We start from the raw sequence: 71,565 nt of genomic DNA, 5'->3' as shown, positions 1-71,565 counted from the left end.
ATCCCTTAGCCCATCACCCCCGCCCCAACACCACCCCCAAGCACTTTTGCTCTCCTGTGAGCACTTTGCTTTTTCACGATACTTGTTGAAGTCATGAGCTTCATACTCTTTTTGTGTTGCTGGCTTAGGGGCGAGCACTTTCATTTTTGTGGCACCTGTTTGTAGGCGACCACTCTTGCTCTCCCCAGGGGTGAGTACATTTGCACTACATGATGCTTGTCTAGTATGTGAACACTTATCTTTCCCTTGTTCTCGTCAGAGATGAACACTTTTTCTCTAACTAGAACTCACATGGTAGGTGAACACTTTGTTTTCCTGATGCTCGCTTGGGGGTGCTAGCTATTTTGTGCTCCACACTATTGGGGATTGCTGACTAAGGCCAATTTCTAGCTTGCTATTATCGAGGAGGGGAAAAAATAGGCCTTCGCCCAAGATTACCGAGGAGGAAAGGAACTAAACCTTTACTCATGATCATTAAGAAAGACCAATTTCTCAAGGCACTTCTCTCGATTATCGAGTTGAAAAAATTAACTTGCTTGGCATTACCAAGCAAGGTCGATCTCTACAAGGTCTCCTTGTGACTATCGAGGTGGATTGAAACTAAGCCTTGCTTGGGAATCGTTGAGTTAGACCAATCTCTACAAGACTTTTTTGCGATTACCTAGGAGGAAAGAAGAAGACCTACATAGAAGCACCAAAAAAGCCTTTATGGAGGCATCAAAAAGACTTCCATGGAGGCAATATAAAGAACGCATTTGAGGAACCAAAAAAAGACTTCATTTGAGATCAATGAGTGAGGCCAATGAATTAGGGTAAAATTCTCTAGTAAACTGGATCCTGAACCATCAAACCCCAAAATTCACAACCAAATGGTCCCCCTAAACCATCAACTCTAAAATCCATACAAGACAAACCAAAGTACACAACACAACAATTTCATAAAAGCAAAAACAAGGAAACACAACATCAAACAACATGAAAGCCTGAAATGAAAATAGATATAAAGAACTCGAGGAAGAAAACCATAAAATGGATGGTGTTGTAGAGCTAAAATTGGGGGCTGAGTTATGAGAGCAGAAGTGAAAAGGAGTGGCCAGCTCTAGAATGGTGAATGCCTACACCTATCAATATGAACCATGCATGGTACCTTTTCCATGGAACCAAGTGTGCCCAAACATGATTTGGTTGAAGTTGATCGAAGAATGGGTAGGCAAAGTAAGGGTACAGAGACAAAAATATGGAAGGTGAGGACTAAATGACCTAGAACCACTAGAGAAGGAATGGGCAAAAGGGAAGAGGAGTGTGCCCAAGCCTATCAATATGAATTGTGCAAGGCATCTTCTCCTTGGAACCAATTGCACATAGACTTGATTTAGTTGGAGGTGATCGAAGAACCGGTGGAAATGCAAGGAACTAGAAACAAAAAGAAGGAAATTGGGGATCAAATGACCTAGAACCATTGGAGAAGGAATGGGCAAAAGAGATGAGAAGTGGGTGCTTAAGAATGATGAATGCATGAGCCTGTCAATATGAACCATGAGTTGATAGATGACTTGATTCCTACTGAAAAAAAGCATCTACAGATTGTTCACTTGAGCACAGTCTTTACTGCTCGAGTGAACCTTCAGACAGAGAGTTCGCTTGTCACTAGTTCGACACTCAGCTTGAGGGGGTAGCCAACCTGTGAGTTCCCTTGACACTTTGCTCGAGCAAGTGCCAACCCCACAGTTCACTCAAAACTCGCTTGACAATCAGCTCAAGCCCAAAGCCAGCCCTAATGTTCACTCAAGCACCCCTTGATACGCCACTTCAGCGAATGTTCAGTTTAGGGCTTCTCGCGTCGTGGAGTATATATACATGCTATTGTTTATATATTTTACTTTTGAAGCAATCGTATTACACACACACACACAGAGAAAGAATCTTTTTTTAAAGAATTTTGAGAGTTCATTGGGTGTATTGGGACTTTGACAGTTCATCGAGACCAACCCCGCTAGTAGACATAGGCTCACATTGAGCCAAACCACTTAAATGTTGGTGTTTTTTGTGTGATTGTTGAATTTTCTTTTTGATTGCTTTAGCTTATTCACTTTAACTTAGCCGCTGATAACCAGTTAATCCCAATAAACTAGTATCAGAGCGCTAGGCTCTGTGCAAGATCTTGAGAGATTGTTATGACAAAGTTTGAAATGGATAAATTCGACGGTCAGAACAGCTTCAATTTATGGTGCATCAAGATAAAGACTTTGCTACAACAACAAGGTTTGTCAAAGGTATTGGATAGGAAGGTGTCTAATGATTCTCCTGCACCGTCAAGAGAAAAAGAAGAGAAAGCACAATGCTATCCCATTGTCACTATTAGATGGAGTTTTTAGGGAGGTTGCTAATGAGGAGACCATTGGTGGTCTTTGGACTAAACTTGAGAGCCTATATATGAAAATATTGCTCACCAGCAGTTTGTATTTGAAGCAACAATTATACATGCTCAAAATGAAGGAAGGTACCCCTATCTATGAACACTTAGAGGAATTTAATAAGATTATTATGGAGATGAGGAATATTGACATTAAGCTTGAAGAAGAAGATCAAGCCTTAATTGTTTTGTGTTTGTTGTCTATGTCATTTGATAATTTTGTGAATTCCATGATGTATGGTAGAGATACTATTTCTTTGACAGATGTAAAATCTGTTTTGAATTCTAAGGAATGAGAACTAAATTGAATGTGAAGGACATGAATAATCAAGCCAGTGGCTTGTTTGTTAAGGGTTCCTCTAGCAGGGGTAGATCCAGTAAGAGGGGTTTAGAGAAGAATAGGGTAAAATCCAAGAGCAGTTCATAGTCAAAGTTTAACAAGAAAAATGTTAAATGTCATTACTGTCATAAGTTCGGTCATTACAAGAATGAGTGTCCTAGACTAAAATATAAGGAGGAAGGAACTAGTTCCTTTATTCCATTAGCGTTGCTGATGAAAAGTCTAACGGTTCTAATATTGTCTTAGCAATTAGCTACTCTAATAGTTGCTTTGGTGAATAATGGGTCATGGACTCAGCTTGTACTTTTCATGTGTCCTAAGAGGGATTGGTTCACTACTTATGAGCTATTCAATGATGGTTCCTTTCTAATAGGGAATGATATGGCTTGCAAAATTGTTAGGATTTGTTCAGTTAGAATTAAGAAGTTTGATGGGATTATCAAGACACTGTCTAACGTCTAACATATCTTAGATTTGAAGAAAAATCTTATTTCATTGGGTACTCTTGATTCTTTGAGTTCTTGGTACACCGGTGAAGGTGGAGCTATTAGAGTCAGTAAGGCTCCATGATTGTAATAAAAGGAGATAAGATAGATGGTCTTTATTTCCTTCAGGGCAATATAGTGACAAGTGCAGTTGCAATGTCTGTTTTAGATGATCCAAACTCAGATATTACCCACTTGTAGCACATGCGGTTAAGTCATATGAGTAAAAAGGGAATGTCTATTTTGAGTAAACAGGGTTTGTTGTGTGATTAGAAGATAGAGAGACTTGAATTTTATGAACATTGTGCATAAGGGTGTAACCAATCCAGTCCTATTTTTGACAAAATTTAGGATTGAATTTGTATGTACCGGTTTTATATTTTCAAAAATCGATTATGTATTGGTTACCCCCATAAACTGGTACGTCTGGTTTTACCAATTCCAGTCCAATTCGGTCTAGTTTTTTAGTTTTAATAAAATGCAAATCTGTAAAAAAATCTCTTTATAAAAATAAAAAATAAAAATATTAAAAAAACTACTTTAAAAAAATCTATTTTATACTTTTATTCCAAAATCTGTTACTATTACAAAAATCTGCAATAAAATGAAAAATCTGTTATGGAACAAAATAAGTCAAAAAGTCTAAATTAGAAGTCCAAAAGTCCAATTATTCAAAAAATTATAGGCCCAAATTCCATAAGTCTAAATTACAAGTCCAAAAGTCCAAAAAATTACAAGTTCAAATTCCAAAAGTCCATCCAACAAATTAAAAGCCCAAAAGTCCAACAAATTATAAGTCTAAATTACAAATCCAAATTAGAAGTCTAAATTACAAGAATATCCAATAAAAAACTTTACAACTAGAGTCTAGAACAAATAACTATGCACCAAGCCACTAACTCCAATAGTCCATTCAACAAACCTTGTAATTGTATCATTGTATGAAAATAAATTAAGTAGTTAGTTCCAATTAAACGTTAGTAATTACATTAAATTAAAAAAAAAAAAAACATAAGGAAAGATGTTATACAAGTTGACCTACCTTACGTTTAATCATCTTCAATCAAAGAAGTAGGTCTTGAAGAACTCCTTAAGTCGTCCATGAGCTCTACACAATAGGGAATAAAAATAATAAGCATAATAATTTAAAACAAGTACTAATATGATATACACTTTAGAGACAGATAAAGAAAATGTGAATGATGTCACATACCAGCATTAAATTTCTCAAACTCCTCAACATCATCCATTAAAGTGCGAATGTTAATTGGGGCAGAAGAAAAACGAAGTCAATTTTGTGTACAAATAAGGGTTTCTACCATAAGTGGAGATAGGCTACTGCGGAAGGGATCAAGTACTCGACCTGCTGTGCTAAAAGCCAACTCAAAGGTCATTGTAGATATCGGAACTGTAAGAACATCTTGCACAACTCTTGAAAGCATGTGGTATATAATGAAGTTAACCTTCCTTGAGAGAAGTATATTTTTCATACTCTTCTTAACTTTTCTGAAGTATACTTCTCTCAGAAACCAATCAATCAAGAAAAAAGTGAAAAAACAAATTACAATCACAAAATCAAAATCTCATTAATTTATTCACAATCACAAATTACAATCACTAGATTAAAATTGAGATTTATTCACAATCAAGATCTTAACAATCGGTGAGTCACAACAAAAGAAAGAAAGAAAGAAAAGAGGGAAAAAAAACCCTAAAGGGAGACGTTAAGAGCCAACTTACAGTGAATTTGAGATTGAGAGGACACGAAAGGGCGATAGGTAGTTATGGACAGGGCGATGGAGACAAGCTATTGAGACTTGAGAGAGGGGATACATGTGACAGTGTGAGAGGGAGGGGCTGCTTGAGGGAGGGGCTGTGTTGCGTGAGATGAAAGTCAAAAGTGAGGTGTCGCATAAAGGAGGAGACCCAGAGGGTTTTATCCTTAAAACACTGAAACGGCGTCGATTATGACCATAAAAACGATGTTGTTTCAATTACAGATGGTGAAAATGTCTCATTCAAGAGACTTAAATGATGTTGTTTGACTGTTTTGGGGTTGTGCAGCTAGGCTTTTTGGTGTTGGTCTTGAAGTTTTTAAGACTTTTGGGCCATTTGGCCCGCTAAGCTTAATATTAATATTTATACATATATATATATATATTACTAAATATATTATATATACATACATAATATATATTATACTATCATATTTATATAGTATACTATATATACATAGTAGTACTAGTAATTAGCATATACTAATACTATTAGTGTATAGTAAATTGGTAATAGTGTAATACACTAATGTATTTATCAAAATTATAATAGTAACTATACTATCATACATATATTATATATTTTACTAGTACTATATATTATATTATTAGTCAATAGTATAATACTATTAGCATGGACTACCATATAGTACCATATCAATATGTTAGTGATAATACTATATTAAATAATAGTAATGCTATTATAATATAGTACTATATATTATACTAGTATATGGTTAGTGTGTTACTACTACATATAGTGATATTAACACTATATATAGACTATATAGTTATACATTAAAGAATATAATAAATACATTGATACTAAATATATATATATATATATAGTTATAGAGATAGTGATTTGATTATAATGATTAGTATAAACTATATAATAGTATTAGTATTAGACTATCGGTATAGCTAATTAATAGCTATATATTAGTAATATTAGTTATAGTGAATCAGTGATTTAGTATAACTATATTTTATATTACTATATTAGAGATATTTGTATTAGTATAAATATTAGTATTAGTTATAGCTATATTAGACTATATAATAGACTAATAGTATTAGTATAAATAATTGCATATGTAATTATTTATTATTGTGATTTATATACTAATTTAGTATTTTATAGACTTAAAGTATATTACTAATAGTAATAATAATATAGTATTATATTATCAGTATTAGGCCATAAAATGTAAATTTTAATTAATATACATTATATACTAATAGATATTAGTATTACTAACTTACTAATGTATTATATACTTATCAAAAAGAATAAATTTATTAGACCATAAAAATTTGGTAATAAATTAATAAAATTTGAGTGATTTTCTTTCTTTTTTAGTAAATAATATTTTAGTGATCTTATTTACAATTTTGGTATATTATTTACAATTTTGGTATATAAATACAAATCTTTTGATATTTAGGATTTTTTTTTTCCCAATTTTAAACTGATCTTAAGTGATAAAAACAATATTTGTGTGATTTATCAATTTCAATTTAAAGTTTGAGAATTTTAGTTTATTTTTAAATTAATTTATTATTTATCAATTTTATGATTTATCAATTTTATTTTTATGTAATTGTTTTCTCAATCTAAGTGGTTCTTATGATAAAATGTTATTAATATATATATATATATATATATATATATATTATGTTTAATGCATATGATCAATTAAATTTTCATGTTTAAGATTAAACTTTTATTTTATAAATTATAATAATATTATCTTCTACATAATTATAGTTTATATATTGTATATAATAATTATATATAATATAAAAAATATTATATATAATATTTAAAAAAATAATTTAAACTACATATTAAATGGAATCGATCCAGTCCGGTCTAGTCCTAAAAAGCCTAGAATTGGAATTGGACTGGTTCCGGCTAGGTTTCCCATTACGAAAACTGGTTCCGGACCGGACCGGACCCCTTTTTTGAGTTTTTTTTTACACCCCTAATTGTGCAATTGAAAAATAGTGCAGGGTTCAGTTTACTACAGGGGTTCACAGAACTAAAAATAATGTTGCCTATATTCATTCTGATCTTTGGGGTCTCTCTTCTATTCCATCGAAAGGTTCGGTGGAGCTCAATATTTACTCAGGGTTCATTGATGATTACTCGAGAAAGGTTTAGGTCTATTTTATGAAACAAAAAAGCGATATATTTGCTAACTTTAAAGAATTGAAGGCTTTGATTGAAAATCAGATAGGCAAGAAGGTAAAGCGACTTCAAACTGACAATTATATGGAATTTGTATATGTGTGTTTGATGAATTCTACAAGGATGAAGGTATTTTCATGCACCACACAATTAGACACACAACAAAATGGAGTGGCTGAACGGATGAATAGGACTCTCTTAGAGAGAGCCTGCAGTATGCTTTCGAATTTTGACTTGTCTGAAGATTTCTGGGCTAACGTAATCAACACAACTTGCTATTTGGTTAACCACTCTCTAGCCACAACTATTGAATTGAAAACTCCAAATGAGGTATGGTCTGGTACTTCTGCTGATTATTCAAATTTAAAAATTTTTGTTGTCTTGCATATTTTCAAGTTAATGAAGGAAAACTTGAGTTTGAAATGAAAAACTTAGGTGCTACAAAGAAGATTTTTGGGATGAAGATCTATAGAGATTAAAAAGCTAGAAAGTTGTACTTGTCCTAGGGAAAATACATTGAGAAAGTTCTTGAGAGATTTGGAATGTCTAATTCCAAACCAGTAAAGTACATCACTTGCTACACGTATTAAACTTTCAGCATCCATATTCCTTTAGACAAATGAGGAGAAGTAGTTCATGGGTAGCGTTCCATATTCCAATGCAGTAGGCAGTATTATGTATGCAATGGTTTGTACTCGTCCAGACATTTTATAGGCAGCGAGCGTTGTTAGCAAGTAAATGGCTAATCCAAGTAAGGTTCATTGGTAGGCTGTGAAATTGATACTTTGGTATTTGAAAGGAATTTCAAATTTTGACTTAGTCTTTGATAGATAAACATATTTCAATTCCAAGGTTGTTGGTTATGTTAATTATGATTATGCTGGAGACTTAGATTCAGAGAAGATCATTGATAGGGTATGCTTTCACTTGGTGTGGTTCTGCTATTAGTTGGAAAGCAATGCTACAATCCACTACTGCTTTATTAACTACAGAAGCAAAATATATGGTAGAAGCATAGGCTTTGAAAGAAGCCATTTGGTTGAAAAGGTCTGATCGTTGATATAGGACTAGAGAAAGATAGAATTTCAGTGTTTTGTGACAACTAAAGCGCAATACATTTGATCAAAAAATCAAATGTATTATGAGAGAACCAAACACATTGATATCAGGTATCATTTTCTTTGGCTTAATTCTTGTTGAAAAAGTGTTTCTACAGATTGTTCGCTCTAGCGGTGTCTCTGCCAGTCGAGTGAAGCTTCAGACAGAGAGTTCGCTCTTTACCTGCTCGACACTCTACTTGAGTAGGAAGCCAACCTATGAGTTCGCTCGACACTTGTTCAAGCAAGTGCCAACCCGAGAGTTCTCTCGACATGCCGCTCAAGCGAATGTTCATTTTAGGGCTTCTCGTGCCGTAGAGTATATATACGTGCTATTCTTTATGTCTTTTACTTTTGAAGCAGCCATATTACAGAGAGAGAGAGAGAGAGAGAGAGAGAATCCCTTCGTAAGGAATCTGGAGAGTTCATTGGGTGTATTGGGGCTCTGGGATTAAAGATTCTGTAATTGGTCTTTTGTACTCCACCTTTGTTAATAGTGAATTCATTGAAACCGATCCCATCAGTAAATGTAGACTTACATTGAGCCGAACCACTTAAATTTTAGTATGCTTTGTGTAATTGTTGAATTTTCTTTTTGATTTGCTTTCTCTAATTCACTTTAACTTAACCGTTGGTAACCAGATAATTCCAACGCCATGCACAATTCCTTTTCCTTAGAACCGTGCGCCCAATTTTGATCGGAGGTGATCGAAAGAAAGACGGAAGGGAAAACGCCAATGAAGCCTACACGCATCGCTGAAGCAAAAGGGCATAATCCAAAAAAATAAAATGGGGGGGCAACCAAAACGCTGCAGTGGCAAGACTACGCTCTGTAGGACATTCTCGTCTATTCAAGTGCTAAGAAAAACGTAACAACCATCTCTTTATCCATAGAGAATAGACACTCCATGGACAGCCATCATCAGCCATCAAGTTCTAGCACTACAATCGCCTGCACTTTGATGCAGGATTAATGCTTTAGCTGCACTCAAAGCTGCAAGTGTGCGTGCTGTAGTCTCTCATTTTTCTTTTTGACTGTACGGCACACTTTTATCCTTCGTTCTTTTACCACTTTCGATGACTTAGACAATTGTACCATACAAGTTTGGTTTTGGTGTGACCTTTCTTTTCATAAACAAAATAAATTATAATATTGTATATAAATATTAAAGTAAGTTCATCTAAATATTAATATATTATTTATTATTTATTAATACTAATAAATAAAATAAGTATAAAGTTCATAGCAATACAACTTTGTAATGTGATCATGACCCCTATACAACTCGGTTCATAACATGAGAGAAATGTTATATTTTTTCATTATAAGATATGAATAAATAAAAATAATAAAAGGTTAATAGGGCTAGAGAGAGAGAGAGAGAGAAGATAAATGGAAGAGTCAAATGGGAAAAGAAGTTTTCACTAAGATTAAATGATTATTAGGTTTTAAGTGTCAATCATTTTTTTTATAAGGTGATGTTCTTTTGGTCAAAAACTTTGCTTTTTTGCCAAGTCTTATGAAAGCCATTGGTTGCTTTCTTTATTTATCTAGTTTGTCTCTCTTTAGACCAAATCAGACCACTACCTTAACTTTCTGCCTTTTACCTTACCCAGTAAAAAAAATACGTTTTTTTTTTTTTTTTATTACACTTTTTCATAGTAAAATTCATTTTTTTTTAATAAAAGAATTGTGTGAGAATTGTCAATTTAAAACTTGTACAAATCAATATTTTGGCTTTAGACATGCTTCGCTTCTAATTTCTGTCACTCTAAGAATGGTAATTTTTCCATTGAGAGAGTAAGAGCAAGTGTGGGCCGGGCTTCATATAAGACACAAAATTTTTATCTAATCTCATTTCATTGCATCTTATCTTATACCCAAACTTAATTTAAATACAAAATTTTTAAACTAATTATTACAATTTTTTCAAACTAATCATTACAACTTTTTTAAACTTTTAAATAAAAAAAAAAATTCCAACCTTATAAAATCTCTAAATAAAAATAATATTATAAAACTATATTCTTACAATAATTTAACTTTATAATATTTTTTATTCAATTTTTTCTCTCATTTTTTAAAAAGCACTCAAAAATATTCAACTCAAACAATCTCACTACTATTAACAAACTATCTTACTATTATTAATAAAATTTTTATCTCATCTCACTCCTCAAATCTTGCCTAAATTAATACACTAAATTATTGAGTGAAAAAGAGCCTAAAAATGAACAAAATCTTTTTTTATTTTTTTAAATATGTTATTGGTCCTCAAAGTACTACAAGAAAAATAAATTTTTATGATTAATTTATTATAATTAAAAAAATTATTTACAAATAAATTTAATTAAAAATAATCATTTCACTAAAATTAACTGATCGTAAATAAATAATTTTTTTATAGCAAGTCCCAGATCACACCAAAACTCTAATGTGATATCTCAACGCTATGATAAATTTTATATAATAAAATATGAAATTAGCTAAGCAATTGGTGATCCTTAATCAGCAATGGTCCACGTCATGTCGTTTTCGAAGATCCAATGGCAAACTTCAATCTTCCCCGGGATGGAACCTAGTGCCACGAAGGCACCGTGTTCTGACCCCCAAGCTGACGTGTCAATATGACATATGGCAATGCCTTGGTTGATCTTGGTCTTGCTCTCCACGTCAAGAATATCAGCCTCATACACCCTAACTTTGGGTACAGAGTGACAATAATACAATAGGTATGGGTACAAGCTTTGGTGGCATGAGACTGATTTGGTCACTTCTCCACCGTTGATCCCTTTGACCTTCCCAATCATCACCTTTTGCTTTGACCCACTCACATTTTTTGTGGTTCTCACCGTCACGTCGTGGCCCAAGACCGAGACGGCAAAGTCTACCATTTCCTCCGCCGAGCCCACACACCGCTTGGTCTCGCCCCGGCTAGGAGCCTTCTCGCACTCCTCCAGCGCGTTGGTTAGCACGCTCTCCATAGTCGAATCCTCTCGTGCGTGGAAGATTTCCTTGAGCTCGGACAAGCGTGAGGTAGAGAAGGGTAATTTTGACAATATACCTGGGGGTAAAAAGGATCTTCTGGGCATTCGGTCCCTAATGTCGGGCATCACCATGGCATTCCCCTCCTTCAAGTCAGATTCCCGGAAAAACTTGCCCGGTTCTACCCATTTATTTACATGACTGCCACCCTCCCGTAAAGAACCCTCTGATACTGTGCTGAAATTGTTGTACTCAGAGAAGGTGACACCCTTAACGGTATAATCTTTGAATGTCCGATCCATGCTGTAAGATTTGAACTCCACATTGGTCAGACCTGTAGACCCTTTACCGTACTCTTTGAACGTGTCGTTTCCGTGATTGAACGATCTTCCATAGCTCGCAAATCTCACTTTGCCGGAGTTGGAATTCCTGGCATAAGATTGAAAAGAATCGTCGCCCACATTTGCTCCATTTCTGTATCTTGAGAAGCTATCTATCCCAGAGTTTCCTCCCATGCCATAGCTCTTGAAATTGTTGCGTGGGTTATTCCCTGACTGACCGTACGCTCTGAACGAGTCATTTGCACCATTACCCAATTCGCCATAGCCAGTGAAACCAGAAGCAATTATGTTGGAGTTGTCGCCGTAGCTGTTGAACTCGCTAGGGCCACTGTTTGCATTCTTTCCGTAGGCTGTAAATGCTTCGGAACCCGAGTTGGTATCGTCGCTATAGCTTGAGAAAGAAAGTATGTGGTTGTTAGCGTCGGAGTCATAGTTTGTGAATCGGAGATTCGGAACGTTGACGAGTTTGTCGTAGTTCTTAAACTCCCCGGAGCCGCCGTTGGCTCCTGAGCCGTAGCTGGTGAAGTTGGAGTCAGCAACGTTTGCGTTGTTTGCGTAGTTGGTGAATGCTTCGCTGTGAGAGGTAGAGGCTCCGCTGTACTTCTTGAACGAGTCGCCGGGGTTGTTCAGCCCGTCGGAGTAGTTCTTGAAAGAGTCGACGCCACCTCGACGGGAAGAGCCGTAGTTGGCGAAGCCTTTGTTGGAGTAGACGGCGAAGTTTGCGTCTTTGTCATGCTTATTGCCCAGCACTGTGCTCGAGGAGTCGAAGGAACAGTACAAGTTGGCTAAGGAGCAGAAGGATTCGAGGTGTGAAGAGAGGGAGTTTTGAGTGGCGAGTTTGGTGAGAATGGCGGAGTTGATGGCATTGAGAGGGGAGGCTTTAGACAGAAGGAAGAGTGGTTTTGGGAGTTTGTTGGAGATGCGCTTGCTCCAGTAGCGGATCAGGGAGGCTCTGGGCGTGAATGGGTTAGCTTGGAGTACTTCTGAAAAGCTTGGTATGATTTCAGTACTAGTTTCCGAGATCTTGGCTTGAAAAACCTGCAAATATAACAAAAAAGCCCAAGAAGGTAGAAGAGAGTGTTATAAACTAAAAGAGATTTGTGTGATGTTAAGCCAAAACAAGAAGAGATCAGAAAGGTACACTTACATTGAAAGATGAGACCAATAACACCAACAGGAGCAAGAGGAAATTCGTCCTATCGATTTGTCTGTCCATTGGGAGAGACATGCACAGATAAGAGAGTACTTGGTCTACTCAGAGCATAAATAGAGATGGCCGCCTGTCTTTTAATCTTTGTTTTCTTTTGCTTTTGGGAATTGTTTAGCCTAAGAAAGTAAGCAGGAGTTGTTAATTCTTTTTCCCCAAATGCCAGGATATATTAATGTTTGTAAACTTTGGACAGTATGAGTTAACATAAAAGCAAGAAAGAAAAAGCCAAGATATCATACTTTCGTTCAAGTCTGCCTTCAGGTAGAGATTTCAAATATTAATATATTATGCTTAATTTGCAGATGGGACAGGCATTCTTGTAAAGAACTAAGATATGGTGCAATATTATATAGAACAAGTATAAAGGATTCTCTCTGTGTACTAGTAAAGATATTAATACAATAATCATGGCCAAAATGATAAGATAGCAATCTTTAAGCATTGAAATAGGAAAACCGGGAAACTAATAGCATAGATTAGGTAGTGGCCAGTGGGAAGACAGCAGTTGTTTTGCAGTGAACCAGGGCATCATCTCAGAAGTGAGTTTTTGTACATTTAGAACCGCATGTTTTAAAGGGCTGGACACGAATACCCAAAAGAGTAAGACCGTTGTAGAAGTCCAAAATAATGTGGGGGAATTCATGGTGTTTTGATAATATCTAGAGCTTCGATTTATAATAATCCCAAAGTCAGAAATGCTTCCCTTTTGACTCAAGTGCCCCACCCACATGGAGTACTAGAGCAGAGTGCAGTGTACGGTTAAAAGTCTCGGCTATCAAGGAAGGATCCCACCGGCTCTGGCAAGAAACTTAATGCTTGCTTGTTAAACCAGCAAGAGGCAATTGCTTTGAGAACAAAAAGAACAATAATAAGGCTCGGAACTCAGAAGAAATGATAAAAAGTAAAAGAACCGTTGTTCAAGAAAGGCAAAAGATGCACGCACATATAAAAGCGACTTGTATGGTCCACACTCCACAGTACATGGTAAATATACTCGAGGCAAATTCACATCCCTAGTCCTTGGGTTGCCCCAGGTGACAGTTTGATGGTTAATCTTGTTAATATAGGCAAAGTTGGGATTGTGCTTTATGGTATTAATAGGTGGGCAAATTGCTACTGTTAGAAATGAAGTTGGAACTTCAATTCTGACTGCTTAGGCTAAAGTAAGTGATCTGGTTTGCTATAGTGGAAGATGAGCGAATTGATATTTGACTATGGACTGATGGCATTACAATGTGTAAAGGAATCCTCCGAGTGTGGTTCACAGTTACAGCATCTTTGTATTTTTGCTTTTCTCTCTCTCTCTCTCTCTCTCTCTCTCTCTCTCTCTCCCCTTAAAGTTCTCTCCCAAAACCCATCTATTTAAGACCTTTCCACCACCATCCAGAGCAATCCAGGGGGTGCAGCCTTGGCTCCTTCTTCCCTCCTACTCTTCAGAGCTATCCATTTTTTTTCAATTTCTTTTTTCAAGAAATAGCATGGAGATGGGTTGATCTACTGCCTTTCGGCCAATCAAAACCCCCCACATGCTGTGCCACTACACTCCCCAACTACTGATCCTTCGACTCTTAGAAAAATTTCAACCTTATGTGTAGCTTGTGAGTCTCTCATGCGGCCAATGCCGTGCATGAGATTCATGAGCCACCAAACCATGGTGCGCATTGTGCTACCACGTGTAACATAAATGAGATCAGTTAGCTCAGATCTTGCAATTCCAACCATCATCCTCTCATCAATAGTGGCGCATAATCCCCATGTATCTCCATAGCCATCGACGATTGTTCGTCAGTGTATCAAACCATCTTCTAAATGTTATTTTCCTATGTTTTCACTTCTCTAAATAAAAGATTCGGAGAAAGAGCAAGTGAGAGTTTCTTTCAACTAAACCCGACCAGCAAAGTGTAGCACAAAACAATCTACTACAACTTTGGTCATAGTATCGCAGTACGAGAATTAGACTGCAACAAAACTGATTCAGATGACTTCCCCTTGTAAAAAATGGGTGAGAGCCAAGTCATTAGGATGATTGTTGAAGCCTCCCACCTTTTTTAATCTTATATCTTGTAACTATTTAATATATATATATATATATATATGACATACTTGCTTGGAAAAAGGAAAAAAGTTACAGCATCTTTGTAAGTGAGAAGATTAAGAAGACTAAAAAATGCCCTCTCAAGATCTTATTTGAATTAATTGAGGTTCTCAAATAGGCCGGAGAGAGAGAGACACATTTACTTTTATTAATATTACTTGAAGAGTAATGCTAAATATAATCTTAGGGTGTGCAAATCCTGAGCACTATTTTTTAAAAAAATGGATAAATCTTGGATACACATAAAAAAAAATTCATTTTTTTCAAAAAAAGTATGCGAGACTTGTACATCTTAGAACTGTAAATATAATTTCTTTTGTTTGAAATACTTAAATTAGACAATAATATATATTATATGGCTCACTTTATGTGTATATCTTTCTTTTTTCGTTTAAAACGCTTGAGTTCAGGTAATAACTAGCGGAGGTTTTAATCTTAGAAGATTCAATATTTTTCCTAATACAAAAGAGACTCATCCAATCCTTATATCCAACCAATCTTATGCTAACAATAGCTTTTTCCACGGTTGAGAATGGTCAGAAAAAGCTAGGATTAAGTGGAAAAAAAATGTCTACCAAAATTTTTCATGAGACATTGGTGACATATAATAAGTGGCGAATACTATTTTTACCACCAAATTTGTTTTTCATGGAAAAAGATACATTTTTTCCACGAATTCAATTTGTGGTAAAAACTAGTTTAGTTCATGGCAAAAGTTGTTTGGATTTAAGTCCTTATGATCTTTTAAATTATTTACCTACTAATCTTTTTTGTTAGAAATAATACAATTCCCATAATAATATTCATGAAAAATATGGTGGCATAAAATTTTTTATGATATATCTTGTTGTAACAAAAACATGTTTGTAATAAATTTTGTGGTGCCAATTATATCACAAAATGAATTATAATTGTCAAACTCCATCTTTTCTCACCATCTTGTATGATTGCTAATGTTCATTTTTCATGAAAGTCTACAGATTGGTGGCAACTACGTATTAGCTACTGAGCATATAGTGGTAAAAAGTATTTGCCACTATAACATTCATGGCAAATGCTAAGATATTTTAGAAAAAAAAATGTAAAAAAAAAAAAAGAAAAAAAAAAAGAGATTTAGCCAAAAATAATCATAACAAAGAGTCTAATATAGGCGTAAATAAATATATTCCAACATTAGAGATCAAAATTGACACTTAAAATAATTTAAAAAGAAAATATTAGAAAAATTTACATTTGTTTTTACAAACTTATCCATCCCCAATACATTCAAGTTTTAGAAACCAATACCAAATCATGCTTTACAAACTCAAAATTGCTCCATCACTTAATCCCAACACTTCAAAATAATTCATCTTTATCCAACTCCATTTCATGCTCAAACATCAACACAAATGAAGCCAAATTACCTATAAAATAATGGGTGTCTAACCAGTTTGACCTACAAACAACTAAAGTTCAGCATTTATCAATCAAAAAGAAATTAGCAAAAAATGAACACTATTGTGAACTATGATTTATTAATAATCTGTGAACTCTGATTTATTAATAATCTGAGTCATTTGAGAGTTACATGCAATACCTTCCAAGCTACATTCAAACATGAAAATGTCCCACTAAAGCTGTGGAATCTGATTTAAATGATGCAAGGACTTAAGTAACAAATCATGGCACACCTTTCCTTCAAGTAAGGACGCATCATACAGCCTCTTAGAATAAAGGTTGTACACTTTATAATTGCCCTGCATGTTGAGCAAGTAAAACGGTTTATACCCTATAAATGGTAAGACAATGACAAACTAACTTAAAGGTAGGCTTACAAAGTGTTTTACACTTTTTTCTGATAAGTATACACATTGTTTACACCTAAACCAAAATGCACAAGACCATCTCTATTTCTCAATAGAACCAAAAATGCATGGGGAGGCATCTTCTTTAAGAAAATAATATTCAAGACCCTACAGTAGATAGGAGAAAATTACTTGGCTAATTGCAGACAAGCTAAATAAGAAACAACAATGACTTACCCAAAGAAATTCAATACATTCTCATCAATCTCTTAGATGCATTAATTTTTCCCTGAAAAAAAAAAGGGTGAAGCAAAAGAGGATTATTCGTTTAAGATAAGTGTGTAGTACTTCTTTTGAAATGTTAGTCTGGCCCAATCAGAAATGACAGTGTATCTATCAAGCAGTTTCAAAACATCTCAACCAAAAAATTTCTCACTAACAGGGGATTCTAAAAACCAATTATAACATAAGTCACTCAATGAACTTAAATAAAAAATACAACTTTACACAAACAAAAAACAACACTTTTAATAATCTATAAATAGTTTTAAGATTACTTTTTAAATTTTCAATGAACATAGACAGAAGAGAGCATGGGGATGTTTGGAAGAGGTGTAGGTAAAAAATACATATTCGAATGAACACATATTCTGATGAACACTATAAAACCCTACTTGTTGGAGAACACTACTTAATATCATTAAGCAGACTATTTGTTGAACTTGTTTCTTAAAAATTAACATACTATACTTACATTTGGAGTAGAAAGGACATCATTGTAAAAATCAGGAATTGGATCATCAAATTAAATGTGAAATAATTGTTGTGCATGCCTGAGGTACCAGAATTTTGGCGAGGGTATAGGCATGTCATTTGATTCATCAACTCTCTTTGATATACATGTAAATGAAATATATTTTAGGAACATTTTCCAAGTTAACACTTGTAACATTGTTCAATGGTTTGAAATGATGAATCAATGTCAACTGTGAAATATACTTTGAAGTTTGTAGTGTAAACTGTAAAGGTGGATTTTCATAGCACTAATTTCAACTATGTCCATACATCACTCCAGGTTCTAGAGTACTTGGAAAGGAAAATCTACAAGATAATTGATATCAAACTAAATTTCTTCAATTAATGAAATGTACAGATATATGAAACCCAAAAAGAAATAGAATTAATGCAGAAAATCAGACCTTGTACTTTTCCCACTCAGCTTTCTCAGGACAAAGCTTGGCCATATGGTCCTTCACTTTGCAAATGAAACAACTCTCACTTAGTTGTTTTGTGGTACATAATTTCTCTACAACATATGTGCACATATTCCTTCGAAAATCCAGATTAGGAAATCATTTGATGAAAAACTATTAAAATGTGAATTGCAAAAAAAAAAAAAAAAAAAAAGGTAAAACCCAAAGTAGGCAGGCACTGAGATCTTTAAATTTAACACTTGATAAGCCATTTGTCAATTCTCATAATTTAACACTTGATAAGTAACAAAGGCCCTTCTCAACTGCATGCCTTAATATTGATTTTTTTTTTCTTTGCCTCTCAGAATATTATTGGAAAAGCAATACACTATCTAGTTATATAGTGACTCTCAAATCTTTTTTTTTTTTTTATTGGCATAGGGACTCTCAATGCAAACGCAAACCCAATTCAAAAGGAAGGAAAAGAGTGAAGAAAAAAATACCCTTAAAAAAGGCTCTGGTATTGGTATATATAGGGATTAAACTGTGCTTTATGAGAAACTCGTCATTGGCTCGATTACAAAAGGAAAAAAAAAAAAAAAGATTTTGAAGCAAAAGCTAACAAAAGCAAATTTTGGACAATACCTTGAGAAAGAAAGTAGGGCTATATACGCATTTTTTATCTGTAAAAAGTGAATAGAGAACAACTCGTCGGTGGGGATGAAGCTTTCGTCGGCAGTTCAGAGAGAACACTGAAGGAGACACCTACACAATTGAGCACACATGAAGGGTGCTAACTCGTGCTGAAAGGTGCTCGGGAGAGGAGAAATTTTGAATGGGGCTGGAACAAAACAAATGTTTTAATAAAACATTTTAGTTATATATATTAAAAAAAAACACGTAACGTGTGCGGTGTAGGATGCTGTATAGAAGGACTCTAAAATTTTAATTGTGGCTAATGTTTTCGTCGCTAAAACAGATAAGCCACGCTGACAAGGATACAAATTAAATAGTTTTTTGCGACGATTTTATTCCATGGTAAGAAGATAATCTAACTCGTCACAATAACTATTTTTCCACTAAAGATCCATATGCTGCCCATGTTTATTATCCAGAAAACAAGTTGGTCACAAAAAACTAAGGAGGTGGTAGGAAAAAATCTTTTGCCATCAAATATTATCGATCACGACAATCTTATGGAAAAAATGCCTATGTTTATTATCTCCAACAATTTTAGTGGCAAAAGGCCACTTTTTCCCACGATATTATGCTGCGGGAAAAAAACTCATGACAAAAGCCCTAGTTTTGTTGTAGGGCCATAAGGTTGATAATCAATTTTGGCTATTGTTATAACTTGACTAACAAACACATGTTAGGTTTGTGGGACTTGGTTTATTTTTGTGACAATCTAATTTGATGACTTAACTCAACAAGGATTTGTTATGATTTTTGGGTAGATTTTCAATGAGGGTTGTGACATGGAGCGTATCAACCCAAGCTAAAGCAAAAGTTCGCTCAATGCTCATTACCCTAAGGAAAAGTTTTGGCACTATTTTAACTTAGAAAGCGTCAAACAGAAAGTTCGCTCGACAAGTCACTTGAATGAAGATTAAACAAAGACTTCACTCAAGGCTTGCTAGACATGGTGCTCAAGGCTTGCTTGACATGTCGCTCGAGTGAACATCAGATAGAGAGTTCACTATCCGATGTTCACTTGAGGGGTGCTTGATACTCTACTCGAGCAAATATCTCGTAAAAGTTAAAATTGAAGTTTCCACCATGCAATCCTATATATATGCTTATTACGAATAGTGTGGCCAACTGAGCATTGTTGATTTCGCCCCAAAGTGTATAAGGTTAAATCTCAACATAATAAAATCCTTTGCAGCTCCATGAACGTAAGCATGTTGTCGAACTGAGTAAATTTGTGTAAGGTGCTTGATTTTTTGTTTATTTTCTTCTTTAATTTTATTTGTCTATTATCGTCTTCAAAACATCATACACCTAGACAAACCCAAGTGTAAATCTAGCCCGCTCGACATGTCACTCAAGTGAATATTAGATAGCAAGTTCACTCGATGTGCGTCTGATATTCTGCTCGAGTAAATATTACATAAAAGTAAAAATTAAGATTTCCGATGTAAAATCCTATAAATATGTTTATTATGAATAGTGTAGTCAATGAAACATTGTTTATTTCTCCCAGAAGTGTACAGGATTATACTTCAGCATAATAAAATCTTTTACAATTTTATAAATGTAAGCATGTTGCCAAACACCATAAATTTATTTCGTGTGATTGATTTTTTTTTCTCCTTTACTTTTATTTGTCAGTAAACGTTTTCACAACAAGATACACTTAGAGCATCCCCATTCGGGTCTGCATATGGAAGTTTTTCCTATAATTTAGAGATTTTTTTAGGGTTTTGCAATAAAAACACCCCACATCCCGTTCCCCATTTTGCGATCTACCTTTCCGGTCTGTACAGGAAATCTACATCTTTGTTGATCTACTGTACATCCGCATCGTGTATTTGGCTCATGTTTCTCCCCTTCCGTCCCGCATGTTCTTCCCTCTCACTAGGGTAAACGTTTTGCTTCCTCCCGTAACCTTCAAGCACCATCGATGTACCAGTGAATCGCCGAATAAAGTAAGAGAAAAACTTGCTATTTTGATTCTTTGGTTGATTGTCTTCCCCGATTATCGGTCTATTTTTCTTCTCTAGTTGTTTCCTCTCTCTCTTTTTCTTGTTTATCTCTTCCCCTTTTTCTTCCTCTCGACGCCATGAGAGAGCTGTGAGAGCTAAAAATTCTCCCTCCTGGTACACGGCTATCATGTTTTTAGTTAGGTGTTTGCTGAAATCACAATCTCTGATTATTTCATAATCGCAGCTCTTCTCATTCGCTGATCTCGGTGTTGGGGGCAAATCGCAGGTATAAATTTTTCTTAAATATTTGGGTTTGAATATTTATGAATATTTGGGTTTGATACATGTATGAATATTTGGGTTTGCCCTACTTTTACTGAATACCAAGCTCATTGGAGCAATTGCACTTTAGAAGAGTAGCTCCAAATGTTATATCTCCCCACGTACTGGGTGCCAACCAAATTACGAAAAAAAGGAAATACTTATGTTTGCCAACTAGCAGATACATTTAAGCCTGTATGGTTGCTCCATTGAATTGGACTTATCAGCTTATACTGTCTACCTTTCTTGTTAACTGTTCTCTTTGGGAATAATGTTGCATGGGTGATAAATTTATAAGTTGGGTTTGCTAATAATTGAACTTTTTGAAGTTGTTGAATTTAACTTTGTGATAAGTGAAACTTCATATACTACCAGTGTAATTGGGCGATGCCTCTTTACTTGTTTTAATAAAATCTTCTCTTACTTGCAAAAAAAAAAAAAAATCTTAATGTTTGGTTAAGAATCCAGCCTGTTCACAAACTTAACCAAATCAAGCTTAGTTTTGGTTCATATCGTTACACAGATGTTTCAGGTTCCAGGCTTGAAAGCAACAAATTAATTTAACAAACCTTACTATAAATAGTCTTTACAACTATCATATTGTTTTGATAGACTGGTGTTGTATGTGTAAATGAAATGGGAAACTGTTGATCATCTCCTCCTCCATTGTGACATGGTGTAAGATGTGTGGTTTTTGATCCTTAAGATGTTCAGAGTTCACTGAGTTATGCCTAATTGGGTGAAACTTTTGGCATGTTGGTAAAGAAAGTTTGGTTGAACGAACTTAATGCCATTTGGGGTACAGTTAATTTTATATTGTGTTGCTTTTAGAGAAAATGGAATTCTTGAAAATCTCCATGTCCTCGAGAAGAAGAGTTTGACTCTACAATTTCTTAAGTCCATTTCAAGTTTTGTTAAATTTATGCCTCTGTTGATGTTTCTACTTATGCAAATTTTTGTACTCTTTTTCATTGTCTTTGATCTTTGTTGGGTGCTTTCTCTTATATACATCCTGCATACTTGGGTTGTGCCCCTTGTGCTTAGTATAGTTGTGTTTACTTATAAAAAAAATTGAAGAAACCTGAATGAACTTTGTTAAGTATGATAGATTAACCCCTAGGGGTTGGCTTAAGTGGTAAAGGCCTTGGGCTTGGGAGTATGGTCCCCCCCAAGTCTAAAGTTCAAATTCTCTTGGGTGCTTGTTATAAGGCTTACTTGATAGATTACGTCGTGCTTGTTAATGGAGATTGGGAAATAAGTTTGGATGCTTTTTGGATAGGTGCATTCAGATGATAATTCATATCCAGTCTCCCCATGATCATTTACGGATGGTGTTTAGTCTGTGAGGCTGACCACTTACAACTTCAAAATACTCAACTTTCCTTATGTCCTTGTCTCAAGTGGTAAAGGAAGTGGTCCAGGTTAGTTTTAGGCTCTATTCCTGCTCAGCAGAAGAGGGACAATGAAAGCAAAAAATTAACAAAATAAAATGAAATAAAGACAGTGTGGGATTCGTTTGCTTTTTGAATTAGTGGCATATATGTAACTTGCTCTTCCACAATAGCTAACACAGGGCAACATGTGGTGTATGATCTTCACTTGTTTGTGTTTTTTCCCACTTGATATAAGGCTTTTTAGACTTGGAAAAGCCTTAATTTTCAGGCTTAGGAGGTTAACATATGTTGGGAAATAATTTTATATTTGTTATCCTCATTTCCACTTGTATAAGCATCGTTTTTTGAGTAAGTAAACGGAAATTTTTTTCATTAAAAGAGTAACAATGGACGCATGCTTGAGATTAATGCTTTTTGTTTATTTAAGCCTTTTAAACTACTTTCTTCCACACTTGATAAAATCATGCAAGAATTTCTCATTTGCACCGTGTAGATCCTATAGCTAGAGCTCTTGCCTATTCTTATGATCAATACAATCTTGTTGGATAATAGTATTGTGGTTGTGACAGTTTGCTTGTAGTTTGCTTGAATTTGTGTAATCTTTTTGGATTCTTTTCAATTATTCATATATCTCGGGGGAGGGGAGTTGTTAATAGGCTATGATGATGGTTATAGTGCAGGTAATTCACTAGTGTATTACGGGACCCATCGATATGGCGGGGTAATCATCATTCGGATTACCATATTGCAGTTTGTGGTACTTTCCACAAAAGGCAATCGGGGTTCGAGTGGGGTTTTGCAGCCATTCGATGTTCGCTACCTTACTTACGCATGCTGAGCATATTTACAACCATTCTGAGCCCTTTCTCTTATTAATATATGTTATATTAATAATGTATATCGGATGGGGATGCTCTTATATAAATTAATGTGATTTGCATGCTGTTTGGTTGGTGTTTTGTATTATGTTCTGATAGAGAAATAAATGTATAAACTCAACCCCCTCGGCTGTGATGATGACAACCGCATGTGGGGATACGGGATTTTGATTGCCATCTCCTCAATGGCTAGGTAATCCAGACGGCCAACAAGTACTGGCAACCGGTTGTTGCAGCCATGAGTGGGTGGCAATCTTATCTTTTATATTGCCATTCGGTTCCTGAGCCCTGATCAAAAACCAAACTTCAAAGTGATATCTTTTCTAATCTCTAAATGTTTTTTTAGAGATAGATTCACAAGACATGACTAGTATGTACTTCACCAACTTTTTTAGTCAAGATCCTTAACTCGACCCCACGTACAGTGGGCAAAGTGGAACTTCTCCGTTGACCCTTGATGACTCTCCAACCCTACCCCCTAACGAGCCCATCGGCATTAGGAAATCAGTTAGGGATGCGAATTTCACTCCCGAAGAAGACAAGTTACTTGTCTCCACTTGGCTAAATTGTAGCCTTGATGCCGTTCAGGGAACAGATCAAAAACACTCCCAACTTTGGGAAAAAAATTTTGAGTACTTCCAGCAATTTAAAGAAACTACAAATGAGCGGACAATTAAATCTTTAATTCATTGGTGGTCAGTTATCCAAAAGGCCACAAACAAATTTTGTGCGAAACTAGCCCAAGTTGAAGGGTTAAATCAAAGTGACATGACCGACCAAGACAAGGTAAAAATTCGAAATCTTTCTTGTTTTACTCTAAAATTTCTTATCTTCTACATTGGTTTAACATTGGTTTTTTTTTTTCCCATGCAAGTTCAACAAAGCCAAGGTTATGTACCAAGCACTAGAAAAATGCTCCTTCCAATTTGAGCATTGTTGGCACCTGTTGAAGGGCCAACCTAAGTGGATTTGGCGCGTCACAAAGGAGGATCCAAAACGAAGGAAGACGATGTCCCCATCCCCGACCCCAACTTGAGGTTCTGACGCTACAATTGATTCAGCTTTTGATATAGAGGCGAATGAAGTCATGGAAAATGAAGTTATCGAGTTGGACCGATCAATTGGAAGGAAAGCTGAGAAAGAAAAATGAAAGGCCCAAGGCAAGTAAGCAGAGGAAAATTTTCAACTCAGGAAGATGAAGTATACTCTTTTGGAGGAATCATGCACTCAGGAGAAAGAGTTTTATCGAATGAAAGCCGAGAAGATGGAGTATGATAAGGAAAAAGAGGAAAAAAAATTACGTCTTGAGGATGAACGACTGAGGTTGGAGGTCGAGAAGATGAGGATTAAAGCTGAAAAAGAGTAAAGTAAAATCCGTCAAGAGGACGAAAGATTGAGATTGGAGGCTGAGAAAGTAGAGCTTGCGAAGAAGAAATCAGATCAACGCATTATGATGATGGATATGAGTGTCATGCCAGAAATGCAGCGGTTATATTTCCAGCAACTCCAGAGGAAAATCATGACGAGACGCAATACTTCTAAAGATTGAACATTTGATTGATAATAGTGACATTTTCAGTTGTATTTCTTATTTTTTGTTTTGAACAATGATAGATGTATAAAAAGCTGAGCATATTTTTCAAGTTGTTTTATTGTCCCTCAAGTTGATCATGCAAGTAATATGTTATTATAATTTTAAATTTTATTAAAAATAAAATTTTCATCATCATATAGATTGCAAAGCTTATACTCAAGGAAAGGCAATAATAGATCGACTTTTACCATTAACATAGTCACTAATGACACGAAGAAAATACAAATGCAAAGTAAATCAATTCAAATATAAAGGTAAATAACACGAAGGAAATACAAATGCAAAGCAAATTAAGTCAAACATAAATCTTAAATAACATGAAGGAAATATAAATGCAAAGCAAACTAACTCAAACATAAATTTAAATAACACTATGGAAAAGAGGTCATAGTTTGAATGCGACAGGGCTAATGTTGGGAATATAATAACTATTGATGTTCAATTAGATCTTCTTAGAGCTGATGATGTGCCGAGCTATCTCTAATATGATGATGACGCTGGATGAAGTCCGTAAGCTCAATTGTATGATTGCGTGACAATTCTGAAAGATCATCATCAAGTTGATCATACCCAATGTTCAGACTCTTACTATCATCACGTTCGTCTTCAATGATCATATTATGTAAAATAACACATGCTTTCATAATATTTGTTAGGTCCTTCACTTTGAACATTCGGGAAGGTCAACGAATGATAGCAAATCGTTGTTGAAGTACCCCGAATGCACGCTCGACATTTTTTCTTGCAGATTCTTGTGCTTTCACAAAATTTTTCTTCTTGTTCCCTCGTGGTGATAGAATCGTCTTCACAAAAGTTCGCCACTTGGGATAAATACCGTCCGCAAGGTGATACCCCATAATGTAGTCATTGTCATTGATAGTATAATTGACTACAGGAGCACGCCCTTGGGCAAGTTCCGTAAAAGTAAAAGATCTCCCTACCACATTAATGTCGTTATGTGAACCAGACATACTGAAAAATGCATGACATATCCAAAGATCATATGAAGCAACTGCTTCTAAAATAATAGTTGGTTCACGGATGTGGCCAGAGTACATATATTTCCAGGCTGCGGGACAATTTTTCCACTTCCAATACATGCAATCAATGCTTCCGAGCATTCCTGGAAATCCTCGTTGTTCACCAACCAGCAGCAATTGGGCTATATCATTAGCATTTGGAGACCACAAATATTCATCTGAAAAAACACTTACTATTATCTCAGAGAATTTTTTTTAGGCTCTTCATTGCGGTGCTTTCACCAATACGTATGTATTCATCCATAAAATCTCCAGTAACCTCATACGCTAGCATTCTAAGTGCTGCAGTTATTTTTTGCATAGAAGATAAACCGAGTCTTCCGGCATTATCTCTTCTCTGGACAAAATACGGCTCGTAATTTAGAATACGAAAAAATAGGGGACAGCTCATCCGAAATCTCCTTCGAAATAGATTTGAGGGATATACTGGATTCTCTGCGAAATAATCACGAAATAAGCGCTCGTGCCCCTGGGCATGATCACGATTCACGCCGAATAAACTTACGTGGGTGCCTATTATCACACTGCCTCGATGACTGTCCATCGACCTCCTCAGTATAAATATCACTATCATCTTCAGAGGATACGTATGTCAATAATTTGCGAAAGAAAGTATGAGTCATTTGATAAAAGGAGTGGGAGATCAAATGATAGAATAGAATCTCTGTTCTATAAATGAAATGAGACTTGAGTTTGTGAGAATGTGAATGTTAGCAATATGCGTATTTATAGAGGAAAAAGTTACCGTTATACTACAAACAAAAAATGTTACCGTTTTAGTTGTGACAAAAAAAGTTACCGTTAGAGAAAAGATAAAAAATATTACCATTAAGAAAATGACAAAAAATATTACCGTTGTAAAAATGACAAAAAATATAACCGTTGGAGAAAGGACAAGTAATATTACCGTTATATCCAATTAAAAAAATTATATCATCAATACGTGACTACGGATCGTCATTAATCTTTAATTGATAAAGAGTACTCATCTAAAAAAATTTGCCATCACATTAAAAAATGCATTAATTTATTAATAAAATTTACTATTTTTATAATACGATTTTTGGTTTGAAAAAATACTATATTGGGTAGTCAAAATCATATAAATATTTAGTAGAAAATGATATTTGAAAAAAAGATAATAAGACAAAAGAGTTAGTAGCTAGAATTGTAAATAGAAGAGAGAGAAAAAAGTAATAAAAAAATAATAAAGAAATATTATTTAATATAATAGAGATAGAGATGGAGAATGAGATATAAGAAATTTTTAAAAAATAAGTAAAATTTAGAAATAAATTTAAAAAAATATAATTTTAAATTAAATTATAAAAATAGAAATGAAAAACCAGAAGAGAATGCTCTTAAACCACAAGCTATCCGACTTCAAGTGTGATATTTAGATAAATACTATTTTTCTTTTTTTTTTTTTTCCTTTTTCTTTTCGATAGTCTGTTGTCACAAATTAGAGAGGTATCCAAAGATGTTCCCAGTAGTTGGAATCTTACCAAGGACCCGCCAAAATGCGTATAATATCTTCCTCCTCCATTACAACCCCTCTTCTCTCACCACGTTCATCTCTTCCTCCATCATCGATCCCTAAACCCCACAATATTCCCTACGTCCCCATCGGTCGCCGGCACCTGCTCACTGCAGTCACCATTTCCATCTCCGTCACCCCTTTCACACCTCCTCAGCTCAACCCTCTACTCCCAGTGTTTGTACCAGTCGCAGATGCCCGTGGCCTCTTCCAGATGCCTCCATTTCGTCTCAGCAATAGGTAACTGAACAAACCCATAAGCTATTTCTTTCTATCTAGGTATTCGTGATTGCTGAGGAAATTGACTAAACAACAGTGTTTGTGGGTTATGATTCGTGCGTGCATTTGATTTCAGAAATGAAATAGAGTCGGGTAAAGGCCTTAGCTTTGCCTGGTTCCATACGGTGTTTATATGGGATGGAAAATTTTTATAGATGTTTTGTACTTCCGCACATTTCCTAGCAACAAACTGAGCAACAGTATTGCCGTTATTGTTTCTTATTTTGTTGGTGGGAAGGTATTTTCTTGTGAGGGCTGGGGAATCTGAGTTTGAGAGCTTGGGAATCATTAATACAAACCCAGTTGCAAAGACATCAGTGGATAGCGGGTTGTCGGAAAAGGGGAAGAAGCAGACTCTAAGGGCTGCTTTTGAACTGAAGGCAATGGGGGCTTGTGAAAATGGATGTTGGATTTGGCCTTCTATTACTCAGAGGGCTTATCAGGCTGCAGAGATTATAGCATCGATTAATCGGGTCAGCCGAAGGTGCGTGAATTTGTTTTCAATAGAATTATTGGTTTAGAGAAAACAGAATGTGATTTTTTATAATGTATAAAAAGAAGATTTTGGAGTGGAATGGTGCTCTATATGATATTTTGAACTTTGATATTCCATTTAGTTGATCGTAATATTTTAGAAAAGAAAAGGGTTATATTTGTGAATTGCACAAATCATTTCTTTTATATTTTCTTATGTCCCGTGTAATTGGCTTCGCCTTTTTCAATAAAATTCGTATTTACCGATCAAAAAAATAATTGAACTTCTAAACTCAGAACAGTCTTTGATCAGTCATGCTTTCACTATTTCATAGTTATCAAAGAAGAGAAGTTTTTTCAACTTCGGGTTTACTATTTTCGGGGAGTTACAGATTTAAGATTTTGCAGACCGGTTTGGGAAGATAATTGCAATGCAGAAATCTGTTTATTTATTTCATGGCAACTCTTTTTTCTTACTTTTGTTTTTCCCTAAGTGAAAAGGGTAGCAGAGGGCTACCAGAGTTTGGTATTCTAGTATTACCCTATCCGCTTTGGCACCTGGTTCAGTCCTTATTTAATTGTTACCTGTTCGGCAACAAAGTTAGCTTGCTTATTTATATCTTGGGTTTCAGTTATATTGTACCAGAGTACAGCTTTCTTGATGCTCGCGGATTGGGAGCTTATGAAGGCAAAAACTTGGAATCTGTCTCTGAAGTAGGACTTTGCCTTTCCTCTTTCTTGGGATTAGGAGGGATTTGAATTGATTATCTTCTTGAAACAGCTTTATTCCTTCTTTCTTCTCATTGAGGAAGCATATACATCAGTATCCTTAATGATGCTAAATATGTTGGCTTGAAAATGTTTCAGGTATATGCATCAGATAGTATCTCTACTAGAATAAAACCTCCTCCTATTGACGATGGAACCCCAAACGAGAGTGTTGCAGATGTGTTTGTTCGCGTAACACAACTCATGTCAATTCTTGAGACCCAGTATTCTGGTGACACTGTCATTATCGTCTCACCAGACTCTGATAACTTGACAATCCTACAAGCTGGTTTGGTTGGACTTGACCTACGAAGGTAACGAGATGGTCTTAAATCCATTATGTGAACCAGAGAGAATTCACTCTGTCAAATTCTTTTAAGGAGAATGAGTCATTACTTTTGTTTATTTTTGTTTTTGCCAATTTCAGGCATAGGGATCTTTCTTTTGCTCCAGGTGAAGTCCGATTTGTTGACGCCAGTAGTATCCCTACTTACAAGCAACCTGCCTCTGCCTTATATAAATGTTTGAATCCACCAAATTGTAACTAATTTTTCCCTTTTGTTGTAATTAATGTACTCAAGCGGAAGTAATGGATGTGGCAGATTGTCTACTTGTTTCAGATCATCTACTTGATTTCTATTGGTTGTTCGCAATCACTTCTGGAGACAGTCAATCTGGGGTACTGTCCAACCTGGGCGAGAGTTCAGCACTGAATATAGCAACTCAGGTTGCAATACGTGCAGGTTTAAGGTGCCCAAACCATGGAGCCTATAATTATGGTACAAGGGAGGGCATCTTAAGTTGGGTTCTATGAAAATCTATGATCAAAGTTATAATAAAGCCTGGGGAACATCAGGTACAATTCACTTCATATGAGAAGTCAGTTTGGGTATGCATCTTTAATTTCACTGCAAAGACAACCATACATGCACCATGATTTTCTTTCCAGCCATTGACTTTTACAAAATTAGCACATCCTTAGTTAATTATTCAAGTTCCCCCCCCCCCCCCCCCCCCCCCCCCCAAAAAAAAAAACACCAAAAAAAAGGTTAATTATTCAAGGGCAGCCATATTATGGAAAGGTAGACTTTTATTTCGCACAAGTATTCAGAAGTAGTTTATCGATCCTATAATGTATTTTGGTGTTCTTTTGTAAACTTCCTGTGTACACGGGTTATGTCCATTTTATTCGTATCAATAAAAATAAGTATTCAGAAGTAGCAAGCCTTGTGAATAAAAGACCGAAACACACACAACACAAAAATCAATGATTTGACCAAATATAAGAAAAATAAGAATACAAGAAGCCACCTTAATAAGATGAACCCTTTTAAAACCTTCTGAGTTCAAGAAGCTAGTGCTGAAAAAATGTATAAAATTTGAGTGTACCTGAGAAAGCTCTGAGGAGTGATTTGAGTGCAAGCCACCACAATGGATTGAGTTAGATTTTCCAGAGATGATTTGCCCACACGCAGAACAATGAATAAAATTAAACCTTCACAAACCTTTCAAATTTTGGAAGCTAGATTCACCTTCAATTTGGCTGTACCTGATAAAGTTCAAAGGAGTGATAGAGAATGCAGGCTTGTGACAATGAAGTAAATTCTACAAATAATTGAGATCCAAACTGCTACTTTTGGAGCTTCTGATACCATTGGAGCAAGGAATAGAGACATATATAGAGCAAAACCAAGACACTGGTTTTGACTGCTTTTCTATTTCTTTCTTTTAAAGTGTTGAGAGATACTCAAGGAAGATCTGATGAGTGTTTCCTATGAATCTCATATGCGGGGTAAGTTTAAAAAAAAAAAAAATTATTACATCCATTTCAAAGAAAGCAGGGGCTGTGGAGACCACGGATTTAATAACCATTCTTCTCAAGATGACAGCACACGCCAACACACTTCCTGAAGATCTGCTGCATCCCTTATTTTTAGCTTGTAATCTTTTTATTCTTGGCATGTACAGCTTTCTTTCTTTTATTCTTGGAATGTGCAGCTCTGTTTTTATTCCTATATAGTTCCTTCCTTTTCTGTAAGTAAATGTGTAATACTCTCCTATAAATACAAGATGCTCTCTGGTCCATCATGAGACACAGCTTTTCTCAAAAATCCTTTAGGATTTCCATCCTGTTAGCTTGTTGGGTGACGTCTACAAAATCAGTTCCAAGTCCTAGTGGAAGACAGCATTCAAAAAGGTGATTTCGAAACCCATAATGCTTTCGTTAGGGGGAGGCCAGTGAACTTTAGATTGTGCCCTAACTACCAGTGAATGTCTACATGGCAGGATCCGTTTGGGGACCAAGGGCATTATTTAAATTAGATTTAGAGAAGGCTTATGACCATGCCAATTGGAGCTTTTGGTTATACGAATTGAGGAGATACAATTTTGGGGGAAAATGTGCAAGTAGATAGCCCATTGTGTATCTTATGTGAGATTCTTTGCCTAGATAAATGCCATTAAGTATATTTGATAGTTCTCATAGATTGCGACAATGAGACCCATTATCTCCATTATCTTTATATTGGTTATGGAAGCTTTAAGTCGGATGTTGTGCATTACAGTGGATGTGGGGCTCTAATGAGGCTTCTCAATGAAGCATAGGAACATGAATGAACTGTTGGTTCCATCTCCTCTTTGAATGAGGGCTACACGCTGATCTTTTGGCGAGGCTTACCAAGAGCACTCATGTCATATGAGATGCTTGTTTCTATGCTTGGAGGTTGTATCAAGGCTAAAAGTTAACTTGGAAGATCAGAATTAGTCCCTGTAGGTGATGCGGAGGACATTTGGGTCTCTAATGACGCAAGAGACACTCTTTCGACTCTGCCTACTTAAGAAGCTTCAAAGTGATCTAGCAAACCAGAAAAGAAGCTTCAAAGTTCAAAGAGACTTTTATGGGAAGGGCAGATGGGGTACAAAAATATCACTAGTTAGTTGGCCAAGAATTGGAATTCAATTAGGCGTTATGGGAAAAATAGGTGTAGTGCTATGTTACGGAAAATGAGGTGTTTTGGACGTATTTTGTACGTACTGGGATGACTCCTTGGGCAGCTAGGAGGTGGCCCAAGAGACTTGCAAAAATACAAACAAAGAAGGGAGCTTGAGGGTAGTCAAGGGACCCTTTGATGCTTAAGTCATTTTTCCTTCTAGGAAGTGTTTATTTTGCATTAGAATTCCATGAGTTTGATCATACCTTGATCAGGCTTTTATATTAGGTAGTTTGGAGTTATGTTGCTTTCATCCCAAGGAGCTGTCCCATCATGCATCATGCTCCGTACACGTGAATCAATTAGGAGGTGCGATAACCTAAGCGAAATGACCAATGTGGTGCTAAGCTCTGACTCACATTTTGGCGCTCCCTTAGTCAAGTCCAATGAGTCTCTCTGATCTCTCTCTTTGCGAGAAGAGCTATGGTTGTTTGGCACCACTTTTCCTTCCTCAGTGTAGGAGTTATGGTTATAGCTTCTCCCACACGCTTCTTGGAAGCCACGTGCTAGCAATAATTCAAGGTGACTAACAAGTTAGCTTATATTATCCCTGGCCACTTATGTCGGCGTCTCATCACTCTTGGGCCGGGTCAAATAGGCCTCCCTCTTGGTGAGACAAGTCCACCACAGGTTGTAATCTTTGCTTTATCAGAGTGATGGGCCTCCTTTAGATCATAGGGTTTAAGACTCCTGGGCTAGGCCTTTTTACCCACTCCAGGAGGCATTGTAGTGATTGGTGGTGGATATTAAGGCCCCACTTAGATGAGATTTTAAATGCAAATATTTTTTAATTTTAAATTTTTAACTTTTTCATATAATATTATTTAATCATTATAATTTTTCTAAACTTCCAAATACAAAAGACAATTAAAATTCTTCAAATTTCAAAACAAAAATTATATTAAAAAATTATATTCTAACAATATTTTAATTTTATAATATTTTTATTCAACATTTTCTCTCTTATTTTTCAAAATCCCATAAAATATCTTAACTCAAATCATTTCACTACTATTAATAGATTTTTCATCTCATCTCAACATCCAAATGAGACCTTAGTTTGGCATATAAAGTATAAAACCATGTTAGTTGAAAAGTGAAGTTTCTGCAAATCTAAGGGAATATGATAATTTGCATCTATAATTCTTCAAACCTCTTCATGCATGCGAATTGTCAAGTTATTCCTATTATGCTGCCAATTGCAAATATTTCTAAACTAAAGGAAGCATGAGTCTAGGGGTGGCAAATCGTATTTTTGGGTCATGTTTGTTTTGTGTCAAGTCATAAATATTCAATTATATAAGTTAACCCGAACCTAATCTGTTAAATTAAACGTGTCAAACTTCCAAACTCTAACCCAATCCATTTAGATAATGGGTCATGTTGTATCATCAATTTAATAATTAATTAGAAATATATTCACACGACACGACACATTTAAATCCGTCTGTTTTATATAAATGTGTTGAACTAAAACGCACAACTCATTTGATCTGATTAACATAATTTTACATAAAAATACAAATCTATATTTATTAATGACAACAATATCTAAAAGAAATATATCAATATTTTTTAAATTTTAACATATAATAAAACTAATATTACAAACCATACAATAACAAATATGAACATAGGTTTAAGATTACAGTCCCAATAATAAAAACAATAAAAATATAAATATACTGAAAAATACATGTTAACAACTTAACAATAATAAAGTTTTAATTTTGAAATAAATTCTAAACATGTCAAAATGAGTTGATTTCATATTAATCAGGTTAAACTGTTATTGACTTATTTATAAATTATCTTAACGAGTCAATTCGTTTTGACCCGAACCCGTTAATATCAAATCAGAACCTACTAATTTTGTGACGTGTTTGTATTAGATTTATTGGTTGTGTCACATATTGCTACCCTTACATGAGTCCGATGGTTTTTGTACCCAGCTGATACAGTAAGGTCAAAATTAAACCTGCGGTAGAAGAAGGTTCTAGGTGGGAGATGGTGGACTTCATTTCAAAAGTCTTCCATTGCCTTTTGATAATATATCAATTTTCTGATTTGATTAATTTAAAAAGTGTTGGTTGCTTAGAGCTTCCTAGATGCTTGTTGATTGGTGGGTCATGGATACAAAGAAGTTGGAATCTGGCCTCAAAGTAGGCTTCTTATTGTTATATTTCATATCATGAAATTGTAAGGGCCATTGGGCCATTATTCACTTACCTTTATGAAGCATAATTTCTCTTTTTCACTGTTATTTGCCCCCTTGCCTACATGCGAAAAAATGCCTCGCCTATATGCGGGATGGCATCTTCTTCCAAGCTTCTAGGGCCAACATGAAAGCAACATGTGTCTGCGTGTCCGTGTATTTTAGTTTCTGGACACTGCATTTTTCGCATTTGTATCTACAAAACTCCCCTTTTAACTTTTTCTTTGGTGAAACATGTCAGCAAATCATCTGACCTTTCTGTAATGATTGTTCTTTTGTGGTAAACTAGATCATCCGCTATGTATTAGCAAGATTTCCCTTTCTAAATCAGAGGCAAATCATACAGTATCAGTTTGTTCCACTCTGTTCATGGATCTTTGAGATTTTGGGCACTGATTGTTACTGGTTTTTGGCAATGCTCCTTAAGACACCATTCTGAATATCAACAATAGATCTTGGCATGAAAAACTCGATGGAACTGGATATACAATCGGTTGGCAGGCTTGGGATTTGGTTATAAGGCTTAATTGACACATATTCTGAACCTCATTTGCTTGTTTAGACAGACATTATGTGAAGAACACTCTTCCTTATTATGGGTTCGGAAAGTGAGAGGAAGAGGGAAGAAGAGACAGAGAACAGTGAGTTGGAATTAATTCCAAACCCACATGTCCAATTTGAGATGTATTGTACTCTCAAATGCAACTTGTCAAAGGCAGTCGATGTCTAGTGAACGAGGGAGTTTTGTGCTCACTGCTCTTTACATGACAAACATGAATGCAGAGCATAAAGCAAATCTGGTTCAAGCACGTCAGCCATGGATTCCCCCTTAAGCTCTTCACTTGCTTTTAGTCCAAAATCTCACTTTATTCGTCCTCATGTTATTTATTTTTATTTATTAGAAAAAAGGCTCAAAGTCATTCCCAAATCCCAACAGACAATGAAGCTTCCCAAGGACTGACATTATCCTGTCTTTCTTCTTTATTATCATCCTTATAAACCTTTAGATTCCATTCCAGTCGTCTTGCTCGGAAGCAGCCAAACAAGAAAATGACAGAAGCTGCTATAGAGGGAGGAAGCATACCTGCAAGCCTTCACCTGCAAGCCTTGTATTTTTCTTTAACCCTTTGATATGTATACTATAAGACTTGCCTCTAAGCATCTCATCAATAAAGACTAAATTAATAAAAACAGAAATACTAAACCCACAGAATGTGTGTCCCAATTCTCTCTCTCTCTCTAATGATTAAAGAAGTATTTTTTGTGATATTGTGAATTTTTTTTATTTTTAAAAAAAATATTTAAGAATATAAAAAAAATTACTTTTCTCATGATTGAGCTCGTGCTACATCTTTAATAGATGTAGCAGTGCTCTAATAAAAATTATATTTCTCTATTAAGGAATATCATATGTAGTGATTTAATCTTTAAAATATATTATTTAAAAAATGTGATAAGACAAGACAAACACGCTTAATTAATAGTTATAACAAAGAGATCATTTTAAAGTAGAAGTTCCAGCATAATTTTCCCATTTGAAAACCAAGCCTTGTATGGTTTGATAAATAAACTGTTAAATTTGAAGAGAAGATACGTAAGTATTGTATTAAATAACTTTTTATTGGCATAGGATAATTATTGACTACTCCATCTGATAACTGCCAGTCGCAACTGTTCTAACCGACGAGTTTTCTGTTCTAAAAATAAAAAATAAAACAAAGGGGTCAGTTGACGCCGTGAAGTAACGGCGTTATAAAAACCGTCCCATATTACTCCTCCTCGGGCGTACTTTCACCCCACTACCTCAGCTTCCTCTGGCTTGGGACGGAACTTCGTTCTCTCCGTACGCTCTCTTTCTTTGATCTTTCTTAGCTGAGTTTCTGCTTTTGATGGTTCGAGCCGATTTGAGCTGGTTTATGAGAGATCGGATCTCGATTTCGCTTTCGGATTCAAGCATTTCCATCCTCAAATGACGATAGCTGAATCTTGTGCGTCACTTTAGGGCTTTCGCTTCTGTTCCCACTCCATGGCCATGAGAGGCGTCGATTTCAAGTGGTTAGTTTCAGCCTCGCTCCCAACATAAACATTCATACGTATAATATATATGGATGCATGTATATATATGTTGACTGTCTGTATGTATACGTATGTGCACCTATCCTGATCGATTTGATTATTTAACTTATTTTGATGTGAAATTGGGGTTTTGCAGGTATGACGGGTTCTTCTTGTCCATGCTCGCGACTAGTGTGTATCCTTTTATGTTCGTTATTAGGATTTAAGTTAGGTTTTGATTGCGTCTGAGTCAGAGCAATTGGTGTTTTATTTTTTAAATACTGAGAAATAGATATAGATATTAATGTATTTATGTTCTTTATTTCAGTATATTTAACGTTTGCTGCAAACCGAAAAAACGTGAAAATGTTAAAAGACGCCGTTTTTTCATTAAGTTCTCTTTAACACTGTTGCTTATAGAGTAATTGTTGCGATTAATTGGAAGCGGTACCATTCTTGTACATTCCCGTTGCACATATGGATTGTGGTGGGTTTTCTGAATTTTAAGCAATTTGATTATAATAACATGCTTTTATTCCCTTTCATCTTCTGAGCTATGTGTTTTCTAATTGCTTCAGGTTGATTACACCACAGTGTTTGTTTTTCGCCTGTTGATGTTTGTAGATAATGGATTTGCTGCTGGAATGGGTTTGTAAGTCCTCTCTTTTACTCATAATGTTGCTGTTGATGTCGTTACGGTCTTATGATAATCTATTAAATTTGTGACCTTCTAATTTTAATTTTATCATGATGGGTGGTTGAAATGGACATGCAGTGATTGGTGTGTACATTGATATCTACAATTATTTATGTTTGCCACTGAGTGCTAGTTGGGATATTATTATTCAGTAATAGGATGAAAGAAAGGTGATGATAGTTGACATGGGTGGAGGTTGAGCCTGCTATAAGGATAAGGTAAAGACTAAGGACTGGTTTGGTTACACAAAACCAAATCATTTCATCTCATCTCATATAATCATTACAACTTTCCAAAACTCCCACACAAAATATAATAAACAATTCAACTTTTTCAAATCCTAAAATAAAAATTATATTATAACAATATTTTATTCAACTTTCAATAGAATATCTCATCTCATCTAATCTGAACTACGTAACCAAACAAGCCCTAAGGCTATGTTTGGGTGTCAAACCCATCTCAACCTATCTCAAAACATTCATTGATGGGACCCACTACCTTTTCAACTTCCCATAAAAAGTTAAAACATATATCAACCTACTTCATACATTCAAACATCACACTACTTTTCAAAAATCAGTTCAGATCATTTGAAATCACTTCAGCACCCAAATGCGGCCTAAAAAGTAAATTGCTGGAGGCTGTGGTGGTAAAGGCATTTTGGCCTGTGCTGCAACAAAAATGTTATCCTGGATGTTTGCTACTTGGAATGAAAGATTGGTGTTGTTGATGTGATATGGTTGAAAGGGGGCTTTGTTAGGTCAGTATCAGTCAAGTGTTTTACTGTGGCCGCATTTGGGCCTACTGTTGTGTTATTCTGCATTTAAAATAAATTTCGAGTTTAAATCTGCACTAAAAGGGATTGAATACTCCATGACATGGGCTAATCGAATACATATGAATGCAAAATTGTATTGTCTACTCCAGATATTTGCATTCTCTTGAAATTTTTGCATTCAGAGTTTTCCATTTGGAAGAATGCGAGGATTAATCTTTGCAATCATGGTTGCATTTTACCGCCTTTTTGTTGTGTGTCGGTAATCATAAGGGGAGTGCTGGTATGTACGGCGTGCAGTTAGCCGATATAGGTTTTGGTTATTACTGAGTTCATAAATTGTAATCATTGACAGAATTTTTATTAATATTATGTTTAATAATCTAGAAACCTATGATACTCTATTTTTACATAAACATATTTCCCTTCCTGAAAACTCAGATCTCATCACTCCATTGTTTTATGTTGTTCTCTTGTTTTCGTTTAGAGTGGCTCTATGGTGGTTCTTTGTATTTTTTTTTTTTTTTTTCAGTTTTCTGACAGTGCTTTGTATAGTTAGATCTTAAATAAGACATTTTTTCCCTTGTCAAATTTATGTGCTTTTAGGGACTTTGGGTGGCAACAGAGATATGCTCGTTTCTGTGGAAGAGTAGTGGTGCTTTCAATTCTGTCTCTTCTACTTTATCCATTCCTCTGGGCTTGGACTGTAATTGGTACCCTCTGGTTCAGAAGTGCAAAAGATTGTGTAAGCTATCTTATAACCTCATGCTTTATGCCATTGAATTCTGCTGTTATCAAAGGTATCATTGTATTTTAATGGCTTGATCATGGAGCTAAAACATTAAAATTCTTGCAGTTGCCCGAAGAAGGTCAGAAATGGGGTTTCCTTATTTGGTTGCTTTTTAGCTACTGTGGACTTTTTTGCATTGCTTGCATGTCTTTGGGGAAGGTTAGTGTTGTTCTTTTAACTTGCATATTTTTCAGATTAAAATATGATTTGGCTCTATGTTATTTGTGAGACCTTTCTTCTCATATTTTGTCTGGCCTATCGCGTGGCTATTTAGTCATATAGTCCTTGATGTTTCTTACTTCCAGCTTGTGCTGTTCTGATCCTTGTAAATTGAACATCAATGTTGCAGTGGTTGACACGAAGACAGGCGCACTTACTACGTGCTCAGCAGGGGATTCCTCTATCCGAATATGGGGTAAACTCTTGAATTTCTTGGATCTTGAACTCTTAGAGTTTGTTGCAACATTTTCTTGTTCAGTAATCTTTGTATGCTTTTTCCATCAATGTTTATGAATCAACTATTTACCTCCTGAAAGCATGGAATCCTGATTTCCTTTTACTTTTAAAATTAGTATTAGAATAGAATGTTTTTACTGAAGTAATGGAACAACTTAGAAATAATGATTAGTTTGATGTGAAAAGAAAATAGAAAAAAGATAAAATTAAAACCTTTTATCCTGTAGTAATTTATTTGGACATGAAGTATAACCATTATCATGTGCCTAAGCCTGGTATTTCCTTTAGAAACCTCTATTAAACTCCCACAAGGAAGTCCAATGCAGTGCAGCCTATTTAGCATGCCTGGATAATATTGATATGAACAAAATACGGTTGATAAGTTCTGTTCAATCTATTAAACCAATATACCATGCCTGCAGTTGATAAAGAGTCTAGTTCGTAGTTCATTTATTTGTACATTGCTATATTTGTTGGATTAAATAAGACTAAGCAAATATAAAGAGGATATCCATCCTTGTCCTAGGTTCTGGTGGACATGATCCGTGTACCAGATTGGGCATTTGAAGCTGCTGGTCAGGAAACAAGAGTCATGGGACAAGATGCTGCTGCATACCATCCTGGACTTTACTTGACTCCAGCACAGGTAAGCATTCAGTTGCCTCTAACTTTTAGCCTTTTAACCGATACCCTTCTATTCCACATTCCCTGGCTAGTATGAGGTTAAAACTTTGCAGGACCCTGACAGCTATTTAGATGAGTTCAAGGCTTAACTGACATTCAAATTAGGGCTGTTCAGAAAATTAAGGAAGCCATTTAGGTAGTGTTTGTGACACAAAATGAGGAAAATATATTTTTGGTAAAAAAAAAATTAGATTTTCTTTTTTCCATTGCTTGGTGGAGATTCTACAAAATGTCTTGCAAATCTTTTTGGCTGCTGTTTTTATGCAAAGTATTTACAAAATCAAAACCATCAAAAACCATAGTGTCACCAATTTTTTGGCTTTACAATCTTCACCAAAAGTCAAAATTGGCTCCAATCCTAACTGTAACCATTAAGGCCTTGTTTGGATACACAAATGAGTTGATATGAGATGAGATGAAAGTTGAATAAAATAATGTTATAATATTATTTTTTAATTTTTTTTTTTAATTTGAAAAAGTTGAATTGTTTATTGTATTTTGTGTGGAAATTCGAAAAAGTTGAATTGTTTTGGAATTTGAAAATTTTGAATTATTTATTGTATTTTTGTGTGGGATTTGAAAATATTGTTTATTTTCACATTGCATTTCTTTGTTCACTTATCAAAAAAAAAATTGTGTGGGACTTTGGGAAAGATGTAATGATTAGATGAGATGAGTTAAAATGCTTTTTGTATCCAAACTTTCCCTAAGTCTCAAACCCCATCTTGATGGAGTCGGAAGTGTTTTCATGGGTGAGGTGGAACTTGATGGAGCACATAGAGTTAGAGAAGTGAGAGAGAAAAAGGGAGGATGAGGATGAGTTGGATGATTACAAGAAGGGTTGTTGCAATAAGTAAGAGGGATGGCAGGCAGTAGAGAGTTGTGTAGGTAGTGTGGTGGGCGAATGGAGGTGGTTGTTGGGTTGCTGTGCATAGGTCAACAAGCTTAGTTGTGGGATTCAAACTCCAGGAGAGAGGTCTGGAAAATGGCCTTAGGTTTCTTAAGACAGATAAGCCATTTTCCGTCTCAAAGCTTAAATGTCCAGTTCAACAAGATAAAATTTCCCTATGACCTTGAATCTCCACCCCTACCAAACACACAAAAGAAATTGTTCTCCCCCCAAAAAACGTTTACTGCCACAACAAACACAGCCTCAGGGCGTTACTGATGCTCTGTGTTTTGCTTATACGTATTCATAATAATGCAGAATGTGCATGTGGTCATAGGTATTTTATGCACAAACTATGCTAGGGATTTGGTGGACTTGTATTTGATTTATTCATAAATGCATTGGTTGCTACTCTCTATTGGTCTGTTTTTAGTCTGTTCTGTTTATAATGCTCTCATAATACTTCTAGTTCTCTTCCGATGTGAAAGCCATGTTGCATCTACCAACTACCAACTTTATTACTAATATTATCCAGTTCTGAATCCTGAAGTTTGGGTTCTTTATTTTAATGGGGTGGGGGGTGTCACAGAGAGAAGCAGTGGAAGCACTTATTCAGGAACTACCAAAGTTCAGGCTAAAGGCTGTTCCAACAGATTGCAGTGAATGTCCCATTTGCTTAGAAGAGTTCCACGTAGGGAATGAGGTAATTTTGTGTTCCTATCTGCTTTTTATTCATCCTTTCAAACAATTCAGTTACACTACTGTATTTGTCGTGGTGAGGCAAAATAGTTAGTCCGTTTCCTCAAGATTTATTTCACAATCCATTCATGATGTATCATGGACACCCTTTCTGTCACAGTTGTCGAAACTGTACGTGATTCTCAAACTCAATGGTGGAGATGATAAATTGTGAAAGAAACCTTGTGAAAAGAGCATTACTCATAGGAAAACCTATCTATTCATATTAATGAATTCATATTCAAGCTACTTATCAAAAAAAAAAAAAAAAGAATTCGTATTCAAACTATATGGACATGGTTAGTTTGAGTTCCTTTCTCGTCATTTGGCTGTATGTGGGACCATATGAAGGTTACTGGAGATAGATTTTTAGTCATTTAGGTTTATTTTTGCACAATCAGATTGTTTAATGCTTGATTCCTGAGCTATGTAAACTACCGTCTTTTTTTGGGCATGTTCTGGATCTTTACAATGAAGGTGTCCTAACATTCTATAATACCTTCTTTTCCTATAAAAAAACATAATTCAATACCTTTTCAGTTCCAAACAAGCAAAAATTGTTTGACAAAGACAATTTTCACCTCTAACTATCAGACGTTTCACACTTGAAACTACCAACATTGACACATTGTACCCTATAACTATGAAAAATTAACAAATAGCATCTTTATCCGGTTATGATCGTTTAGATGGATGAAATTAGGTGATGTGACACAATCTTAATGGTCAAATCTTAACTGATGATGCAAATTGCAACTTTTTGGTTGTTTGAGGGTGTTAAATGTCTGGCAGTGTGAAGTGTACTTTCGCAAATATCTCTGTCTATTGGTGGTCTGATTATAACAAGTGCAGTTGAACACAAGTTTCTACTAAAATTATTGCAGGTTCGTGGCCTGCCTTGTGCACACAATTTCCATGTAGAATGTATTGACGAGTGGCTTCGACTGAATGTGAAATGTCCTCGGTGTCGTTGCTCAGTTTTCCCTAATCTTGACCTTAGTGCTTTATCCAATCTTCGTGCTGATACTGAACGGACATCTGCCAGTGTCGTGACAACTAATAGATATGTAAGAGAACCTTCCAGCCAGAGCTATCTGTTGAGATTGCAGGGTCTTCTCCGTCCAGTGCGTACTGGAAATGCAGGGGCAGCTTATGATGATGATACTTCTTTGGAAACTGTAGAGAATGGCGGATTGGCTGTAGCAACTCTGGACCCATCAAGCCCCGAGCCAGCCCCCTCAGTCGAAGGAACGGTTGTTGGTCAGTCCACCCCACCACAGCGCTGAGACCGTTCCTTTTTTTTTTTTTCTATTTTTCCCAAATTTTTACTGAATTTCCTAACCCGGTGCTAAGACAAGTTAAATGATACTTGTCCATATGTGGCCATCACTTAGTAAGGTCTTAGTAATGGTTTGTCATCGTAATGAAGAACCTTTTTTGATTGATCCAAGTATATGGACTCCATGGACATGAAAACTGTAAACAGTACTTTTTTTTTTTTTAATGTTTTTTAACTTTGTTGTTTACGTATGAAGATTAGAATTGCAGGTGTGTGGTGCATATTAGTTTCCTTTTAATAGGAAGGTTACTCTATTTACTCTGACTATTTAAATAAGGTGTGTTGTCTCTTAGCAGAAGCATCAAATCAATCAAAACTCTATACGACTGCAGTCGGCCGACACTGCTCCCTGCTGCTTTCATGGATATCTAACCCTATAGTTCACTTCACGCACAAATAAAAGAATGAATTGGTGATAATTATGGCTTCGTGTCTTTGAATTGGCTCTATACATATATATATATATATATACACACACAAAAAGTGCAGAAGTTGGAACTTTTGCATGGGTAATGACATCTTATTTCGATTCTACGAATCGATTCCAAGAATTGGAATATAGCATCCTGTGCCAGGATAATGTGCGTGTATCCTTAAAATTCCCAAGCGATATTTTTTTATGGTCCAAATATCAAGTACTCGTTTGTTTCGGACGTCTTGTTTCTAGCATTCCTTAATGGAAATCTTCACGAGTGATGATAGATGGACCGAAGGTATGTGGGACCAGCCGTCAAATCTAGAGCCAGGTTGCTAAGAAGACTTGGGGGAGAGGATCCCATAGAGATAACTTTCAACCACTCGTTGAGTAAAACAAAAGAGATCATCATGAGGTTCTTATTGCTTTGCCTGCGCTTCGAAGTCAAGTTTCTCCACTATTCTAGCACTAACAGTGACTTCAATAAAATTAAAATTTAATTAAAAAATATAAAAAATAAATTCAATAAAATTATAATAATTTTAATTTTCATCAATTATACTAATCAAATTTATTGAATCCGACTGCTGGCCAAAATAATATTTTGACATTAAAAATTCCCTATCCCTTCTCTAAGTAAACTAACTATTAGAATAGGACCATTTGATTAAAGAACTAAAAAGGGTTGCATTTTCTTCTAAACTAGTCGATATAGATCAAGCAAGATGTAAGCACCAGGGTAATATTTTATTCCCTAGCATATGGTGGGACTTGTTGATTTGATCAAGTCTTAGGTCAAGTTCTGGTAGTATCCATCTATAATTCAGATAATAGCGCACATATAAATTTAATTGGGTTAAGTCAGATCAACAAATGTTTGCTTGCTTGTTATTACATGAATAATTTAGCTTTCCAAATTGATGAGTGTTCATCAGCAGACCATCTGAATTTTGCAAATTATTATTTACTCGTAGTTGTAATGGGAATATAATATAACTATAATAGCATTGATACTCCCTTTTATTCTGTTAACATCTAGACATCATTTACCAAAACCTAATAATCTTAGCTTGAAGAATCTCACAATTTAGTCTTCATTTAATTAGAACCTCTTTCTTTTTGTCCTTTTACTGATTTGTTGTCCGAGTTAGGTGTATCTCTAATACCTACACTCCATCTTGAGGGAGAACAATTACAACTTTAATACAACCATATATTAGTTGAAAAAATATGACCGTTGTAAAAAAAGACTGTTAGAAAATTTTATCCGTTTAAATAATACGAACATTAGAAAATTAGTGTGTAATTTTTTAATAATGAATAAAAATTCAAATTATAATTAGAATTAAAATAAATGAAAATATCAAAATACATATTTTAATAAAATAGTGATAGATATATTGAGTTAGTTATTCCATTTTGTTGAAAAGTGGCTAACTAAATTTATAAAAATAAACTTCGTAACTAAATTATAGTCAAATTTTATTGAGCCAACTACTAGTACTCTTACATGCCCAAATAGCCGCTAATTATAAGCAACAACGTCAATATTATGCAAGTTTGGAATTCTCTTAATGTCAATAATTCCAAACCCCACTTCCAAAAGTTTAGTTAAAACAATTTATATGGGACAAAAACATTAATATATGAGTCTAATGTAAGGTGAATCAGATAATTATTTGTTACATATGTGAAGAGAGGACTGAAGAAGGATTGGTAGAGATAAAAACTCAGTGGAAGCATTATATTCTTTAGAGGGCAAACCTCAAAAAGTTTACTTTGGCATGTATCAATTGAAGAAGATAAATGATTTGTACAACTTTTAAATAGATAATTTCTGTATAAGTTTTTGCAAAAAAAAAAATTATCCCACCTTCAAAAAATTGTAAAAAAAAAAAAAAAGACATTATTTTTTAATAGGTTCAAATGCCCTGAAAATATAGTACATGAGATTAAAAATAGATTAGGGCACAAGAGCAAGATTTTGAATACCGTATCGGCTGGATTTTACCATACTAGAATAGCGATCGGCATGGGAGGGGGATCTATTTCATATTGGATTAAATATCAGTGGTGCATTTCAATTAATGTTGACCCATTTTTAGTATTCCAACTGAAATTAATGTATTTTTGTAATTAATATAAAAATCTTAATTTTTTCATAAATTTTCAATCTAATTCTCACGTCTAATACTATTTTCTTAATTTTTGTCAATTATCTTTTCTTGAGAATTGAAAATCAAATCACTTCTTCTCTTTTTGTGATAAAGATGAATGATTATTCTTTTAAATAGTTAGATTGAGAATTTAAAAGTATTATTAAGTTTTATAAATATGTATTTTAACTTTTTAAGACCTATATTGATGTTATTTTAAAATATAATTAATTTATCTATATATAGACTATCTTAAAATATTATCTAAAACGTTATTAATATTAAAATATTTCATTCTAGCCCCTTAACCGAAATAGTCACGAAACGATATTTAAAATTGAATTTTGCTATTCATAAGTTTCTTATACAACACACATCACTTTTTTTATTTTTTAAAATTTTTTTGAATTTATTATTTTAAAATTAATTAAAATTTTCAACTCATTATCTATATAACAAATATTTAGTAAAAGAAAAAAATTAAAAAAATGTATATTGTGTAGTGTATGGACTTGTATTAAGAATTTTTCTTTAAAATTTGCACAGGAGTAAGAAGCGGAAGAGGAACGCAGCCCAATTCTGAATGTCAATCCACCCGAACATATCTGAACTGGACCCCACAGATCCAACGGATCTGAATATACTATTTGGGCTCTCAACTTATCCCTCGTTCCTATCCTTAAAAGATATCAATCAAAGCCCCTTCACTTCGAAAGAGATTCACAGAGATAGATAGAGAGAGAAGAGAGAGATGGTGGCGGTGGGTAATGCATGGGGGGTGGGACAAGCAATCCCAATTCCCCAATTGAGACCACCCTTGTTCTACTGTTGCTCGGATTTCCTATCCAAGAAATCCAAAGCCAATCTGAATTTTGTTCTGGGTTGGGGCTGTTGCTCTCTCCAGGCCAGGAATGGTGTTTCTTCCAACAAGAGCCGCAAAAAGCCCGGCCCCCGTTGCCTTTGCTCGAATAACAGCAACAGAAATTCTTCCTTGGAATGGGATTGGAACCGCTGGAATCGCCATTTCTCTGAGATTGAACAGGCCGAGAGCTTTGCGTCCGTTCTCAAGGTACCACCCCTTTCTCCTCTGTGTGACTCTGTTTCAGTGAGACTGTTAGAGACTCATGGATTAATTTTTTATTTTTTTCTCCATTTTTGTGGTTTAATTATAATGTTTTCTAAGCGGGTCCTGATATGGTGCGCCCATTCAGCTAATTTACGGATAATGCCCTGCTTAAGATTGAATAGCAAGCTCATGTAAGCATGAGCTAATAAGATAGGGTATCGGAAAGTTTTTTTGTTTGGTTTTTATTAGCACGAGAAACTTGGTAACTAATAATTTGAAGACTTCAATGTTGTTCAAGTGTTTTGAAAATTGCAATATTGCACAAAAGTTGCTACTTTCCTTCACTTTTGGTACGACAAAAGTTACCGGTTTTTCTTCTTTCTTTCCTTTTTTCTTTTCTTCTCTTCTTCTTCTTCTTTTTTTTTTTTTTTTTTTTCGCCCTGTTTCAGGGGTCAAAAGTGTAAGGATATGTAGCTGAGTTTCATGTGGTGTGACTTCTTTCTGAGGCCCAAGGGTGCAAACAATTTGTGGAAATGGGAACCAATAACCTGAAATTATTGGACACTAGTCCTGTCCAATCAGTTTTAGAAACATCTTGGCAGCAGGGTCCTCCCCCATCCCCCAGTTCCAAAATTCTGTAACTAGGATTCGTGTTTATAGTTATATTTTTTCTCCATAGACTAACTTAAACCAATATATAATTTAGTAGAATTCCTCGGCTTTCTATAGCCTTCAGAACTGTTCTCTAGTTTTTTTTTCATAGTTGGTTTTTTGTGAAAAAACAAAAAAAAAAGCCGAGGAATTGAACTTCAGTTACGGAATTTAAAGTGATTCTGACATATTCCTTTGCTTGGTTCCCAAGGAATAGAAAGAAAAGAGAAAGAGGGGACTGGAGAAATTTCCATCCATTCATTTTGGAAGCTCAAAACTAAGATGGAATATATGGTTTTGTAATTATGTTTTTCTGTATCAGAAAATTTGAGTCACCACCAACTAGTGGCTGGCATCTTTGGAATGTTTTTCTACATAATGATCCGAATACCTGTCTCTAATGATGCTGAGATTCATTTTGGAGAACTACAGAGCCTATGGTTCATGTACAATGTAAAAACGGCTGTTAATCCTGATCTGATTTTCCAACTAAATTTTATATGTACTTCTTATATTAAAGATGAAAGTGCTGAGTGTCAGTCTGGCACATGCAAGTTACTGTCTTTGTATGGTTCTGAAGGGATTTCCATGTTTGGCAGTTTCAACTTGAAGATGCAATTGAGAACGAAGACTTCCAAGAAGCTGCAAAGTTGAAAATGGCTATTGCAGAAGCTACATCAAAGGACTGTGTTGCTGAAATCATGTCTCAGTTAAAGGTCAGAGCAAAATGTGACTTCCTAGATGTGCGGACTGGCACACATTTTAATTGGACCATTGATCTGATCTGTTGTATGTTTACAGAATGCAATTGAAGAAGAGCGTTACCTGGATGCTTCGAGGTTGTGTAGGTACACAGGAAGTGGACTGGTAATTTTTATCCTGTGTAATTTTTATCACATCTAATACATATTAAATTCAATAGTTACCCTATTCCACTTCTACTAAGCCGGTTTGCCCTTTTTTTCAGCTACTCTTATTATCTTCCTCGGCCTCAGTAGGCATCTTCTTCCGTCTTTTATTCTTTTCTTTTCTTTTTTTAATTTTAGTTTCAAGTGACAGGTTGAAAATGTAGTAGAATCTGAAACAGAGACCATTATTGGGAAGAAATTTTCTTATTTTGCGTGACATTAATTTTAATGTGGGCTATGGCATGTTGTGTTAGTTGAATTCGTTTTTCTCTACATTTATTAATGTTGATGGCTGACAACGTAGCATTGATGGGACTTTCAACCATTTTAGAGCAAGGGGATGGCCTTTTTTAGTGGTCAAACTATGCGATAATTTTGGGAGTGCAAAATTATCATGAACTGTTGCTAGATGTGTGAAAACCTAGTGAACTGTCATAAAATGTATGGCAAACAATTTTATATTTTTTAGTTAATGTAGAATATGCATTAGTATCCATCTGAGATTTCTGTACTACTAATGGAGTTGTGTGATGCTTCTACTTTCTGCAATAATTATTTCATAAAAAAGAGGGGCTCTCACAGTGAGCAGTTTGCTGAGCACAACATCCTTTAAATAAAGATATTTTAACTTTTAATAATTAAATAATTTTAATTAATTTAATAGCTGTCTAATATCAAGGTTGTTGTTCTGTTTAATTTATCTTATTAGAATACTAGCAGCAGCCTTACAATGAGACATGTTTCTGTGGATAAAATGTTTATTTGTCTCTAAACGATCATCTCTATATACGTAGGTCGGTTGGTGGGTGGGCTACCCAAAAGAATCAGATGATCCCTTTGGCAGATTAGTGCGGATAACTCCTGGTGTTGGCAGATTCGTAGGCAGGAGTTACAGTCCAAGGTAAGGTTTTTCCTTCTTTTTCTTCTTATTTTCCTTTATTTATTTTTGTAAAATGTCGTCTATTGATTGTTGCAGACAGTTGGTAACTTCAGCTCCGGGAACTCCATTATTTGAAATATTTGTGGTCAAAGACACTGATGAGACATATATCATGCAGGTTATGTCCTGATTCTTCTTTTAGATTATTGTTCGTTGATGTAGGACCTGGGTTCATTGGATTTTTTTGTTATAGTTTGATTGGGCCCCAATAGTTTCAAGTTTTGACCTGGACCAGGTGGTACAATTTGACACTGCATTGTTTAAATACTGTTAATTATGAATGATCATTTGTATCCACGGTATTCCTCCAATATGAGTGTATTATAAAACCTGAGGTCCAGTCCAATTTAAAAACAAATATATTAAATTAAATTAAAAGAAGACAAGTTTTTATGTGGAGGAACAACGCATAGCATCTGTGCAGACTGTTCTTCATCCCACCCACTTTCTCTGTTAGTCTCTTGATGTGGCTTAGGTAGGGGTCTTGCTCCTTAGGATCTGTTAGATTTCCAAGTTTCTATTACAGTATATGAAATGCGTATGGTACATTATCTGTTGACAGGTAGTATGCTTGCAACGAGCCAAAGGAAATTCAGCAAATTCCAGTTTGCCATCCAAGCTCACAAAAGACCTTCACCCTTCGACTTCCGAAGTTGAGGATGAATCTGTAGTGGACATACAGGAAAATGAAGGAAAGGCAGAGAGAACTGAGGAGAAGGGAACTAACATTGAGGGAGTGACTGAGGAGGGGATTAAAAGTGTGATAAATTTTCTTAAAGAAAAAATTCCAGGATTGAAAGTTAAAGTCATGAATGTCAATGTTACCGAAGAAGTTGTAGAGGATAGTGAGACTGCAAAGCAGTTGATGCAAGAAGACAGTGAGAAGATGGGATCTACTGAGAATACTGAAGGAGTTGGAAATTTGGACGAGATTCAGCCTGATGATGTCACCCTAGGAGGAGGTAGTGATGCCTCTGAAGATGAAAAGGATTTGGATATGAAGCTTTTTATTGGCGGGATTGTACATAATGAGGATACTCCTATCAAGGACGAGTATGTGCGTGTTCCTGCTGAAATTAGAGATATGGAGAGAGATTCTTTTGTGCTACATATTCCTGGGAGAAGTTTAGATCATGATACAGGAGAAAATAAAGCGTCCAGAGTCAAAGTGGCAGCTCTAGCAGCGCAAGGTGTCTCTGAGCTTATGCCTCCTGATGTTGCCAAGGCATTTTGGGGCACAGACAAAGTTTCTTCAAAGGTGAGGTTCAGATTTAGAGCATTGCCACTGAGGTGTGGGCATTATCTGTAGTCGATTACTCTTGTTTTACTACTAATAAATATTGGAATGACTTCATTTGGATGTTTTTCGTTTTACTTGGCAAGCATTGTTGTTTTCTGCATTAAGAACTTCCCTTCATGTTTATAATTGAGGTTTTGAAATCCAAAGGAAAAACTGAAACTCCATTGATTTAATAGAAATCACATACTTTTCTTTCTAGGGGTTTAACTATTAAAATGTCAATTTTTAGTATTTAGATCTTTCTAGGGTCTAACTGTTAAAATGTCAGTTTTTAGTATTTAGAGCTGGATATTTTTTTGTCAATGTTAAAATTTGGATATCATCATGTCCCCCTTGTATTTTTTCTCTCCATTAATTTGGGTTGCAATGACATGCTATTCTTGACAAATAAGCATTTTTATGCTTAACTTAATTTTAGGTTTCTAGAAATGTCCGTGAAATTGTCAAGCTTGCTGTTCGTCAAGCACAAAAGCGCAGCAGATTATCTGAGTATACAACTTTTAGTCGGATTACCACTTCCAGAGGAGATTTAGATCCTTTCTCAGGTGAGTTTTCCCATCCATCCATTTTCTTTCTTTATTAGATATCCCTTAAAATTCAATGTAAGGATGTCCATTAGATGGCGTAATCTTTTGATTGATGGATAGGCCTGTATGTTGGTGCATTCGGCCCTTATGGTACTGAGGTGGTACAATTGCGGCGTAAATTTGGCCACTGGAATGCTGGGGATGATGAAGACAAGTCTTCAGATGTGGAGTTTTTTGAATATGTAGAGGCAGTGAAGCTGACTGGGGATCTAAACGTTCCTGCTGGCCAGGTTTGTTGCTTTTTTTAACTCCTTGATTGTGCTAGTTTACCTTCTTGTATGCAAATGCATGTATAAACACACTTTTGTAATACTAAGCCATCTAGTTTGGGGCATCCAGGTGACATTTCGTGCTAAAATTGGGAGAGGAAATCACTTGTCCAGCCGTGCAATGTATCCAGATGAATTAGGAGTGGTAATCTTAATTGCAATTATTCCGTCATGTATTTAGTTTTCATTGTTTCTGACACCTAGCACATGAGATCCTCAACCATGTATTTGGTGCTTTGGGAACAAGTAGGTTTCTGTAAATGTATTTCATATTTCATCACCCTTAAAATTGTAACTCTGCTTGAAGAAACTTGTCGTGCAAAGCATTGCTTACACTCTCATTTAAGCTGCCTCAAATTTCAGTCTCCCTGGACTTCTCAAACATTGCGTATTTAACCAGGTTGCAAGTTACAAAGGTCAAGGGAGAATTGCAGAATTTGGGTTCCGAAATCCAAAATGGGTTGATGGAGAACTTCTCCAACTAAATGGAAGGGTAATGAGATTGTTAACTATTTGTACTAGCATGTCTTCTCAGTACAGCCTTATTACTAATTGTGACTAGAATATTCAGCTGTAATGTAATTTTCTTTATTATTATTAATATCTTTGTGCAGGGCATTGGTCCGTATGTCAAAGGCGCAGATCTTGGTTTCCTCTATGTTGTCCCTGAGCAGAGTTTTCTTGTGCTCTTCAACAGATTAAAGCTACCAGACTGACCATTGGATCCAGCATTTGAGGCTGAGATTGATTCCTATCTGTGCCATAGTTGAGCAAAGAAGGTAGATTTTTTGGGGTAATTTTTCTGTTTAAGCCTTCTTTTTTCTACTCTTCTTTTTTAGCTTCTCTTTCGAGCTGTATGTCAATTTTGCTGACCGACCAAATTATGGTAAAACACTCCCCTCGTGTTGTAGAGGAAGATTTCTTATTGATGTCCGAGTTGTGTAAAAGCATTAGCATATCCCCATCCCCTATTGTAAGCTATGAAAAGCTTTTGTTTTTTCTGAAGGAGTCCTACCAAAGTCGTATGACATGCTCTTTTGTTCTTGAACTTGTGTATTAAATATTAAATTATTCACAAGTTTACAGATGTCAGTTGTTTATTCCATATGAAAAGGTAGATTATGATATATCATGGGAGTCCTTAAAAAGTAAAAGAGATGGGTGTGGGGATTTTGCTTTCTGTTAGTTAAAACGCAAAGGCAAGTGAGAAATTGGAGAGAGGGAGATATGCTTTTCTTGCTCCTTTTAGGTATATACTATTTAAATCTATAGGTAGGGAGGCATTGGTCAAAGTAATGTCTTTGTGGGCACAAAAATTCTATATGCAATCACTTTTGCGTATCTTTTTAGTGATTGGCTGTGTATTAAAAAATAATTAATGCAGTCAATCATAACAGTGGAGTGCGTAAAGAGTACGTAAAAGGAATTATACATAGCATCATTCTTGTGGGCAAAGGGCAAGGTCCATTATTTTTGTAGGATGCTTCCTATGATTGTTCTTCCATTCACACCATAGTGGTAGAATCTGTCTACCGAAAGAAAACCGAGAAGGGAACAAAAAAAAAAAAAAAAAAACAAAGAAAGAAAGAAAGAAAGAAAGAAGATTGTGAAGGAATTTGTGCTCTCTAGGGCTTTATGTCAAAAGAATGCCCCACTCTTAAAGCAACCATTAGAACTTTAGTAACTTTCTTTTTGTATTGTCCATTTCATTTTGTGTCATAACCCACATATAAAAAGTCTTCACTCAAAGCTTCCCCTAGTTGCTTGGATATATCTCTGCAATGGATTTTTCTAGGTGTCAGAGAAAATAATTATAAAATAAAAATTCTCCAAATTGGATTAGCGGAAATTCCTTCCAAGCAATCTATTAAATTGAGGTCCGTTTTTTGAATATATGAGTTCAAAATTATACCGTTAATAATCTAATTACCATTTATCATATTCATTTTTTCTTTTTCATATTCAAATTATAACAATCCAATTAAGAGGAAATATTTGTTTAAATTATTCCCTATTTCACAGAGAATTCATCTTAATTATTAATTTTAGACAAGGATTGGTTATTATGTAGAGAGAGAGAGAGAGAGAGAGAGAATGGATTACATTAGAAAAAATAATAATTTTTTATAATATGGTTAAGCTTTTACAAATAACGTGGATGTGACTGATATTTAAGATTTATAAATTAGTTAAATAACAAATCATTTCTTAGTTCCAAATATTTTTGGGAAAGGAAATGAGATCAGCGACAGGTAGAAAGAAAATTTACTGGGAAGGTAGTGGGGACACGTGGCGTGTACCCACTGCGGAATATGAAAAGAAATGGTTCCCACAGCGGGACGTGAAAGTTTTAAGTCACCTTGTTTCTTTTCCGAGTCCCCAAACAGAGAGATCTCTCTACCCCGTTAAAATTCGGGAAAGTAAGGAGAAGCGAAATGGAAGCTGAAGCCAAAGCCCAAACTCAAACGGAAAACCACCACCACCAGCAACACAAATCGCCCATAAAGAAATCAACGTCGAGGAACTCTGACTTGTCGTCCACTCACACGGACTTGTCACATTCTCCACTCCGCGGCTCCCCCTCCCCGATGCCATCCGAGTACGGTGAAACCTTCGAGTCACTGCAAAACTCTCCAGTGAAACCTTCGGACAACTCCATGGCGATGGTTGTCGTCGACAAGTGCACGCCGTATTCGCCGCTGAAGTCTCCCTCGGACGGCCAGAAACCGCCGGAGAGCGCGAGCAAGAACAGAAACGCCCAGGCGGCGGACTCTCCGTCTCCGGGGAGTGTTTTGAATCGGGCGATCAGGGAAGAGCCGACTCAGTCGGTGTGGAAGGTGGGACCGGTCGGCAGTGGGGATGATCCGAGATCGGGAACGGTGGCGTCGATTCTGAAGAGGTCCAAGAGTGAGGAGATGCTTAAGATGGCTGCGCTAGGGTTTCGGCTGAGCGAGTTTGTGCTCTGCTTAATTTCCTTTGCAGTTATGGCCGCCGATAAAACCCAGGGTTGGAGCGGCGACTCCTTCGACCGCTATAAGGAATACAGGTCTCTTCTCTCTCTCTCTCTCGATGTGATTTTCATACATATATATGTCTTATTTTTGCAGTGAAATTTGATACTAATTCACAGCAAATAGGCACTCTTTATTGTTCCCTTAATGGTTTTGGTTTAAATTTGGAGACTTTGATCTTAATGTTTGTTATCAGCTTCTCAGTATATATGATAGGCTTCATCGGGTCACCTTTTTTCTTTAGTGTTAGTTTGTCTATTAATGAAGGAGTTTCGAAAGCATCCTTAGAAATCGGTTTGTCTGTTACTTATAAAAAAAAAAGAAATCGGTTTGTCTGTTCCTCAGCTTAGTAAATGCCAACATTCCAGTGCGCTTGCTGTGAATCAGCCTGTGACCCAGTGAAATCCCTCTTCATTTGGTTTCTGTTGTAGTGAACTTCCCCTTAAGGGAATTAATTAAATAATGCTTTTGAGCTTACGTAAAATCAATGACACGTGTCCTAATGCTTAACTTTCTGATATATTGTTCCTCAAAAGAAAAATGCCAAGGGGCTAAAGGACTGATTGATGATTTTAGCAATAAAAATGCGCTGCATCCTGATAATTTTCTTGAAATTGCTTGAATACTCTCTGATTTTTATTCTTTTTTAATCTAAATAAAAAAAAAAAAAAAAGATTATGAATATTGTCAGTCTTTGTTCCCCCCTTCTCTGTTGATTTCTCTCCTTAATTTTATTCTTTTTAGAGATTTGATCTGATGATAAAGTTCATTCATTGGCAGGTATTGTTTATCTATTAATGTCATCGCATTTGTATATTCGAGTTTCCAAGCATACGATTTAACCTACCATCTGGTGACCGGAAATTATATGATTCGCCACTATCTACGGCGTCATTTTGTTTTCTTTATGGATCAGGCAAGTTCTGCAACTTCCGTATCTTTTAGTCTTCTTACCTTTATTATGCCTATGATTTCCATGTCAATTCTGTCACGTTTTCTACACAATGGAACCCCTGGAGTATTGTGCGTTGGTTCACCCTATGGGTTTCAAGTTTTCCAGGTCTATTCACTTCATTGTTACAGGATGCCACAATGGCTATAGGTTATCAAGCTCATTCTAGAAACAGTACTTTCTATCGTAATGATGTAGGCATGAGCCTTGGACATTATACGGGTCAGACAATATCCTTGACTTGTTGGGGGAATTTTGCTGTTAGCTTTGCATTTTGTGATATTGTAGTTTGTTTATTACTGGTTCTTTGCAAGTTTTGATTTGACTAAGACTTTAGGTGGTGGTGCAGATTGAGTCAACTGCTGAAACCATTAGGAAGTGCTACAGGTGTTCAGACTAGTCAGCCCCAAGCTAAGTGATATTACCCCTAAAATATAACTTAGCTTGGGTCTGTTCTCTATGTTAGTTTCCAAACGTTCCCATCCCTTGGCATTCCAATTTATGATTAATATTGAGGGTCGTAACCTCTTATTGTCATTTGCTTGAGAACCTTCTGTGTTTACATCCTGAGCCAAATGGTACTTGTTGATATGTTAATTTGATTGGCAGGTACTAGCATATCTTCTCATATCATCATCCTCATCAGCAGCCACCCGGGTTGACGATTGGCAATCAAACTGGGGGAAAGATGAGTTCACAGAGATGGCTACTGCATCTGTCAGTATGGCATTCCTAGCTTTTGCTGCTTTCGCCATTAGTTCCCTTATATCTGGTTACAACCTTTGCACCCGTGAATCCATATAATCTTGGAACGGCCGGTTTCATGTTCCTTCAATCTCCGTGTTGGGGATGATTGAAGGATATATACATATAGGTTTTATGTTGTACAGACAGATTCAATAGATTTTTGTTCCCGTTAAAATTAGACACAAAAAAGAAAAACGTATTAATTTCATTTGAATGTTCAATGGTAAAGAAACCATTCCAGTTTTTACCTTCTGCAAGAACTTTGCTTTTAAGCATTTTTACCCAAGCAACCAATTTTGTTCAAATCGTGTTGAAAAACAAATGTCTTGGTCTAACTTCCGAGTTTCTGCAAGAAAAGATTAACAAGGGTAACCAAACACTGGAAAATTTCAAGGTTCCACGTGGGTTACCAACAGAATGGATGAATTCCTAAACCTTACTGGAAGTTTTAGTGGACTTCATTTTTTAGCTTGTAACCTACGCTGCTTGTTTGTGTTAAGCATGTAAAAATTGTTTTTGAGTTGTATAAATATTTTTATAGATGGTAGGTAGGTAAGCAATGTAGGTGGGGCTGCTTTTTAACGTGTTTAGTGTCTAATATCTTTATGAGTGGCTCTACAGCCACACATGGAGGATCCCGACGGAGATTCCGACACTGCAATTTTTTTTTAATGTATTTTTTTTAATACTTTTGAATATTTAAAAAAAAATCACAACGTCATTAGAAAACACTTCTTTAATCACTAAGTAAAAAAAAAAATTGCTATTAGGACCTCCTATCAGGATTCCCATGAATGGCTTTAGCATTTCTGTATATTTATTATTTATTGAAGTTGACATGTATTTTTAGACTGATATAATATTATAAAAATATATATATACTCATCATCTCCACACCACTCTTTACATACTATAGTTTTTTTAATTTTTTTTATTTTATTCTTTATAACTAATTAAATTTTTTTACTCATTATCTATATAGACACATTTGGTAAAAGAGAAAAATAAAAAATTTAAAAATTATTTGTGGTGTGGGGATAATGAGTAGAATTTTTTTGAATAAAAATATTATAAAATTAAAAAATTGTTTGAATATAATTTTTTAATATTATTTTTATTTTAAAATTTAAAAAATATGTATATTTCTATTTGAAAGTTTATAAATGTTATATTGAATTTTGTGTTTAGATAATAATTAGATAAAAAAAAATTAAAAAATAAAAAATACTTTATGTTGGAGGAAATTTTTTTAAAATATTTTATTAATCAAAAAGGCCTTAAACTTTTCTAAAAAGGCGCGCATACCCCCAAATTATTCCCGATCAAACTTATTTCTATCATAATTCAATAATAGATTTAAAAAATTACAGAATAATTCAGGGGTGGCTAGGGTGACTCATGGGTGGACGAACACCCCCATGTGGGATGACTCCAGATGGCGGGAGTCACGCCAGACAGTTTTTTTTTTTTTTATTCTTTCTTTTTTTTTTATAAATTCTTATAAATTTATTATTTATTTTGCTTCTAGAAAAAAAAATTGAAATGATTGAGAACTAGGTTGTTAATGACTTGATTTATTTCATGTTCACTACTGCTGACGTGTTATGGTTGGTGATTAATGATCTTTCCGCCTCTGGAATGGGTACATGGACACGTCAGAACTCACCAATAAATTCATTACAATAATACATAAATATATATTATATATCGGACACGTCAGAGCCCACCAATATATAAAATGATGTAGAAATAAATACATTTAAATTTAATTTATTATTCGAATGAATTTAAGAAAAAAAAAAAAAAGGGTTTACGTGGTGACCTTAATCAGTCATCACACATATAAATATTAAGGAAATGCTCAAAACGTGAACTACATGACAAACATTCTTGACCAGCTGTCTCCTCTTTTCTTAAGCCTAACAAACATGAGATTTTAATCCCTTTGCTTCACTTTCAGACAAAACAGAAAACATTTGTCACTCTATTAAAAAAAAAAAAAAAACATTTGTCACAGAATAAATTTTGTCCTTAAGCATACACATATATTAATGTCTTCTTGTTAAAGCTAAAATCAAAGAAAAAAAAAAAAAAAAAAAAAAGGTATCAGGTGGGTAACAATCTGCCAACCCAGTTATGTAGCTGGGTAACAATCATAGCTGGGTTGGCAGATTGTTATCCAGTTGTTATCATGGGCTGGCTTTGTAGATTTTTTTGTTTTTTCTTTTTAATTTCTTAAACTGGTTGGTAGGTGACAGGTGGGATATATCATAGTGGCTCTACTGCCACTGCAGAACCGACAAGTGTAAAAATAATTCTCTTTTTTTATTATTATTTTCATGTATTTTTAAAACACTCTAAAACATTTTTAAAAAATTAAATTAAATTCACAATATCAATAAAATAAAATAAAACATACTTAATAACTAAATAAAAAAAATGTTGAGAAAAATACTCGAGACCTATTATCAAGATCCTAAACATTTATCAGGATATATGCCCACTTGGATTATTAGAATATGTACTCAAAATACGAAGTTTGTTACATAGTAATCTACTAACACATGCACAACACAGCAGATGTGAGTTCTAGAATAAGCACAACAGAGAAAATGGTATTTGTTATTCTCTGCTGTGTCACGTAATCAACAAATATTTGTTTGATTCTTTTTGTAAAGTCTATATATAGACCAACATTATGTAATGAAAGCAAGGAAGAAGTTTCTTCAAATTCCATTATTTCAACATGGTATCTAGAGCCCATGACTAACGAGTCCCTCATATCCATAGCCACATTTTCCTCTTCCTCCCTTCCTTCTCCTCCTTCCCCTTCTCCTTCCATTACCTTTTTTTTTTTCCTCACATTATTACCACAAAGCTCACCACCGAAAATTATCTTCTCTGGAAAGTACAAACTTATGCCTACCTAAAAGGTCAATACCTCTTATGTTATGTTGATGTCACTCTACCATCTCCACCCAAATTTCTCACTGATAATTCTGATCAAACACTTAAACCCAATCCTGACTATGCACCATGGCGATGTACTGATCAACTCGTCTTGAGTGTGCTATTTTCCTCTCTCTGAATCCATTCTTAGTCATGTCCTCTCTTCCACCATAGCAAGAGAACTATCGAACTCTTTTTCCTTAATGTTTTCGTCTCACTCACAAGCTAAGGAGTTCTAGGTTTGTTTTCAATTAACCAACCGTTCTCATGGTGACCAAAATATTTTTGATTACTTTGGAAAAGTCTGATTACTTGCTGATTCCCTTGCTGCAACTGGAACTGCTCTCTCTGATATAGAGCTCGTGACCTATATGTTGAATGGTCTATGACCATCTTATGAATCTTTTATAACTTCGGTAACTGCTAGAGTTGAACCTCTAACTTCCCAGGAATTATACCAACTTCTTCTCATTCATGGAAATCGTCTTTCTCATAATGCTAAAAACATAACTTCTTCTCTTGAGTTATTTGCTAATTTCAGCTCAGCAACCAACTTCAAAGACCATCCTCCTCAACGAGGTAGAAGACAAGGACGTAGCAGACGAAGGTATCCTTCCAATGGTCGTGGAGGCCGTAATGGTGTATAGACCAATACATCCCAATAGTTCAACCAATAGCGCCCTACTTGTCAAGTGTACAACAAGTTAAAGTATGTTGCTCTTCAGGCATGGGTTCAACCATTCATATCAGTTCAAATCACCACAGAATTTTTCTGCAAATTATATAGCTCCAGCTCCAAGTTTACTCTTAGACAATCCATGGTATCCGGACTCAGTGGCAACGCACCACATCATAAATGAGCTGTCCAATCTGAACGTCTTTTTAGAACAGTATACAGGTAGAAACACCATTTGCGTTGGGGATGGCTTAGGTCTTCCAATCCACAATTTCAATGACTCTTCTTTACCCACTCAATCCTCTTATTTTATTCTTAGAAATCTGCTTTATGCTCTATCTATCACGAAAAATCTCATCTTTGTTCTTCATTTTTGCACTGATAATTACTGTTTTTTTTTTAGTTTCACTTTACTCATTTCACTGTGAAAGACTCGCATACTTAGTAAACTCTCCTCACAGGACCAACCCGTGATGGCCTCTACGTATTTCCTTCCATCAGCCATTCACCTCCTTCTGCTCATCGCAGTGAGAAAGCTTCCCTTCCTTAATAGCATCACAAGATGGTTCACCCATCTCTCACACTTGTCCCTCGGATCTTGCACAACCAATGTTTGTCAGTTTTTCCCACTGAAGAACCTTTCAATAGTCATGAATGTCCTCTAGAAAAATGTCACCAATTACCCTTTCCTACTAGTCAGGCTGTTTATACCAGGCCTTAGAATTAGTCTGTTCAGATGTTTGGGGCCCAACCCCCTATGTATCTCGTTTGGGCTATAAATATTACATTTCCTTTGTGGATCATTTTACTCGTTTTATATGGTTGTTTTCCATTAAACGTAAATATGATGTTATTCATGTATTTTCCAATTTCTTGCCATTTGTTGAAAGAATGTTTAACACCAAGTTAGTTACTAACCAAACTGATGAAGGTGGTGAATTCAAACCCATCACCTCCATGCGTCAAAAACTTAGAATTAACCATCGTCTCTCGTGCCCACATACACATCAACAAAACAGACTTGTCAAAAAAAAAAAAAATAAACACTATCACATAGTAGAGATTGGGCTTACCCTTTTGGCCCAAGCTTCTCTTCCTTTCACATATTGGGCTGATGCATTTGAAACTGCAATCTATCTCATTAATCGGCTTCCATCTAAAACACTCAACAATAAATCCCCCCTTTTCCATGATTTATAACACTGATTCATATTACAAATTTCTCAAATTTTTCAGTTGTCAATGTTGGCCCAATCTTAGATTGTTTCTCTCCAATAAGCTTAAATTTTGATCCGCCGCATGCCTTTTTCTAGGCTACAACAATTCTTACAAAGGGAATAAATGTTTAGACCTTACCACACACAGACTCTATATCTCATATGACATAGAGAAAATGATATCCAGAACCCACGACTAACGAGTCCCTCAGATCCATGGCCACCTTTTTCTCTTCTTCCCTTCCTTGTTCTCCGTCCATTACCTATTTCTTTTCTCACATTGTTACCATAAAGCTCATCACCGAAAATTATCTTCTCTGGAAAGTACAAACTTATGTCTACCTAAAAGGCCAAGACCTCTTCTGTTATGTTGATGGCACTCTACCATCTCCACCCAAATTTCTCGCTGATAATTTTGATCAAACACTTAAACCCAATCCTGACTATGCATCATGGCGACATACTGATCAACTCATCTTGAGTGTGGTATTCTCTATCTCCGAATCCATTCTTGGCCATGTCCTCTATTCCACCACAAGCAGAGAACTATCGAACTCTCTTTCCTTCATGTTCTCGTCTCACTCACAAGCTAAGGAGTTCAAAGTTCGTTTTCAATTAACCAACCTCTCTCATATTGACCAAAATATTTCTGATTACTTTGGAAAATTCTGATTACTTGCTGCAACTAGAACTGCTATCTTTGATACAAAGCTCGTGACCTATTTGTTGAATGGTTTAGGACCATCTTATGAGTCTTTCCTAACTTCGGTAACTGCTAGAGCTGGACCTCTGACTTCCCAGGAATTATACCAACTTCTTCTCATTCATGAACATCGTCTTTCTCATAATGCTAAAAACATAACTTCTTCTCTTGAGTTATTTGCTAATTTCAGCTCAGCAACCACCTTCAGAGGTCATCCTCCTCAACGAGGTAGAAGACAAGGACGTAGCAGAGGAAGGTATCCTTCCAATGGTTGTGGAGGCCGTAATGGTGCATACACCAATACATCCCAATAGTTCAACCAATAGCGCCCTACTTGTCAAGTCTGCAACAAGTCAAGGTATGTTGCTCTTCAGTGCCGACACCAGTTCAACCATTCATACCAGTTTAAATCACCACAGAATTTTTTTGCAAATTATACAGCGCTAGCTCCAAGTTCACTCTTAGACAATCTGTGGTATCTTGACTTAGTGGCAACACACCACATCACAAATGAGTTGTCCAATCTGAACCTCCCTTCAAAACAGTACACAGGTGGAAACACCATTTGCATTGGGGATGGCTTAGATCTTCTAATCCACAACTTCAGTGACTCTTCTTTACCCACTCAATCCTCTTATTTTATTCTTAGAAATCTGCTTCATGCTCCATATATCATGAAAAATCTCATTTCACGTGATGTACTCTTTGATGAACACTTCTTTCCTTTTGCTAACTCTCGGCCCAATAACATCTCCATAACTCATTCGCCAAATCAGGCTTCCTTACCACTTTTTCCACCTTCAATCTTAGGCCCAATTCCCACATCTCCACTAACACATGCAACGCCACCTTCTGTTCTTAGGTCCACTCCCACAAATATCTTCCTCATCTCCTTCTTCTACGCACAGTTCTTCCCTATCTTCCACTTCTACTTCTTCTTTGAATCGTAGAGCAACCACATCATCCCTGATCATTCTTGTTCCTCCCAGAGCTCCAATCATCACCCATGCCCAAACCAACTCATCTCGATCCAAACTCATCACTGATGGCACTGTGCCATACCCAATCTGTGAGTGTTTCAAAACTGTTACTGTTCCTAATGATCCTTCCAATTACTCTGTTCCAGTAAAATTTTCAAATTGGTGTGCTACCATGGCCAAAGAATATGAAGCTCTCATGCACACCAACACTTGGCAATTGGTTCCACCAGTACCCTCCTCCAATATCCTTGTTTGCCGATGGGTGTTCCGCACAAAAATAAATGTAGATGGTTAGTTTGAAAGGAGAAAGGCACAACTCATTGCCTAAGGCTTTCATCAACAACCTAGAATCGATTACCATGAAACATTCAATCTTGTGGTTAAGTCATCCACTATCTGTCTCATTTTGCCCATTGCTATCTCTCGGGGATGGCTCTTACGAAAATTAGATATTGAAAATGCCTTCTTGCATGGTACACTTATTGATGATGTTTTCATGCAATAATCACAAGGTTTTATAAACTCAACTTATCCTATACATGTCTACAAACTCAACAAGGCCATCTACGACCTCAAGCAAGTACCACGAGCATGGTTTGCTGAACTCCTTCATTGTTTATACTTAGTCATGGTAATACAAAAATTTATCTGCTTGTCAATGTTGATGACATAGTGATCACAGCCTCTAAGTCCTCTATTATGGACAATTTAATTCATGCCATAGGCACTGCCTTCCCAGTTCGTGATCTTGGCAGATTGTCTTTTTTTCTTGGATTGGAAATAGATTATACATCTGATGGTATATTGTTATCACAAACAAAATATATCAAAAATCTGCTCACACGTAGTAACTTGCTACAAGCCAAGCCTATGTCCTCTCCAATGGCCTCCTCACTTAAATTATCCAAATTTGATGTCCCTGACTTTGATGACCCTGCATTATATCGAAGTCTAGTTTGAGTTCTTTAATATCTCTCCTTAACTGAACCAGATATATCATATGTCATGAACAAAAGTTGTCAGTTCATGCACTCATCAAAACTCACCCATTGGAGTGCATTAAAATGCATACTCAAATATTTTAAGGGTATACTAAATTATGGCCTGTTCTTTGCTTCTCAATCCGATTTTGTCCTTTAAGCCTATTCTGATGTGGATTGGAACAGTTATCCCGATAATCGACGTTCCACATAAGGCTTCTGTATATTCCTTGGCAAGCACCTCATCTCTTGGAGCTCCAAGAAATAGAAAATAGTGATAAGGTCATCCACTGAAGCTAAATACAAGTCTTTAGTATCTTTAGCAGCTAAACTCATGTGGCTCCAATGAGAACTCCGTTTACATTTGAATCAAACTCCCACACTTTGATGTGACAATCTTGGAGCAACTTATCTTTGTGCTAATCCGATTTATCACTCCAAAACCAAAAACATGGATATAGATTATCACTTCACGAGGGATCGAGTTGTGGCCAACACTCAGAATTTCATTTTGCAGCTCTAAGGACCAACTTGCTAATGTCCTTACCAAGCCTTTAGTTGTTGAAAAATTTAATCATTTCAAGTCAAGTCTCAATGTGGCTGACATCCCCTTGGACTCGAGGGGGCGTATTAGAATATGTACTCAAAATACCAAGTTTGTCACACAGCAGTCCACTACCACATGCATAGCACAACAAACGTAAGTTCTAGAATAAGCACAGCAGAGAAAATGATGTTTGTTGTTCTCTGTTGTGTCATGTAACCAACAAATATTCGTTTGATTCTTTTTGTAAAGTTTATATATAGACCAACATTATGTAATGAAAGCAAGGAATATTTTTCTCCAAATTCCATTATTTCAACTTGGATATTCGATATACATATTTTTATACTAGGTCTGCTATGTTGCCCGATAATAGTGACCAATAAAGTGAATGATGTTTTATTTATTTTTAAATAAGATAAAGAGAAATAAAGTATCGGTCACTTTTATCCATCAATGCTATTAGTCACACAAGCATTTTCAATATCTAAAATATATACAATACCAATTAATATAGATTCTTCTCCAATTTCTGTCCCCTATCTTCGACCATACAACCCTTAATCCTTAACCACCATGCAGCGCTTTGCCTTTACCCTCAACTATCGCCTCTTCTAGATCTTTTCTCGATCTCATTTTGTACGTTGAGGTTTAAGCTCTCTTTCTATTTCTCTATTTCTCTCCTCAATGTCACCACCTAGATTTTTCTAGAGAATTTTCCAACCTTCTAGAGTCTCTTTGTCCTTTGTAATCTTGTAGAATTGTGTGGAGTATTTTAGAATGGTGTAGAAACCTTTTAGGGAAGGGCTTTATAGACAATTCTAAGTAGTGATCTAGAAGGGGCGTTATAGACAATTCTAGAGTAATAATCTAGAAAGTTCTTTACCCTTGGATTGATGACAAGTGTCACAATCCTAACCATTCTTTGTACCAAGAGCTCCCTATAAATAGAGGGGCTCTCATTTGTGTAAATCACCAAGCAATAACAGAAACAAGTTCTCTAGAGCATCTCTCTCTATCTTCTCTCTCTAGTTTGTTCTCTATTGTCTTGAGTCCTTTAAAAGGCTTACTTAGGAGCTTTGGGGAGAAAAAACCTCCTAAGGCCGCACGGGTCGAGTGAAGAAATTCTAAGTCCGTGACATCAGTCTCCCTCTATTTTTTCTCTCTTCTCTTTCTCACCATAGTCTCCATCTTTCCTGATTTGTTCTCTCTTTTTCCTTGTGATTGTGATGGCTACTTTTCCTCTCTCTCTCTCTCTCTCTCTCTCTCTCTCTCTCTCTCTCTCTCTCAAAAACCAACGATTTTGTATCTATGCCTTTTAATACTCAGTTCCTATTTCATTGTGGATTAAAAGATCATCTCTTACTACAAGTTCTCTTAACTCTCATGATTGCACAAATTTACAAAGTTAGAGTCAAGTGGTTTAGCTGGAATTGAATGTGCGTTGATTTGGAGTTCGAATTGAAGTTTTGTTGATTATGGGGTTTGGATTTGTTGTGAAATTGGAAATAGAAACCATAATTTCAAATAGAGATTCTATTCTTAAGCCAATATAACGAATATATCTAATAAAGTATTCATATAGTATAATTTAATTTATAATATAAATTTTAATATTTAAATTTTATAAATTAAATATTATCATTTAAGTGATGTAAATAATATATTCTATACATTAACTTGAAAATAAAATAATTAATTTTCATTTAGGCTTTTAGTCCTCAAGAGGTGGGGGAAAAGAGCAAACTGCCTCCCAATTCACCCGCTCAACTACAGATATGGGTGAGTAGGGTGGATATAGGTGAGTAGAATGTGCGAGGTTGCTATAGCCGGTTTAAAAGAAAGACCACGCATTTATATATGAAAAATTTTATATTGAAATCTTATATTATACACATCCACTTAATTAATATATAATTTTTTAGTTTTATTATTTTATTTTAATGTTGAAATATATATGTATTTAAATAAAATAATAAAAATAATAAATCACCTATTAGTTAGATAAAAATGTATAATATAAGACTTTCTTATAACATTTCTATTTATATATATAAATAAATTACTTTATGGTCTCTTTAGTTACATAAATTATTTTATCTAATCTCATTTAATTATTATATTTTATTAAATTTCTATATAAAATATAATAAAAAATTTAAATTTTTAAATTTTTAAAAATTTATATTTTAATAATATTTTATTTAATTTTTATATTTTCTCATCTAATATTATCTGTTAATCCAAACGAGAACGAAAGTATCACGTAGTGAAAGTACTTTGGGAGTCGGGACTCCATTATTGAGCCTGATTTTACGGGATAAACACACGTGATATTTTATCCAAGATTACGTACAGTTGCATGTGCATGGCCTTTAAATGATGTCCTTTTCATTTATGGGGTTTAAGCTTTAAAAACTTTTGAAATAAAATAAAATACAGTTGATCATCGTATCCGATTCGTTCACATGAATGTTCTACTCATATATATATATACACACACAAATATACGAGATTTGAATTTTTTATCATTTTTTTTAAGCTATAGAATTTCAAGTACGAAAAATATAATTATTACATAATTTATTTTATATATCTATCTATCTCATATTTTAGACCTTAGAATTCAATCAAAAACTCTAAAAAAATCTCCATCTTATATATATATACACTATAAAAAAAATTACTTATTTGCTATTAATTATTTTTTGTTAAAATTATTATTTCTTATCAAAATAAGTTTATTTTCGTTATAAATAATCATTTTATTTGTAAATAATTCGCCATAAATACTTATTTTTTACAAAACTACGAGATGATATATAGGTTGGAGTCGGACCCACAATGACTAGGAGTCATCACCTAAAAATACTATACATGATCATTGGTTCCCGATTTGTTTTAGAAGATTGCTTATATTAATATTAAAAGGAAAAAATGTGTAAGCAAAGCTTCCCCCTTGGCCAGATGTTCTGTGCTTAATTTCAGCAGCCCTTTTATTTTAGTGACCCCAACCTACTCAGATGATCACCAACTTGATCTCATAATCATATCCAGATAGGAATTAAGTCATATATTAAGCTAATATATGTATATTTATACCTATATGGTAAGGTGGCACTTCAATGATTTTGTGATGAACATGAAAAGGAAACTTTATCAGTTTTTTAAATATGTATGGGTATTAAATTGTAAAATTATTTTTATTATAAAATAAATATAAAATATATATTATATTGAAAACTATGTCATTTTATATATTTATTTTTATAAAATCTTTTTATTACTGTAACATTTTAAAAAAATACTCAAAAATAGCACTTAATTTATATATTGTTCATGAAAAATATATAAACAATTATTATACTGTCCAACATACCTTGTTTTATCTCATATTTTTAATTAAGGTTAAAGTTGTTTTTAAAAAATAGAAAAAAAATGACAGACCTTGCCTACATGTACGGAAGATATTAGGAAATGCCAAAAGGATGTACCTTCTGTTAGGGTGCACGAGGGGACACTCCACCTTTTAACGTTGTTGGCACATCCACCTTTGATTCTATCTATCCAGCTGGCTTTCTATTAGGTAAATAATTATGGTTTTTAGATGACTCTTGGACCATCATCTAACTCATTATTATTGTGTCCTTTGAAATTGCATATATCCAATTGCCTCAAAATCATACCTAAAAAATTGTCCTATGTTAATCCATATAAGACAGATAGATAATATATACAATAATATTATTCATTATCTTAAAAATTATTAATTTTTCATCATATCTCGATAGATATTAAATATGACCATTACATATTACATTAGTTGTTATCAATTCAATAATTGTATGTATTTATTCGAAATTAAAAATTATTTATATTTGAGTAATATTCAAGAATAAAATTATAAAAAATTTTGATACGAGATGAGACCGTTTGTAATCCCGAACAGGTCCTAAATCTTAAGTAATTAAAATCATCACTTGATTGGAAGTAAAACCATATACAAAGTATATATGCTGTTGATCATTGATATTATTTTAAAAGGAAATTACACTTAAACCTTTCAAACCACCATTTTTTTTTTATATTATAGTATGATTTTTAAATTATTAAAATCGTCACTTAATTTTTAAATCAATTCAAAACCAAACTCTAGTTTTTATTAGCAAAATATACGTGGAAAAATCGAAGAAAATCATCAAATAATTACAAAACATATTAACATTTCTTATTTATTAATTATATGGCATTAATTCTTATTTTATAATCATAGACGGTCGGTGGACAGTGGGCTCGTAATAAATATGGTTTTCAGAGCTTGTTGGTGAGGCGATAGTACGTAGGAATAAATAGGGCAAAGTACGATAAAAGTAAAAAATTATATAAACTGATTTTTAGAAAATAAAATTTATAAATTAATATAATTTAAAATAGTACATGATATTTTAAAAAATATTTTATTATAATATAGATTTAACACATTACATAAAATTATATCATTTGTAAAATTCATTTTTTAAGATTTTATGCAGGACTAAATATTTTAAATAATAAGAAGTAATTCATTTAAAATACAAGAAATGTTTTTAAATTTAAACAAATTAAAATAAATGTAAAACTTAAAATAAGTTTATTATATAATTATATAAAATTAATTGTGATTTAGGCTCGGTTTGGATACAAAAGTCTTCCAACTCATCTTAATTTATATCATTTTATCATTATAATTTTTTCAAATTTTCATACAAGATATCATAAATAATTCAATTCTTTTTCAAATCTCAAAGTAATAATAATATTAAAAAATAATATTTTATTCTATTTTTATTTCAACTCATTATCCAAATCATCACCTTGATTGTCACTTTTGGGTTTAGCTTTCCAAATTTATATAAAGTAAAGCTTGGTTCGGATAGTGAGTTGAGATGTGATACAAGTTGAATAAAATATTAATTATTATTATTTTTAATTTAAAATTTAAAAAGATTAAATTATTTATTATATTTTATTTATAAATTTAAAAAATCATAATGATTATATTAGATGAGTTAAGATAATTTAACTATTTAAACTATGTTAAGGAGGTTAAAATAGTAAGTTGAATTAAGGTGAGATAAAATATTATTAAAATATAATTATTTAATATAATTTTTATTTTGTAATTTAAAAAATTAAAATTATTTATTATATTTTATTTAAAAATTAAGATAAATTTTAATAATAAAATAAAATAAGATTGAGTTAGATCGACTCTTTATCCTAACAACTCTTCTGACGAGGAGAGAGAGAGAGAGAATGGAAAAGTAGTGACCGTAATACGGAAGAGGACCATACGGCAAATGTACCGACACATGCGGATACAGTACCCTCCGTGCTCTTGGGCCCCACGTTTGTGTCCTTTTACTCTCTCTCTCTCTCTTTTTATTTTTTATTTTTACCACCCACCTTTACAAGACAACACCAACAACACCAACAGCAACCTCAACGAACGCCTCCTTTCCGCCGTTGGACCTTTTTACCCTTTTTTGAAAGGTGGTCTTAGATTAAGAGGAATTCTTGAGAGTAGTTATTTTATTAAACAACATATTATTTATATATTAAAATTTAATTTTTAAATTAAATTATAAAATATAAACACTTTACTGAAAATGCTTTGTTTGAAGAATATTTTAAAATATTTTTAGATTTTCTAAAAACATATTTTATATTAGAATTTGTGAAATTGAATTTTCTTTTTGAGATTGTAAGATATTTATCTTGAAATTAATTTTTTTTTTTAATTTTGAAGATAAAAAAAAGCTAACAAAACATGTCAAATCTTGGACTTGTAAAAATATAAAACATTAAAGGAAAATATTTATTTATTTATTTATTTACTCATTTTGTAGGATTCTATATATTTATTTATAGAATTAAATATATTTAAAATTTTTACCAAATTCTTCCATGAAAATGCCAGCATGGAGGATCTCTCTATGCACCTCCTCCAAAGTGGTTGGAACCATTGAAGACCCCTTTTGGATTTGCATTACAAGGACCAAAATTTTAGTCCTAATCCTTAATTATAATATGTGAGTTTTATTATTATTGGATAATTAATAGTATGCTATTTATGTGTTAAATTTATATTGCTTGCTAAGTAAGGTATACCCATTTAATTAACTCTCCAATTAATTCATACCAAGAAAACTTTTTTATGGGACTCATCAAACATTTAATAGCATAAGAATTATTAAACATTTAAGTTATCATAAAAATTGCTGACACAAAAACAAAGCAGGTTAAATGGAAAAGAATTGTATATTTTTATTTAAATCAGAATAAAGATTTGAGGGATATTTTTTTCTTAAAAATATTATTTCTACTTACAGTTTTTACTTACATTTGACGTATTGTTAGACTATAAAATTTAAAATTTTAATTTAAAAATAAAATTGACAAAATTAATTTTATATAAATTTATAAGTAAAATTATATGTAAATATAACATTACTATTTTTTTTTTTTCTATTCCTAGTCGAGTTTAGGAGGATATTTGGGTGAAAGATTTAAAAAAAAAGTGGATGACAATTTAGGTAATGGCAATGAACAAAAGGGCAAACCGGGAAAGAAAGAGGTAGCGGTCATTATCAAACAAGACCCGGTTTGTCTGCTCAAGGGTGGATCTTCGCACGTTATGAAATGTAGAGTTTTTCAGTTTTAACGCGCAGAGAGAGATAGAGAGAGAGACGAGGCGCCAGTTCTGCATATGCTTTCACTGCACACGAGGAACCACACCAACTGCACCATCCCAACCCAACCGACTCTCTCTCTCTCTCTCTCTCGCACACATTTGTTTTCATTCTTACCTTCAAGCGCTCTAAACTTTGGGTGTAACTGCGTTTATGGGTGTGTGCAATCATCATATGTTATAGCTTTGGCTTTGGAAGATCAGAAACCGTGTGTTTCCAGCTATGTTTCGTTCGAAGTGGTGGTTTCTCCGTCCGTTGTGCCCCCTTTCGTTTGCTTTAGAAACAAGTTGTCGTACTTGTAAATGAAAGTAAAATACTCCTACGTATTTTGGCCGTAGTTTTTTTTTCATTTTCTTTCATTTTTCTTCTTATGTTTTTTTAAAAATCTGCCGAAAATTTGTTTTTACTTTTATTTTTTGTGGTCGTATATCTGAGAAAATCAAGAGTTCTGAATTTCATGGATGATTTGCTGGCTTGAGTTCTGTTCATCGGTGCTTGAATGCTGGAAACTCCGCAATGTAGTGGGATATGGAACTGTTCGAAGCTAGCAAGTTCAGTTTTTTCCCTTCTGGGTCTTCTTCAACTTAAGCATTTAGAAGGGATTTACTTCGTTTTGGAATGTACATTTGGTTCAAGACGCTAAGGGGGACCTGATTTAAGTGGTTTTGATGAGTTTTCGCTCAGACCCATGAAGAACTTATCCTGGTTTAAGCAGATGTCCACCAACGGGAAATCTGGGAGGAGGCTTTCGCTCGGAGAGTACCGGCGGGCGGTATCGTGGTCCAAGTACTTGGTGTCGTCGGGGGCGGAGATAAAGGGGGAGGGAGAGGAGGAATGGAGTGCAGATATGTCGCAGTTATTCGTCGGCAGCAAGTTTGCATCAGGGAGGCATAGTAGGATTTATAGGGGTTTATATAAGCAGACGGATGTGGCCATTAAGCTGATAAGCCAGCCGGAAGAGGACGAGGACTTGGCTGCCATGCTTGAGAAGCAGTTCATTTCGGAGGTTGCTTTGCTATTTCGGTTGCGGCATCCGAATATCATCGCTGTAAGCTCTGTTTTCTTCAATGGGTTTGTACATACTTATCTGTATTTTGGATTGTTTGGAATCTTTAAGGCTGTGTGGTTCTGCAATAATGAAATATTTGATATGAACTTTTCGTTTTTGCTATATATATTCTCTTTTGTTGTAATTATGTTTGTATGGTGTATAGAATTTTCCTCATGTTTGACCTTGGAATTGAATATTGCGTTATATATATATATATATATATCCATTTCACTTGAAATAGAGAGATCCTTG

General features: G+C 34.8%; 6 protein-coding genes across 9 annotated transcripts in view; 5 read left to right on the top strand and 1 right to left on the bottom strand.

The window, feature by feature from the left end:
• Window positions 1-10,684: 10,684 nt before the first annotated feature.
• LOC122280423 (polygalacturonase 1 beta-like protein 3) lies at window positions 10,685-13,457 on the bottom strand. Its single transcript, XM_043091317.1, has 3 exons — window positions 13,081-13,457; window positions 12,779-12,957; window positions 10,685-12,669 (listed from the first exon to the last, which is right to left on the bottom strand). The coding sequence occupies exons 2-3, from the start codon at window positions 12,857-12,859 to the stop codon at window positions 10,810-10,812; spliced, it is 1,941 nt and encodes a 646-aa protein (XP_042947251.1). The 5' UTR covers window positions 12,860-12,957; window positions 13,081-13,457; the 3' UTR covers window positions 10,685-10,809.
• A 13,786-nt stretch (window positions 13,458-27,243) lies between these two features.
• Window positions 27,244-29,473, top strand: LOC122280570. Of its 2 annotated transcripts, none has more exons than XM_043091527.1 (5): window positions 27,244-27,568; window positions 27,846-28,091; window positions 28,714-28,795; window positions 28,949-29,163; window positions 29,303-29,473. In XM_043091527.1, exons 1-5 carry the CDS (start codon window positions 27,312-27,314, stop codon window positions 29,304-29,306), a joined length of 804 nt encoding a protein of 267 aa, XP_042947461.1. In that variant the 5' UTR covers window positions 27,244-27,311; the 3' UTR covers window positions 29,307-29,473. The 2 variants fall into 2 exon arrangements, with proteins under 2 accessions (XP_042947461.1, XP_042947460.1); XM_043091526.1 differs by having other exon boundaries at window positions 27,248-27,568; window positions 29,277-29,473.
• A 6,366-nt stretch (window positions 29,474-35,839) lies between these two features.
• Window positions 35,840-42,756, top strand: LOC122281850 (E3 ubiquitin-protein ligase SIS3). The gene is made up of 10 exons (XM_043093663.1): window positions 35,840-36,109; window positions 36,267-36,305; window positions 36,530-36,596; window positions 36,688-36,761; window positions 38,191-38,329; window positions 38,441-38,533; window positions 38,724-38,789; window positions 39,357-39,476; window positions 40,993-41,106; window positions 42,026-42,756. The coding sequence occupies exons 1-10, from the start codon at window positions 36,081-36,083 to the stop codon at window positions 42,425-42,427; spliced, it is 1,143 nt and encodes a 380-aa protein (XP_042949597.1). The 5' UTR covers window positions 35,840-36,080; the 3' UTR covers window positions 42,428-42,756.
• A 2,991-nt stretch (window positions 42,757-45,747) lies between these two features.
• On the top strand, window positions 45,748-51,859 carry LOC122281849 (protein EXECUTER 2, chloroplastic). Its single transcript, XM_043093662.1, has 11 exons — window positions 45,748-46,120; window positions 47,368-47,484; window positions 47,570-47,635; window positions 48,471-48,577; window positions 48,653-48,734; window positions 49,179-49,874; window positions 50,335-50,461; window positions 50,564-50,733; window positions 50,843-50,917; window positions 51,173-51,265; window positions 51,387-51,859. Exons 1-11 carry the CDS (start codon window positions 45,803-45,805, stop codon window positions 51,486-51,488), a joined length of 1,953 nt encoding a protein of 650 aa, XP_042949596.1. The 5' UTR covers window positions 45,748-45,802; the 3' UTR covers window positions 51,489-51,859.
• Window positions 51,860-52,986: 1,127 nt separating this feature from the next.
• LOC122281851 (CASP-like protein 4A3) lies at window positions 52,987-55,729 on the top strand. 3 transcript variants are annotated; one of them, XR_006230334.1, is made up of 4 exons: window positions 52,987-53,818; window positions 54,564-54,699; window positions 55,085-55,196; window positions 55,345-55,488. XR_006230334.1 is itself a non-coding variant. In XM_043093665.1 (3 exons), exons 1-3 carry the CDS (start codon window positions 53,208-53,210, stop codon window positions 55,133-55,135), a joined length of 798 nt encoding a protein of 265 aa, XP_042949599.1. In that variant the 5' UTR covers window positions 52,987-53,207; the 3' UTR covers window positions 55,136-55,487. The 3 variants fall into 3 exon arrangements, 2 of the variants coding, with proteins under 2 accessions (XP_042949599.1, XP_042949598.1); XM_043093665.1 differs by having other exon boundaries at window positions 55,085-55,487; XM_043093664.1 differs by lacking the exon at window positions 55,085-55,196 and having other exon boundaries at window positions 53,069-53,818; window positions 55,345-55,729.
• A 14,502-nt stretch (window positions 55,730-70,231) lies between these two features.
• LOC122280524 (serine/threonine/tyrosine-protein kinase HT1-like) overlaps window positions 70,232-71,565 on the top strand; it is a 5,335-nt gene continuing 4,001 nt past the window's right edge. Inside the window, exon 1 of the mRNA XM_043091466.1 lies at window positions 70,232-71,310. Within this exon, the coding sequence (XP_042947400.1) occupies window positions 70,951-71,310 (360 nt within the window). The 5' untranslated portion in view covers window positions 70,232-70,950. The remainder of the gene's footprint in view (window positions 71,311-71,565) is intronic.

Source organism: Carya illinoinensis, chromosome 11 (genome assembly GCF_018687715.1).
Source record: "Carya illinoinensis cultivar Pawnee chromosome 11, C.illinoinensisPawnee_v1, whole genome shotgun sequence".
Taxonomy (NCBI): domain Eukaryota; kingdom Viridiplantae; phylum Streptophyta; class Magnoliopsida; order Fagales; family Juglandaceae; genus Carya; species Carya illinoinensis.
The sequence above is the reverse complement of the archived record's forward strand: the minus strand, read 5'-3'. Positions and strand labels throughout refer to the sequence as shown.

Coding starts and splice junctions, on each gene's coding strand:
- LOC122280423 (XM_043091317.1), bottom strand. CDS start 12,859: ATGTCTCTCCCAATGGACAGACAAATCGATAGGACGAATTTCCTCTTG. Junction 12,670..12,778: donor TATTGGTCTCATCTTTCAAT/GTAAGTGTACCT, acceptor TTATATTTGCAG/GTTTTTCAAGCCAAGATCTC.
- LOC122280570 (XM_043091526.1), top strand. CDS start 27,312: ATGCGTATAATATCTTCCTCCTCCATTACAACCCCTCTTCTCTCACCA. Junction 28,092..28,713: donor ATTAATCGGGTCAGCCGAAG/GTGCGTGAATTT, acceptor CTTGGGTTTCAG/TTATATTGTACCAGAGTACA. Junction 29,164..29,276: donor GTTGGACTTGACCTACGAAG/GTAACGAGATGG, acceptor TGCCAATTTCAG/GCATAGGGATCTTTCTTTTG.
- LOC122281850 (XM_043093663.1), top strand. CDS start 36,081: ATGGCCATGAGAGGCGTCGATTTCAAGTG. Junction 36,306..36,529: donor TCCATGCTCGCGACTAGTGT/GTATCCTTTTAT, acceptor TGTTGCTTATAG/AGTAATTGTTGCGATTAATT. Junction 41,107..42,025: donor AGTTCCACGTAGGGAATGAG/GTAATTTTGTGT, acceptor AAATTATTGCAG/GTTCGTGGCCTGCCTTGTGC.
- LOC122281849 (XM_043093662.1), top strand. CDS start 45,803: ATGGTGGCGGTGGGTAATGCATGGGGGGTGGGACAAGCAATCCCAATT. Junction 47,485..47,569: donor AAATCATGTCTCAGTTAAAG/GTCAGAGCAAAA, acceptor GTATGTTTACAG/AATGCAATTGAAGAAGAGCG. Junction 49,875..50,334: donor CAGACAAAGTTTCTTCAAAG/GTGAGGTTCAGA, acceptor ACTTAATTTTAG/GTTTCTAGAAATGTCCGTGA.
- LOC122281851 (XM_043093664.1), top strand. CDS start 53,208: ATGGAAGCTGAAGCCAAAGCCCAAACTCAAACGGAAAACCACCACCAC. Junction 53,819..54,563: donor GACCGCTATAAGGAATACAG/GTCTCTTCTCTC, acceptor ATTCATTGGCAG/GTATTGTTTATCTATTAATG. Junction 54,700..55,344: donor TTGTTTTCTTTATGGATCAG/GCAAGTTCTGCA, acceptor TTTGATTGGCAG/GTACTAGCATATCTTCTCAT.